At 47.9% G+C, this 71375-nt stretch overlaps 1 protein-coding gene and 1 long non-coding RNA gene across 2 annotated transcripts; one reads left to right on the top strand and one right to left on the bottom strand.

Annotated features, from left to right (window-relative positions):
- Positions 1 to 27062: 27062 nt before the first annotated feature.
- Tmem154 (transmembrane protein 154) lies at positions 27063 to 60988 on the top strand. Its single transcript, XM_013120561.3, has 7 exons — positions 27063 to 27858; positions 40613 to 40864; positions 40953 to 40991; positions 47249 to 47276; positions 48238 to 48323; positions 50564 to 50621; positions 58646 to 60988. Exons 1-7 carry the CDS (start codon positions 27795 to 27797, stop codon positions 58659 to 58661), a joined length of 543 nt encoding a protein of 180 aa, XP_012976015.1. The 5' UTR covers positions 27063 to 27794; the 3' UTR covers positions 58662 to 60988.
- On the bottom strand, positions 34235 to 42771 carry LOC121142457. The gene is made up of 3 exons (XR_005879498.1): positions 42590 to 42771; positions 37484 to 37593; positions 34235 to 35427 (listed from the first exon to the last, which is right to left on the bottom strand). It is a non-coding gene; the product is annotated as an uncharacterized LOC121142457 (long non-coding RNA).
- Positions 60989 to 71375: the final 10387 nt, after the last annotated feature.

Genomic DNA, 71375 nt, shown 5'->3' with positions numbered 1-71375 from the left:
GTCTTTCTGTCTCTCTCTACGTGTCTCTGTCTGTTTCTCTGTGTGTGTGTGAGTGTGTGTGTGAGTGTGTGTGCGTGTGTGAGTGTGTCTGGTCTGTGTGTCTGTCTGTCTGCCTCTTCCCTGCTTGCAGAAGTCGGACTTTTCTGAGGGGTCACGAGTCTCATTCTCACTGCAGAGCCTGGCACATCCCAAGCATTCAAAAGACTCTGTGGCCACAAGAGCCTCTTCACTCCGTGCCCTTCCCATTCAGGTCTCTCATCCTTCCCGGGACCTTCCTCACCAGGAGATAAAGTCTGTGGGCAGGGCTTGGGTTTCATCACAGTGACGAGTTTGGGTTGACTGCCTGCCGGAAGCCCTGGTGCTAGGAAACGGATCTTCAGCCCTTGTGGCTTGAGTGACCGGGCTACAGTTATCAAGGTGGCCTCCTGTACCTTCTACTCTCCTTACACGACCACACTGTTGGTTGGGGTTCTCAGAACCGTTCTGGTCTGAGAGTTGCCCAATTGACAAATCCAGTTTGTTTCTTCTGTGTACAAATAAACTTTTTGGTACGATAGGCCCAAGAGTCTTTCCATTTTTTAACGACTTACTTTACTACGTTAATTAATTAATTAGTTAGTTAATTAAGTTAGTGTGTGCATGCCCTTGAAGGCCGGGAGAGGCTGTCAGATCTTCTAGGACTGGAGTTGTTACAGTCTGATGTGGGTGCTGGGAACTGAACTTGGAGTCTTTGTGAAAACAGTCAGTACTCTTACCCACTGATCCATTGTCCCAGCCTGCAGCCTACGGTTTTCATTTTACCAGCAGGCCTGCCATCTCTGCTGCCACAGGGACGGGGTGACCTTCAGCAACATGAGAACACAGCAGAAGGAGGCCCTACCCCTGCATAGCCCCAGCTGGTAGGAAGGACAGTATGGAGTATGGGTGCCTCACATTTCTGCTTGCTTGTCTGTGTAACAGATACAGAGGTGCCTATGGATCCCTCGGTGTCTGCCTCTTGCCCTCAAGTGTCTGGCTGCAAGAGGCTCTTTTTTCCAATGCTACAGACCAAAGACCCTGTGGGGCAGTTTCATCCAAGTGGCTCAGTTTATAGTGCAGCCTAAATTCACAGTCACGAGCTGCCACTCTCCGGGGAAGTGTCAGAGTCTCAGCCCAGTGGCTGTTCTCCTTTGTCACCAACACAGACACCCAGTCCCTGCTTCCTTCCACACTCCCGCCCCCAGGCTCTCACACCTAGCTGAACATGGTGACATGCTGGCCTGCTACCTCACATACTCTAGCAGGTGTTTTCTGTGTGTGGCTAAGAGCCGCATCTAACCTCTTGTGACTATGAATGTGGCCCGACACAAAGTAATAAACAGACTCAAAACATGAGATTTTTTTTCTGTAATAGTTTCAGTAACTTGTTTCACGGTTGCTGAGCATGAACTTCGTAGATGACAAAGTTCTTTCGCAATATCAGACGGTTGGACACGCCTAAAGCTCCCCCATCCCAGCATTAGACACTTGAGTGGGTCTCTGCCACCTTTGTGCCTCCAGCCAGCCACCGATACAGTCCGAGGAGCATGGGGATCGAGGCTGGCCTTGTCTCAGCCCTCCCTCCTACCTGTTCTATTCCTCCAGACAGGCCCAAGCATGTGGCGGTCCCTCCCCATTTGCTCCAGTCACTCTTCCACTGGGACTGTCCTCCCTGACAAGCTCCCAGAAATCTGTCATTCAGGTGTCCTAAGGACCACCAGCTGCAGGCTGCCTGCTGTCTGTCCCCTAACACATCCAGATGGCTCCTCCAGTACACACACAGCAGCTCTCCTCTGGGCCTCCCTGGAGAGAAGGGGCTGTATCCATGGTGCCTTGCAAATGCAGGAGATAAACATTCATTTGCATGATTAAATGAATCACCTTATCAAAACCTTATACCCGGGCATCCTTGATTTCCGCAGGTCCCATTAACAGCTCATTTCCTGCCTGGAAAGGTCGATGATAGTCGTCCCTGTGAAGAAAGATTCCCTTACCATCAGCCAGAGCATTTAACGCTTAACTGCCTCAGCGGGCCTGACAAGGCCTTTGGACCGCTTTCCTTGGGATCAGATTTCAAACCCACAACATATCTCATGTTCACCATTCATTTCGTGAGCTCCTACAGGATCAAAATTAAGAGAATAATTTTAAAAATTCCTCCTAATTACCAGTGCCCCGGCTTCCCTTTCTACTGGCTAAACTCCAGGTCTATCTAAAGGATGCTCCTGCAGAATCTCAGCCGCAAGCTGTCTTTCCCAGGTACCAAGATGCAAGGTGGAAAAACAAGAGAAGCAGCGATTGTGTGAGCTGGAATTTTCTAGTCTCAGGAGTGTCTGAGGTGTTAGCAGCAGCTACAGGGCATCGCCGGGAGGGGAGCGTCTGTGTTAGCCCGCACTTGGTGGGGTTTTATAAGCAGTGATTAAGCACCTGTACAAAAGCAATCATGAATTAAGCAGCTGTGACTGGCCCCTCACCAGAGCATGCCCTGATGTTGAGAAATGTTGAATCTTCCTGGACCTGGCTGGATATGGGTGGGTTTGGATCCCTCTCCAAGCCTAGAGAATGGAAATCTCTCTTCCACGAGACCCTCTAGTGATTTGTATCTACATCAAAGATTAAGGTCACAGCCTCTTAAAATCCGATTCCAAGAGCCAGTGTCATTAAAGGAAATGCCAGTTGTCCTCTGCTCTGCAGAGATGCTTGTCTCAAAGCACGGACAGCCTCCTCTGGTCCCCTCTTCCTGGCGGCAGCTGTGATCTGAGAGGATGCTGGAGTCAAGGTTCAGAGGAGGTGGTGAAGAGGAGGGATGGAGAAGTAGAGGGACTCTCTGGAGATGAAGGCTCTTCTCACACTGACTCCTGCCATCCGTGGCAGTCCTGGGGCCATCATAGCCTGCACAGAAAGCAGCTCCGCTGTCTTCCCAGCTGCCATCCTGCTTGGCTGAAGAGAAGTCTGCTCCATCTTGGAACACTTTTAGAGGTCCAGCAGTGATGAGCTGATAAGCATTTCGTGGTGCAGCCCTGTGGAACACAGCACACAACAAGGAAACGGAGTGAAACGTTAACACATACAGCAACACAGCTCACCTAGGCATGATTTTTCCAAAAGCCAATAGTACAAAAGAAATCTTCTCTATAGCTCTTTTTCCATTTCCTTTCCTTTTCTTGTCTTTCTTTCTTTCTTTCTTTTTTAAAGCGGTCTCACTATGTAGCTTTGGCTGGTCTAGAACTCAATATGCAGATCAGGCTAGTCTCAAATTCACAGATTTCCACCTGCCTTTGCCTCCCAAGTGCTAGGAATAAAAGTGTGTGCCACCAGGCCTGGCTGAATGTACACATGATGGCATTTAATTCAGCCATAAGAAAATGAAATTATGTTATTTACAGGAAAGCCAGTAGAACTGGAGATCATTATCTTAAATGGAGTAAGCCAGTCTCAGGAGGACAAATACATTTTCTCTCTTATATATGAACATATCTATATTTATACATGTATGTACCAGGCACGTAAAAGGAGGAGGGGAACACATGGGGAGAGGGGTATAAAGGGAGAAGAGAGATGAAATGAGAGGGTGTGGGACAAAGAAGACAAAATATTCCATGTCTTCCCTCATGCAGAATCTAGACTTTCTTCCCTCCGTGTGTGTGTGTGTGTGTGTGTGTGAGAGAGAGAGAGAGAGAGAGAGAGAGAGAGAGAGAGAGAGAGAGAGAGAGAGAGAGAGGGAGAGAGAGAGATAGAGGGAGAGAGAGAGAGAAGCAGAAGAGGACCTGTGGGGGATTGGGACAGTGGGGTCAGCGAGAGTAGAGAGGAGGAGCAAGGACATTGGTGGGTGGGGACATGAGGGAGGTACAATGCTATTTATGTGTGGAAATGTCATTGCTTCTTACATTAACAAAAAACAATGAGAGAAACTGTGCACTAAGAAATTAGTGGGAGGGAGGAGAGTCAGCTGCTGGGCACGAGGGGCTTCAGTGCAGTGTGGAAAGGCCGCGGGCGGAATCTACAGGTGTACACACACAGGGAGAGGTGGCCGCGGGAATCTACAGGTGTACACACATAGGGAGAGGTGGCCGCGGGAATCTACAGGTGTACACACACAGGGAGAGGTGGTCCCGGGGGAGTGGAGATGTATGGCATTTTATGTGTAGAAGGTTCACATTGTGATGTTCTAGGAGACCACCCGGGAGGCTCTGCTTCCTTGGCCTCCCAGGAGGAAAAGCAGGGATCCTAGTGGTGGCCTTCTAAATGTGAAACACGAAAAGCGTGACACAGGAAGGAGGAAGCAGACCGTGAGTCGAAAATGGCACCTTGGTCAAACATCTCCCTCTTCTTGCATTCCCTTCCTCTGTGGAAGTCGTATTGTATGGGCCAGCACGGGGGGGGGGGTGTGCCGAGAGCTAACGTGTGCGGTGCTGGCTAGGGACCTCTACCAGGCTGATTATTCCTGGGGTCCCGCCCTGCCCTCATTTCTATGGCTTGGGTCAATGCTGAGCCTCCGAGGAAGGAGGAAGACAAAGGTAGAGACAGGAGACATGGCACGCCACCCGAGCCACCTGGGGACACCACCAGCATGCCGGGACCGGAGATGGGAGCGTGGGGAGCCGTAGTCTGGAGTCTGCGTTGTGACTCCCTCGGGAAGGCATGGCAGGTGAACCGCTTGGGATGCTCTGATTAGAGTGGTCTGGGGCTGCGATGAGCTTTGCCTGAGCCTGGGCTGGCTGAAGAGTAAGCTCAGGGTCTCCTGGGAAGGGTCTGCCTCTAGAATGGTGAGCTTGCACCCTCCCACCATGCTACCTCTAAGAATCAGCTGCCCCCCTTCTTAGGCGGATGTCTGTCCGGCCAGAAAAACTAAGATGTCAAAACACCAGAATATACAGAAAAATAAATAAATATTTACAGCAGAGCATGGAACACTTAGCCTTCTGCCAAAGACTTGAACCTAAATAAATGAATTTAAAATCCCAATAGAAAGGGTAAGGTAAAGAGTGGAGGCTTTGTACACACACACACACATACACTCTCTCTCTCTCTCTCTCTCACACACACACACACATACACACACACACACTAAAAATTTGCCTTAAACACCGGGTAATGGTAGTGCACAGCTTTAATCCCAGCACTAATGAGGCAGAGGCAAGTGGATCTCTGAGTTCGAGGATGGCCTGATCTACAAATTGAGTTCCAGGACAGCTAGGACTACGTAGAGAAACCCTGTCTCAAAAATAAACAACAACAACAAAAAATTGCCTCAAGGAGGAAGCAAGACCGGAGAGGTCAGTTCATCAATAGGCAGGCCCAACGTAGAATGCAGAAGAAATTTCTCTCCACCACACAGAGTGGAAGTGAACCATCTGGCGGCTTGCCCACAGGTGCCCAGACACGGAGTCCCTCCCTGGAGCCCCTGAGCCTGGGGGCAGACAGTGGGAATCAGTTTTCCCCTTTTTTATCCCACTCCATAGGATGGTCTGACTGACACATCGGGGCTCAGAAGAACCAGAATGGGCTCTCTCCCCAAGAGAGAAAACCAAGTGGTTTTATTTTTGTGGCTTTTCTGAGAGCGCGTTAGAAAACAGTGAGCCACTGTGGACTCCGAGAGGAGTAACATTTTTGTCCTCCCAGGTGAAGCACTTCCAGGGTGGGCCCTGCCTGAGCTGAGAAAGACTTTCACTTCCCTGGTCCTGTTCTAGAGACTTCTGGACTGTTGTCTGCAGGCTTGGAGATATACTGGTTTTACATATTTCTTTTTCTCTCTGCTTCCTTAGATGCTCCCTTCCCCCATCCTTCCCACACACCAAGAAAGGTGTTCCTTCCCATTCCCACCCCAAGAGCAGTAAAGGTCACAGGTGTTTCTATTGTTGAGAATACAGGGAAAAACCACTCCCTTGGACTGGGAGCATGCTTTGACAAAGAACACCGGGTGTGGCTGAGCCGGTTCCCTGGGACCGGGCAGTCTTGTGGTTGATCTTTCACCAGAGTGGCTTCTGATAGTCCTGGGCCTGAGCCTTGATCCCAGACAGACCCTGGCTTGGCACTGCAGAGTGTTCCTCCTGCAAGCCCCCAGCTTGGGGCTCCAGTGCACTGGGGTTTCCTACAGACGTGCCCGGGTAGTGCTTTGCTAGACAATTTACTACTCTGTTGTAGCCTCCAAACTCCAGCTATTAATTTTTGAGTGTGTTTAGGTGTTGCTGTAACCTAGAAGTTTTGCTCATTGATTTCTCGAAGCATTTATTATGCTATGTATGCTGCTGCTATGAATCATTTAGATTTACGAGTCAGTATATTCCATTGCCTGCTACCCTGCAGAGCCCAAGGATCCTGAAGAAATCATTATATACACTCAATTCTTAGATGTCCTTGAATGGGGCTCTCAGCAAGCATTTGAAATGTGAGCCCCAGGAGAGGTAGCCAGCTTTATTCCCCTTGACCTGGACATAGCAGGGAGGCTGCTTTGCCTTCCTGCTTCAAGGATCTCTTAGGGAAGAGCAGAGAACGGAACACTGAACTAGGAGGGTAGGCACCAGGAGCGTGTGTGATGAGAACGGCGTGAGCCAGTGGCCCTCGGTGCCAACAGCTGTGGTAACTTACTAGAAATGCGAATTCTCAGACCCCACCCAAGACCTGCTGAGTCAGGACTCTGGGGTGGATCCAGCGATCTGTGTTGCAACAAGACTCTGGTGCACGCTAAAGAGTGAGCGGCTCGCATGGCAAGGGTCTGAAACCAAGACTCACTCGGCCTGGAATATTCTCCCAGGGTTTTGGAGTTGCTCTTCTTCTCTGTGCCTCTATTTTCTTATTTAGAGAATGGGAAGACAGTGTCTTCCTGTGACCTCAAATGATTCTTTCATAGACCAAACACCTTTGCCAAACAGAAAGGCATTCAGATAAGAAATATGTAAATGTAAAATATCCTTAGTATTCCTTGCTCTAGTGAATAGTAAGAGGCCCAACAAAATTTAGGTACAATGGAAACCAGTGTTTAAAATAGTTTAACTGTGCTACTGCTGTTATGTTCAGGAAGTGGTCTCCTGTGCCAATGCATTCAAGGCTGCTTCCCACTTTCTCTTCTATGAGGGTCAGTGTGTTTGATCCGCTTGGACTTGAATTTTGTGCATGGCGATAGATATGGATCTATTTGCAATCTTCTACATGCAGACATCCAGTTATGTCAGCACCATTTGTCGAAGATTCTTTTTTCCATTGTACAATTTTGTCTTCTTTGTCAAAAAATCAGGTGTTAGTAGGTGTGTGGATTAGTACCAGGTCTTCAATTCGATTCTGTTGATCCATATGTCTGTTTTTATGTCAATGCCAAGCTGTGGGGAGATCAATGAAACAGATATCTTGATAGAGGGAACCATTATGGGGTTAGGGAGAAAACCGGTGCTAGAGAAAGTCTCAGGAATCTGCAAGGATGATCCCAGCTAAGACTCCTAGCAGTAGTGGAGAGGGTGTCTGAACAGGTCTCCTTCTTTAATCAGATTGGTGACTACCCTGGCTGTCATCATAGCACCTACATTGAGTAACTGATGGAAGCAGATGCAGTGATCCACAGCCAGGCACTGGGCTGAGCTCCTGGAGTTCAGTTGAAGAGAGGAGGAGGGATCATATGAACAAGAGAGATGGAGAGCATGGTGAGGAAACCACAGAGACAGCTAGTGGGAGCTCACAGACTATGGACTGACAACTGGGGAACCTGCATGGGACCGAACTAGACCCTCTGAATGTGGGTGACAGTTATACGACTTGATCGGCTGGGGAGGCCCCAGGCAGGGGTACAAGGACCTAAACCAGGGGCATGATCTGGCTTTTTGGAGCCCATTTCCTGTAGTGGGATGCCTTGCTCAGCCTTGATACAGGGGAGAGAGGCTTGGTCCTGCCTCAACTTGGTCTGCCAGACTTTGTGGACTCCTCAAGGAAGGCCTTACCCCCTCTGAGGAGTGGATGGGGGCGGGTAGGAAGGGGGAAGGTGGGCAACCAGGAGAAGGGGAGGGAGGAGGAACTGATGTTGGTATGTAAGATGAAAAATAATTTTTAAATAAAATATTAAAAAGTTTAACTATGATATAACAAAATATGTAACTACTGTGTTTGTTGTGTGTGTTTAAATTTGACTTCATAAACAATGTATAATTCTCGTGCGTGCGTGTGTGTGTGTGTGTGTGTGTGTGTGTGTGTTGATGGGAATTTAATTTAGAGCCTGGTGCATGTGAGAGTAGTGTTGTAACAGTAACATAAATTCAAGTTCCCAAAATATTTTTTAGGTAGATATTTTAAAGGTAGATATTCTACTTCTCTCCAGCAATTTTGTGTGTGTGTGTGCGTGTGTGTGCGTGTGAGTGTGTGTGAGTGTGTGCATGAGTGTGTGTGTGCGTGTGAGTGTGTGTGAGTGTGTGTGTGTGTGAGTGTGTGTGTGTATGTGTGAGTGAATGCATGCCACAGCTAACTTGTGAGGTCAGAAAACAACCAACAGGAGTCAATCCTCTCCTGCCACCACAGGGTTCTAGAGAGCTTCCTCAGGTCATCAGGTTCAGCGGCAAGTGCCTTTCCTTAATGAGCCAACCCTTTAATAATGCGATTCTAAAAGTCATGTGGGAAATAGGTAAAGCCTTCCTGGTAGAGAAGAGTGGTTCTGTTTTTACTGTGCATTAAAAGAAGCATCTCCAACCCGCCGATCTGCAAGCATCAGGGCATTTTCTCAGTTTATCCTAACTACCGTCAAGTGGGCTCAGTGTCTCATGGATACAGGGAGGACTGCATCTGGTGCGCACTCTCTGCAGGAGTGTTGCGACTGTCTCTCAGTCTTTCCAGGCGGAGCCATTCTGCTCCCTTTCACGTTCACTAAAGGCCCATTGTCCCTTTCTTTTTTTTTTTTTAAGATTTTATTTATTATGTATACAGCACTTCATGTATGCCTGCAGGCCAGAGGAGGGCACCAGATCATTACAGATGGTTGTGAGCCACCATGTGGTTGCTGGGAATTGAACTCAGGACCTCTGGAAGAGCAGTCAGTGCACTTAACCGCTGAGCCATCTCTCCAGCCCCCATTGTCCCTTCTTTAGTCATCTTTGTTTCTCTGAACTCTTTCCAGATCCTTCAGGCACAGTCTCTGTGGACACTTGGACCTCTCACTTATGGAACTCAGGGCTGTATACAGAACCCCAGTGTCCAACAGAGATCGGAGAGGATTCTGGGAGGATGGCCTCATAGCCTAGCACCCTTCCCTGCTGTACCTCCCCAGCAGAGCGCTGCCCCCTTACCAGGGTCAAAGGCTGTGTGTCTGTGTCTGTCCATCCAGGGGTTTCATCCAGACCAAAGGTTCAAAGTCACAGCTGTGCCTTGGGATCACCTAATGATGCCAGCTTCCCAACCCCAGGGATTCTGACTTGTTGGCAGGGTCTGTGGCTCTAACGTGTATCCATCGTGAGAACCACTGGTTTTAGCTTTAGGGAGCAGCTGAGAAGCTGGGAGGGACTGGGAGCATCTACTGACATCAGACCCAGTTTTCCCAACTTGGGAGGAGCCATCTGGAACCATAATGAGCTCCCTCTCATTATGCCTATTAATATCAAGTTTTATGATTTGTAATGTTTTTAAATATTCATTTTCTTTTCAGGTCCTCAAATTCCCAGTTACACTATAGTCACTGGGAGAATTTATTAAGGCATATCCCACCCCTGAGATTCTGGTTCAGCTGCCCTGCTGTGGGTTCTCAGATTTAGGTTTCTAATCACTCCAGGCTGCAGCTGCCGTTGCTACTCCAAGAACCATTCTTTCAGAATTATCAATCTTAGCTCTTTTGGTTCTCCTGATTCTGGACAGCAGAAGGGAATACCATTGAAGCAGTAAAAATGGGAGCAAGCCACAAACCCAACCAGACCAGGAGGAAACCTTCTCTATTGAACCTTCCCACGAGCCACTGGACTCTGGCCAAACAGCTAACACTGAACAAAGATGACCAGGGCACTTGTTCAAACAAAGGAGCAGTGAGCTTTGGTTTTCTAGGGGACCTAAACTTTGATATGTGTCCATTAGCCATGGGTGTGGTCTTTGAAGATGTTCTTTCTCTTGTACACAACCACCCTGGTAGTGTGTGTGTGTGTGTGTGTGTGTGTGTGTTCAGCAGGTTGTCAAGTTCACCCACTGACTGCTTTGTTACAGGTGCCATCATCTTGTGTAACAAACCTCGTGGTTTGTTCTGGAGCTTACAGTGAGCTCAGTCCTGAGAAAGCACAAGGGCAGGGTAGAGGAAACGCATACTTGCTCCAGTGGTCAATAGGCCAGGTCGTGGGAAAATGTCTTTATAATTATGTTACATGCAGAGATGAGGAGAGCCTTGCTGAGACAGGCTGGAACAGCAAAGGGAAGAGATAAACTATGAAGACAGAGGCACCAAGACTTTCATCCCATTTTAGCCAATAGTCGAGTACAGTAAAGCATCCATCAGTATTTTTGACAAGCAAGGTCTTCAAATTTCTGCAAAGATTAAGCTTGGCAACCACTATATCAAAGACGCTATTTGCTCATAGCTACTGGGAGACTCATAATGCATTGCTCACTTGTGTGACCTACAACATTAGTAAGTTTTTTTTGTTTGTTTGTTTGTTTTTGGTTTTGGGGTTTTTTTTCAAGACTGTGTTTCTCTGTGGCTTTGCAGACTATCCTGGAACTAACTCTTGGCCTCACATTCATAGTGATCCACCCACCTGCCTCTGCCTCCCAAGTGCTGGGATTGAAGGCATGCGCCACCACCGCCTGGCAAAATTAGTGAGTTTTAAGTGACTCGAGAGTGAGAAAATCCAGAAGGCCTGTGTAGGCTTGTTTTGGTAATAGTCCCCCTATGCTTATCATTTGTATGGCCATCTTGAATCCTACTAGTTCTAGTTTGCTTTAGTAGTGTTGGGCTCCTGGTCTGTCAATATCCTGACTCTGTGACCTAATATGATGTTTTATAACCTAGCTGTTGAAGGCATGCTTTTAAGAGGTATGAGGTTCATGGCCCAGAGTTTATCTGCTGCAAGGTCCCTGCCTATCTCACAGTCTGTCTTGTTTCTCTGCATTTAATGTTTCAGTGGGGGTCTTCATTTTCCTCTGTTAATTATATCATTCTACATCTAAAATGTTTCTTTAGTCTCTATGTTATCTAGATTTTTCTCATCATCTTTAATTCTGATTTTTTTTACTTCATATTGTTTTTCTAGGTTTCTACCTTTGCAAAGCAGTTTTCAAGACTGCAATATATTTGTTATTAACTGTTGTCACCCTGCTGTACAGTAGATTGTAGTCACCCTGTGTACAGTAGACTGTAGTCATTCTGTGTACAGTAGACTATAGTCACCCTGTGTACAGTAGACTGTAGTTACTCTGCTGTAGAGTAGATTGTAGTCCCCTTGCTATACAATAAAATTGTAGTCACCCTTTATATATTGTAGTCACCTTGCTATGCAATAGACTGTAGTAACCCTATGTAAAACAGACTGTAGTTACCCTGTTGTAGATTGCTGTCACCCTCTGTACAATAGATTATAGTCACCCTGTGTATAGTAGACTGTAGTCACCCAGCTATACAATAGACTGTAGTTTCCCTGTGCACAACAGACTGCAGTAACCTTGTTGTAAAGTAGATTTCTGTCACCCTGCTGTACAGCAGACTGTATTCACCCTATTGTACAGTAGACTGCTATCAACTTGATGTACAATTCAACAGACCTTTTGAATTTATTCTTCCATCCAGCTGAAATTTTGTATCCTTTTACCAACATCTTCCCAGAATATCCCCAGTAGAATTTCCCACATTTAACTATATAGCAGGCATCTATAGTTGGTTTTCTTTATTTTTATTTTATTTTATTTTTTACTCTTTGGGGGCCTGCCACACAGCTCCCAAATAAATACATGGAGATTTATTCTTACTTATGAATGCCCAACCTTAGCTTGGCTTGTTTCTAGTCAGCTTTGCTAACTTAAATTATCCCATCTGCCTTTTGTCTCTGGTCTTTTACCTTTCTCTATTCTATGCATCCTCCTTTCCTTCTTACTCTGTGGCTGGTGTGTGGCTGGGTCGCTGCCCCTGGTGTCCTCTTCGCCTTTTCTTGCTCCTCCCTCTTCTTCCCCTTCTACTTGTTCTTTCTGCATGCCAGCCCCGCCTGCCTATCCCTCTCCTGCCTAGCTATTGGCTGTTCCACTCTTAATTACACCAATCAGGTGTTTTAGGCAGGCAAAGTAACACAGCTTCACAGAGTTAAACAAATGCTACATGAAAAGAACGCAACACATCTTTGCATCATTAAACAAATATTCCTTGGTATAAATGAATGTAGCACATCTTAAACTAATATTCCACAGCATACGTCCTTAGCTGTCCACTCAAAAATCATTTTGCGCCCTGTCTTTTCAGTGATGTTTGTTTTGTTGAAGTAGTCTCATCCTTTAGGACTCCTCCTTTTTTTTTATTTGTCATGGGGGGGGTCTCACTATGTAGCCCAGGTTGGTCCCAAATTCCTGATCCCAAGGATCCTTCCACCTTAACCTTCTAAATAGTTAGTTGGGATGGTAAGCATGTTGCCACTTCCGGTGAGGAATGACTCCTACTTTTTTAATACAAATTTTTATTACTTTTGTTCATGTAAGGAGAGGAGCATGCCATATCACATTGGGGAATATTATTTTAAGGTGTGTTACTTTTGTTTCTGTTGAATGTGTTTAACTATGTGAAGCTGTGTTACTGTGCCTGCCTAAAACACCTGATTAGTATAATTAAGAGTCTAAAATAGGGCTGAACCGCCAATAGCAAGGCAGGAGAGAGAAATAGGTGGGGCTGGCAGACAGAGAGGATAAATATGAGGAGAAATCTGGGAGAAAGGGATCTGGGAATGAGAAAGGAAGGAGGAAGACTTTAGGGACCAGCCACCTAGCCACCCAGTCATCCAGCCACACAGCCATACAGCCACACAGCCACACAGCCACACAGCCAAACATGGAGTAAGAAGGAAAGAAAGGTATACAGGAATAGAGAAAGATAAAAGCCCCAAGGCCAAAGATAGATGGGATAATTTAAGTTAAGCAAAGTTGGCAAGAAACAAGCCAACCTAAAGCAGGGCACTCATGACTAAGAATGAGCCTCCGTGTGTGATTTATTTGGGAGATGGATGGTGCCCCCCCCAAAGCCAAAGGAGTCCAAAGAGCCAAAAGAGTAAAAATCATCTCACAGCAATAGCACTCACATGGAGTCAGATGGCAGCTTTCAGAAGTCAGATCTGTCCTTTCACTACGGGGAATCTGAGGATGAGTCATCTTATAGCAGAAAACTGTTGTAAGTGATAGTCCTGTAACTTGGGGCCTGGAACACACTGAACCAACATCCTACCTTTGACATATACAGTCTCAGTTCAGGAATACCCCTGAATTTCTTTCACCGCTGTGTTAGAGAAATGACTATCTGGCATCTACCAAAAGACCAGCCTCAGGACCAAGTCACCTTGAAGACAGCAGAGCAGGAAGTTGGAAGAAACTCATATTCTTGATTGGCCCAGCTCCTGGACCAGACAGCCTAGAAATTGTTTCATCTCCAGATTTTTTCATTATGGGATTTGTTGTTGTTATTTAAACCTATAAATTTACTTGAAGTCAATAATATATCTCTCTGTAACCTTAAAAATCCATTCTTGTCTGTAGATATTTGTGGGTATATCTCATAGAAAAGGAATTATGACCCTTTACCTGGAGTTGTCCTACATTCTTGAATGCTAGGAGTTTTTGTCCATTCATTTGTTTGTTTGTCTGCTTTTTTAAACAGGGTTTCTCTGTGTAACAGCCCTGGCTATCCTGGAACTGGATTTGTAGACCAGGCTGGATGCTAGGGTATTTGACAGAACAAATTAATTTCATTTTCATAAGCATTAGGTTTGTGCTAAAAACTAGGGACATGAAAATGAAATTGAGCATGCAGAATTTTTGATTGGCTAAAACAAAGCAAGGTATCTGATCACCATAAGGAAATGGAGTTTCTCTAAGGTCTTTTGTGGACCTTAAGCCCTCATGACCCAAGGGCCAACTCCCTACTTGTCTCAATCTTGCCTCACCCAGGATGTATCTTTCGTGAACTTCCCCTTTTGTCTCAGAAACTTGTGAAATCATGCTGTATGTGGTCCTGGGGTTTGATCAGGCGTGTGTGTGTGTGCGGGCGTGCTCACACACACACATATACATGTGTAAATGGATATATGAATTGTAAGAACTTAATGGGGGAACGATAGTTCCTCTCACTAGTTGCCAGTGTGGCACTATGAATACCTAGTTGCTTTCCTTCCTCCTGCCACCTAGGGTGATGGTGTCTGTTCCAGAGCTGGCAAATGTGACTCTGAGTGTCCCATGAGTACACTGCAGCCTATTTTGGTCCATTTGAAAGTGGAGTTGTAGTAATCAACCTATTTGGGTCAGCGTCAAGTGACAACCACTCATACGAATATTTGTGCTATGACTTCATTTACTGTGTGCTTAAATAGGCACCCAAAAGGACAGCCTGTGCAAGCTGCTATTTTCGTCTGCTCCCAGTTTCTCAGTAGGCTGCGCCATCCAAATGGTAGCAAAACACTCACTCTTCAGTGAAAACCGTGCAGAACCGCATGCTTTGCTGTTAAAACAACCTGTTTTATCACACGAGCAGGACAGTGTTTCTTGAAGGAGAATGTTGTGCATGAGAGGACATCCCCAACCCTTGCCACACGGTTAAGTCCCATTTGTCCCTCCATCTCCAGTGGCACACCCCAGCATTTCTTCTCAAGTCTATTTCCCACACATCATTGTACAAACTGCTTGAGATTGCCCCTTTCCAAGCAGCACAGGTACTTTTCAGATCTGTGCATACCCAGAAGTCCTCCTGTGGGCGTGTGATAAAAGGTGACCCCAGCCACTACCAGAAAAAAAGATTGGCCATTTTCCTGACTCTTCACTCATTCCCCATCAGTTTCTCCCAGCAATGGCACCCTGGGCTGTGACTTTCTGCTCTTGCTCCTGCGGAGCCTCCTTCCCTGTGCGTGGTCTGGAGTTGAGCACATCTTCACCCAACCATGCTGTTCAAACAGCAATGAGGACAGGATGGAGAAAGCAGCTGGGAAGTTCAGGGTAGAGGATCCTTTGACTGAGAGCTGAAAATGTCCCTGGCACTGTGCGGGCCAGAGTCCAGCAGTGCTGGGAGAGAGCTTTGGTTCTTTGAACTTCTGCCTGGAAACTATATGCAGAGGTGTGACTGCAATTCCCATCAGTCACCTGGCCAAGAGATCACACTACAGCAAGGCTGATTCCCTAAAGCCACGCTAAAGGGGCAGGAGGAATAATTATACCCTCGTTGAGATGATGTTCTTTTCCTCCCCAGAACTTCTGCCCTTAGTGTGGTTGCTTAAGTGGCAATGGCCTTGCAGCTCTGATAAGTCTGCCCACCTTTGTTTGTTTGTTTTTTACTTTCCCCTTTTCTACCTCCTTCTCTTGGATAATGGCTAAAGGCTAAGCATGCTTTTTCTGTCACTCTGGGCTTCCTCGCTCTTTCTATGAATCTAACTTGCTTTTACCATGTAGCTACTTGCTGCTGCCGTGACTTCACTCTGGCCACCATTGCTAACCTGCTGCCCCGTGCCTCCTTCCTGATTTCTCTTCTTCATTCCTTCCTCCTGGTGGCTGACAAAATCTATACAGCTTGTCTGCCCTGTTGCTTTCCCTTAAATGCTAATAAAATCGTCCCCATGCTCCTCAAGTCTATTATCAAGGAGAGAAAGAACCCAGGAGGGGACCCCAATTCCTCAGTAGAAGAAGCAGACGGTGCTGTGCTTGGGGTTCCTCTGGAGATCCAGTAGATGGTAGCGCTGAGGCCCGAGACCTGAGCCTCCAGTGTTGCACCCTTGGCTAGTCTGGGCCTTCCGCTGCCCCAGCCCTCTCAGAGGGTAAAGAGGCCTGCCCTGCCCACCACAAGGTCTGTGACAAGGAACAAATGGATGGATGTAAAGATGAGTCTCATCACTCCCACCAACCACCACAGGGTTTCTCCACCTCCACTACTGGCATTTTGAGCTGGATGACTCTTTGTTGTAGGGGGCTGGACCGGGTGTTATGGAATGCCTCCTACTAAATGCCAGTGGCATCACTAAGTTCTGGCAACGGCAAATGTGCCAAACGCCTCTGGAGGTAACTGCCTCGGCTGAGACCCACCAGCTTCGTGTTCCTGATCACACAGCCATTTGCCCCTATTGCTCCAGCCATGGTCTTTTCTGGCCATCCAAGGAATGAGGCTTATTTTCACCCCGTGTTGGCAGGCTTCCCTGTACCAGCCAACACTTTATAATGCGGTGTTTGCAGCCATCCACACAGAGGCGCAGTAGCTTCTCTGGATTCTCTCCACAGACTTTTCTGTAACAAAACTTCATTTCCTGATACTTAATTAAACAAAGAGTCCTCAGACTGGGGGAAACATTTGCCCTGTAAGCCTAAGACCCTGAGTTTAGATCTGCAGAACCACATCTTTAAAAAGCCAGGCAGCACAAGTGTCTGTAACCCCAGTGCCTCCCTCCCAGGAGGGGACAGAGACAGAGGAACCACAGAAAGTTAGTGGGCCAGCTAACCCGGCCTATGAAGCTGCAAACAGGGTGGAGGGCAGGGACAACACTCAGGGTTGTCCTCTGACCTCCATGCGGGAGCAGGAGCACACCCCCCTGCAAGCACACAGCACTAACACACACACACCCCTGCAAGTACACAGTGCTAACACACAGACACACACATGCGCACACACACCTGCAAGCACACAGCACTAATATACACACACACACCTGCAAGTACATAGTACTAACACACACACACCCCTGCAAGCACACACACACACCCCTGCAAGTACATAGTACTAACACACACACACCCCTGCAAGTACACAGCACTAATAAATACACACACAGACACTCACACACGCCCCTGCAAGTACACAGCACTAACACACACACATACACAGCACTACCACCACACTTACACACACACACACACACACACAGTCACACACAGAGACACAAAACAACACCTGCACATTTACAGCACTACCACCACCACACACACACAGACGCACACACCTGAACTTACACATCACTACAACACACACAGACACAGAAGCAACCACACACAGTGACTGCCACTACCCATGCCCCCACACTAGCTGGTGTTGTTATGGTTATATTTTTGTGTGGTACAGAAGGGTTCTGAGGACACTGTGTCTCCTATTTCTCTTCCTCCATCTTGTTCCGCTCACTCCCAGGGTTCCATTTCCCTGCACAGAGACACTGTCTGTCCTGATGGGTAGAATCTTGCCCATTTTCACTCCCAGGGTTCCATTTCCCTGCACAGAGACACTGTCTGTCCTGATGGGTAGAATCTTGCCCGTTTTCACTCCAGGGTTCCATTTCCCTGCGCAGAGACACTGTCTGTCTTGGTGGGTAGAATCTTGCCCGTTTTCTCCGCACAGGCAAGCATATTTTTCCTCATTGCTTTTCCATGCTAACATTTGTACGCAGCAGCGACAATGCTTCCCTTTTATTCCATCCTCAGGCAGCGCTGTATCCCCACAGGTGGTCAAAGAGGTGCTCAGTGCTTCCTGAGCATCTAAAACAGGCCCCGCCCCTAAAACAGGCTCCAGTGGGCAATAGTCTGCCCCATCGGTGCAGACCAAACTCCTGCAGCTATTTCCAGACAAAACCGGAAGCAGTGAGCCTCCGTCCTGTTGCACCAGGTTATGCTTCAGGATGGGGCGAGGAGGTGCTCTGCTAAGGACCCCGAAGGAAGAAGACAAACAGACTTATGCAGTAGAAATAAACAGCCCTATTATCCCCAGGAGAGAAACATAGCCCATTGTGCACCGGGGCTCATTCTGGTGAGTGCCTCCTCACAAGGGCTCAGGAAGTAAACTCCAGGCGGGAGGATGGCCAGAAGCTTCCGGTTCAGTTCATGTATAAAGACAGGTGTGCAACATGAAGAAAAGATCTCTCTCTCTCTCTCTCTCTCACACACACACACACACACACGCACGCACGCACACGCACACACGCACGCACGCACACGCAGAGGCGTGTGACTATGTGAATAAAGGACAGTTTCATTTTTATTATTTCTTTTTGCAGCACTGAGGATGTAAAGCCCATGCATGCTAGGCAAGAATTCTACCCCAGATCTACACCCCAGCCTCTTCTGTTTTATTCTTTCTGTATGTACTAATGAGCTCCAGGCTCTGCTGTGGGCCTTGGAGTAGACGGAAGTGATCGAATTAATCTAGAGAAGGATCCCGCTTCCTGAAACATGTGGCTGATGGCTTCAGTTTGTCTAGGTTCCACAGTATGAGGAGATCAAGGTCACCAGTGCAGCTTAAATGGTTCAATGCTACTTTTGTCTCCAGTCACCACCTCTGGGAACGCTGGTCCTCCCGCAGCTGTCCAGTGACTCGGCAGCCCAGGACCACCGTGGATTAACAAAGCACACCTGAACTCTTTGAAACATCTGGCTCTGGGTCGAGCAGGGGCTCCTGAAGGAGGAGGGTTGAAGGTGACATTGTTGAGTGTGAACAACCTTCTTTTCCAGGGCTGTTGCCGCACTAAGTCCAGGCAAGACGTAACCTAAATACCTCCATAGTTTGTCATCATCAGCGTGTATCTTCACGCTCACGCTCAGCTGAGCTGGGTTGCCCCAGATTTCTGGTGTCCGTGGAGTCAGTGTAACATTCTGGGGCTCATGTTGGCAGCTCCCAGAAGTACAAGGTCACAGGTACAGAGTTGGGAGACTTTTGTGACACCTGCCACACTGTCTCTTCCACCCATAGTTCAGTGCTGAGGGCAAGTCTTCAACAGCCTGGGCCAGCATGAAGAAACCAGGGCCTAGAAGAGCTAAGGCTCCATAAGGGTTTGCATAAACAACAGTCATTTGAAAAGGAAGCACCGATCTGTACCCTGAAAGCAGGCACCGTTTTTCAGAGAGAGGACATATCCTGAGATATGTAAGCCCGTGACTCCTTGTCACCCAGGACAGTTGCAGCTGACCTTTGGGTACTGAAGCATGTTGTCACCACCAGGGCCAGGCATCCTGTGCGGCTGTAGCGGAAATGATCACACCGCCGAACTTTCTGTTCTCAGCTTCAGATAAGCTCTGCACCTGTTGCTTCACAGGCTGGAAAGGGCTCACCTCACAGCTCCTTCTGCTGTGTTTCTTTATTTCCTTCCTCTTCCCTTGGTTTCACAACTGTGAGATTATCTGACCCACCGTGTGTGTTTATGGGTGTTTATGGCTTAAGGCTGCCTCGCTTCCTCCTTCCTCTCTCTTTTATTTTGGTGTGGGGAAAAGCTGTGTGCCTTTCATCTCTGGATCTTGGTGATGATGGGAAGGCTCAGGAACCTGGCTGGGGCTGTCAAGACAGCTCAGCTTGCTCAGTGAACGAGTTTGCTCCAAAGCCTGGGGATCTGGATCAGTCCTGGGAACCATATGGTGGAAGGAGAGGACTGACTCCAAGTTGTTCTCTGGACGCCACATGTGGGCTACAGTGTGTGCTCCTACACACACACACACACACACACACACACACACACACACACACACACACACACACACACACACGGGGGGTGTTAAGAGGTTTGGGTGGGGGAATCTGGCCAGCAGGGGTTTGCAGCAGCCTGTCTAAGCTGAGCCTTCCTTTGAAAATCTTTCTCTGATGGCCATATAGAACCTGTGCTGAGGCTCTGGGATCTTAGCCAGCCTGTCATTACTCTTGTTTTCAAGGGTTATTTACGTGTATGTGTATCTTTATGAGTGTATGTCATGTGTGCATGCAGGAGATTGTGAAGGTCAGAAGAGGATGTCAGATATCCTGGAGCTGGAGTTACAGGCTGCTGTGAGCCACCTAGCATTGGTACTGGGACCCAAGCTTGAGTTCTCTCGGTAAGAGCTCTTACCCACTGGTCCGTCTCTCGAGCCTTCAATCCTGCTGACTCTCAGTTCTGTGGACCAACAGTGTGTCACTACATCCATTCCTTCCCTAGCGGGAGTTTGCTGTGCCGCTGGAGAAATGATCACAACCACTGCAGGAGGGTAGTGTATAGTTGGGGGTCCCTGGACACTTTGTTTACACCCAAAGTAGCTAGTGACACTATATGGTCCAGGAGGCCACAGACAAGATACAAGGATAAACACAGAGTTCGGTTTGGGCTTTTGATCTTCTAAGGTCCAGAACTCCATTTTGGAAACCACCTCCCCTGCTGATTCTTTTGAATTTCCAAGGCAATCTTAGAGAAAATACTCCTAGGCGAGTGGAGTGTGTGAGTGGACCCTGGGATAAGCTAAGCTGGTTCTGAACCTTGGGAAATCATTGCACTAGCTGTGTTTGAAAACGACCCTATCCAGATCACCATTGCAGATGTGCTGGAGTTCAAAAGAGATGGCTGTCAGAAAAACAGAATAAGTCACCATTTTCCCACACAGGTGAATATTGTGTGCTGTGTTGCTGTGGTAGCAGGAATGAGTGCAGGGGTGTTACATCACCTGCTGTGCACAGGAGAAAGCCCCACAAGGGTTAAAAGAATGACTTCGGGGCTCAGCAGTTGAAAGCCCTTGCTGCTCCTCCAGATAATAGGAATTCAATTCCTAGCACCCATGTCCTGTCTGGGGGCTGACAAGCACTTTTAACTCCCACTCCAGGGAATCTGCTGCCCTCTTCTGGTCTCTGCAGGCACTACACACACACACACACACACACACACACACACACACACACACACACATACAGAGACAGAGACAGACTCTAGACTGACAGAGTTAAAAAGAATGATCTCAGCTTGGGATCTATCCATTCTTATCATTTTGTTACATATATATATTGCATTTCTTTAGTGTTATATTGTATTTCTGCAATGTTGGAGATAGAACTCAGGGCCTCTTGCATGCTAGGCAAAGTGTTCTACCACTGTGCCACACTCCCAGGTATATTTCGATAAAAACAATAGTCATTAATTACTTTTCTCTCCTCTCTCTGTGGCTACTGTAGCACTTCCCACACAACATTGGAGGTGTTCCTTGTAGCAGCTTCCTTAATTCTTTTATTATTTGCTGTATTCTCAAAACCTTGGCGTCTTTGTATTTTCAAGTTTTGTTGGTGCTGAGGATTTAGCTGGCTGGGGTACCATCAACTGTAAATGAGGAATGCACAATGGAAGAGAAAACCAGGGACCGGGCAGAACTCTTGCCAAGCATGCACAAGGTCCCAGGGTCCATCCCTCCCACCACACACAAAGCAAACATTGAAAGGAGAAAAAGAAGACGCTGGGATCGTTGATGTGCACGCATGTTCTAGAGCAGACTTCCGTATCAATGCTAGGCAAGGCTGACTTGCAAACATGTTTTAAGAGACATGCGAGTGGGGGAAAGGCAGTAAGATACAATCAAAGAGGAAACTGCAGTGGAAGGCAGCTTAATTCCCTGTAAGAGGCGTGGGAGGCCGCAGATGACTAACACTGTTGGGGGGGGGTCAGCTAGATACAGACAGGTCTTCCTGCTGTATTCTGATGGGTCTCACAGGAGGGAAGATGGGGGATGATAACCCAACTTGGGGGTTAGAAGGGGGGTTGTGGAGGAGGTTGTGAAGGGGAATTGTGGAGGGGGTTATGGAGGGGAGTTGGGGAGGGAGTTATGGAGGGCTTGTGGAGGGGGTTAGAAGGGGAATTGTGGAGGGGGTTGAGAAGAGGAATTGTGGAGGGGGTTGAGAAGGGGAATTGTGGAGGGGGTTGAGAAGGGGAATTGTGGAGGGGGTTGAGAAGGGGAATTGTGGAGGGGGTTGAGAAGGGGAATTGTGGAGGGGGTTGAGAAGGGGAATTGTGGAGGGGGTTAGAAGGGGAATTGTGGAGGGGGTTGAGAAGGGGAATTGTGGAGGGGGTTGAGAAGGGGAATTGTGGAGGGGGTTGAGAAGGGGAATTGTGGAGGGGGTTGAGAAGGGGAATTGTGGAGGGGGTTGAGAAGGGGAATTGTGGAGGGGGTTGAGAAGGGGAATTGTGGAGGGGGTTGAGAAGGGGAATTGTGGAGGGGGTTGTGGAGGGGGTTGAGAAGGGGAATTGTGGAGGGGGTTAGAAGGGGAATTGTGGAGGGGGTTGGGGAGGGAGTTATGGAGGGCTTGTGGAGGGGGTTAGAAGGGGAATTGTGGAGGGGGTTGTGGAGGGGAGTTGTAGAATGAGGTTGAGGAGGGGACCTAGGAGGGGACTTGGGGAGGGGAGGGTGAGGGGCTTAGGAAGGGGGTAGGGAGGCACTTATCTGAGTCTTGAAAGCTCATTCAGTAAGGAAACCTGGGCAGATGACAGCTACAGCCTCACTTTTAGTTCCAAGCTCCCTTCAGTGAAGGCAAAGGGGGAAAGAATGGGCACTATTTACTTCTCACTTGTTGAGAAAAAGACACACGTTTTTTTCCAGGAACTAAAAATGAAACTCTAGAGCAGGTTTCTCAGATTTATTTTTAGTGTATAAAAGTCCCCTCAACATCATCAAACATGGAGAGTTCTGGAGATTGTCACTCAGTAGTTCCAGGGTATAGCCCAGGACTGAACTTCAATAAGTTACCCAAAATAGCTCTAATGTAGGTGTCCTCCCTAGAAAAACCCACTTTAAAAAAATACTATCATGAAAGGAAGTTAGTTCTCTACTCATTTGTCCTGATGCATTGAGGACAGACTGAAGAAGACAGAGGGACACCAACTTTTGGGGCCTCCTCTCAGACGCTGCCCAAGGGCCCCCTGGACCCCAGCTCTGTACTTCATTCTTCATGCCAGCTGCCCCCTTAACCCCCAAAGGCAAGGGCTGGGGTCTGTGGGGGGAAGGCCCGGTGTCATCGGTGAGCTGCTGAAGATCTTCAGCTCTGTTTGGATAGACACAGTCTCTGGGCAAGGAACCATGCCACAGATGCTGATTTTAAAGCTTTTCTTCCTTCTCAGTGTCTGACAGATGTGAGCATACAGCGAGCAGGGTTAGCAGCAGCAGCGGCGAGCAGGGGCATCAGGGAGCAGGGGCAGCAGCAGCGAGCAGGGGGTGGGGTGGGGGGACAGCAGCGAGTAGGGGCAGCAGCAGCAGAGAGCAGGGGCAGCAGCAGAGAGCAGGGAGGGGGCAGCAGCAGCAGAGAGCAGGGGCAGCAGCAGCGAGCAGGGGGGGTGGGGTGGGGGGACAGCAGTGAGTAGGGGCAGCAGCAAGTGGTGCTCTCTGTGCTCCTCTGTGACCTTGGGTGCTGGAACTCCTAGGTCTTGGTGGCAGCAGTGTTAACCACTCTGAGTCCTGGGTCTGAGATCCTTCAGATTCTGGACATCTCTCTGGAGCCATTTCAGAGACTAGGGCCTGCAGATTCTCTTCTCTGGCCCCTGACAGCCCTTTATCCTTTTATAAACTATCTGCTCTCTCCTGTCAGCTCACCACTTCTAATGGTGTGAGAGCAACCATGCACCCTATGGCACAGCATCAGGGTGCTGGGTGCCCATTCGATGCCCGCAAGGTCTTCGCTGTCTACAAGGAGGTGTGCCCACATGCCCACATGATCGGCCCATGGTGCCTTCAGAACCAAGCCAAAGCTGACTCAACTCTTAGTGTTACAGCTTGCTTAGCTTTAAAACTGTGCTCCTTGCCACCGTTTCTGTCTTCTTTTACCAGCTCAGCCCGCACTCGAACTCTTGAAAGCAGGGAAGGCAAGAGCACTCCAGGCCCCAGTGTTGCAGCACTGGGGGGCAGTTCAGGAAGGCACTTGGCAGCAGACACCCCAGCTGAGTCTAAGCAGCCCGGGTCACAGACTACAAGAGCTGGGACGTGCTTACACCCACCACACGCGTCTGTTTGGCCCGTCACAGCTGTTGGTTTAGAACCAATCACGGTTGTGGAGGTTTGTGTTTTGGATCAATCATGGCCTTGTTGTGTGCCCCCCCACCCCGTGTGTGTGTGTGTGTGTGTGTGTGTGTGTGTGTGTGTGTGTGTGTGTGTGTGTGTGTGTCCGGGAAGTGCTCCTCCTCTGGCCAAGGTGGAAATGGTTCAGAAGGCTTAGCCCTCTGTGGAATATTCAAGATCACTGGAGCCAGTAAGCTAGCAAGGATAGTCCAGTTGGCTGTAAAACCTATAGCCTGCTTGTTTGCTCAGGACAACTTAGATGACAAGAAAAAATGAGAGTGTCAAATTGTCCCATCCTTGTCTCTGCTTCCTTGCAGAAAGTGAGTTTCAGAAGGAGTGCTTGTTGACAATAAGTAACAGCAGTTTTAACAGTTGTAAACAATACCCAACATATGCCCAGAGCCTAGCAAAAAGTTAGTCTCACAAGAAGTCAGTTATCTAAGTGACCAGCAAAGAGTGTGGGGCAAGAGCTGGCAGCTGGACTTGTCAGGAGGAAACTGGCCATGCAGGGTCAGGTACTGCCCCTCCAAATGCAGGGAGCAAGCTAGCCTCATGCCGCCCGGGGCTGCAGCTCTCTGCACACACTGGGGTTTAGTCTCCTCTTGCTGCTGCAGACGTTACTCTTGCTGCTCTCTCTGACGTGTCTTTGGTTCCTGGGGCCATCGTTGGTTCCCCCCCCTCCATTCATGCAGCCTTCAAGAGGATTTACAGCCTTGGCTGCTCTCAGCAACCTTGTCTGAGGGCCTGCCGCCCCTCAGTAAGTACCAAGGAGCTGCCAGCCCCTTCTCTGGAGACAGAAAAATGGTTTGGAAAGCTTGCAGCCGTGCGTGTGTGGGTGTTGAGAACACTGTAGAAGCATGTGATATACATGGGGTGATCATAGGAAGCTGAATATACAAATGGCAATCCCTGATCATATGTGGAAACAAGAGGAAACCTCCCTCTTGTTTCCAGCAGCCAATTCAGAAGACAGCAACATTGCAGGAAGGTTACTGTCTGACAGGGACAGATGTTTATTCTGCTGTCTGATTCTGGGGAAACCAAGGATAGACTGTTCACCAGCTGCTGAAAACAACAGCCCGGACTTACTGTAGCCTGAACTTCCAGGGAGTCTGCCTGCAGCCTCTCACTCGATATGCTGGGATGCTTTCCCAGCCCCGGCCTGTCTAAAGGTTCCTGCCAAGGATAGTAGCCTGCTCCCTTGCTAGAATGAGCTTGGAATTAATTGGCCACTGTTTGTTCTTGTTTGCTCTATTCCATGGTGTCCAGGAATGTGTGTGGAGGGAGAGCTTTGAGTGCATTTATGAGGGTGTATGGGGGGGGGAGTGTGTCCAAGCATGGGTATACCTGTGTGTGGTGTGTGTACCACAGGGTCTGTGCATGCGTGGGTGAGGTAACACTACACGAGAGCGTGTGTATGTGCATGGGTGTGTGAGGTAGTGTTGCGCGTGTATAACACTACATGAAGGTGTGTGTGTGTGTATGGTGTATGTGTGTGTGCTCACGCATGCCTGGGTATGTTGGTAAGAACACAGTTTGGGCAGAAGCAATCCATGGACAGAAAGCTGGCATTCACAGTGAGAGCTTCACGCTTCTCCACTGAGTCCTTGGGCTTCCTCAGCCTCTATGGTCCATGGAGTGAGGACACAGGCAGAAAGCAATGGTAGTGGCAGGGAGCCGCTTCTGTAGATTGAACCGATGGCTGGAAAAGCCATACTCTCCGGGAAAGGGAGTCAGCAGCCTTAGAGCCAAAGCTAGAGGTTGGCTCACCTCTGTGACCCCTCGAGCCTGTGAGGCCTCAGGGTGTGTCCTGGACGCCCCCCCATCCTTTTCTCCTTGCTGTTCCACAGCTCTCTACATGCACCTGTGGACCTGAGTCACAAAGACCTGTGCCTCAGGGTGAGGACCGAGGCCCTGCTTTCCCGTGTACCAGAATTTAATCTGAGGCCCTGGCAGTCACTTTCCAGAATTAATGGTTGATGAAATGAGAGCAAACAGAGGTAAATAGCCCTTTTCCTGCCACACAGTCCCTGGTGATTTTAGCTGCAGTGGGTGGGTCTCTGGGGTGTTACCACTTTCCGATCAATGACGGTAATTTTCTTTCGCTGAGAGCCGCTGCATCAAGCGGGCTAGGGCCTTAGTGAGCACAAAGGTCAAAAGAAAACGGTGCGCTGGGCAGGGGTCTCTGCAGTCCTGCCTTCTGCTGCCCATCATCCTAACAGAGTGACTCTCACTGCTCAGAACTGACACAGAGCCGGCTGTGACACTAAACTGCCCGCCCTTGCCTGCTGTAGCTCAGCTCAACACTGGCTGGAAGGAATCGGACAAATAGCTCACCCTTGTCAAATGTGTGCCTCGGCCCAAGAGCCCAAGCTGTGTTTAAGGGGAGGATGACGATGTCAAAGTGAAGCTCAGAGCCCCCAGGACCCAAGCTTCTCTTTTGCAGGTGTGTTTCCCAGCTGGAGAAGAGCTCAGTCCCGCAGGAGTGACAGCCACCCAGACTCCGCACCACAGTGTCTGGGAGCCAGGGGCCTGGTGACTCTCCGCGAGAGTGTGCTGAATAGCTCCCACTCTGCTGCTTTCTTATACGTCATCCGGTTCTGAATACATCTATTTTCTTTTGCATTGTCCCCAAAGGCAAGAGTGTAGTGTATCAAGAGTGGCTCTGTCACTTTAAGACATTCAAATGCACTCTGGAAGTCCACAAACACACTGAGTGTCATGTGAATCACCACTGTTTATGTAGACAAGAACTGAGGTCACCACTGGAAGGCAGTGGGTTAAAGAACAAGTTTATGGCTGTGTCAGGGGCGGAGGAACCTTGGTCACTTGGTAGGCTTATGCCTAGTGGCTCACCTGGGACTGGATGGGGAGGAGAGTGACATTCCTCTTTAGAGGAGTCAGAGGCTGGCCTCTTCTTCGCTTCCCTGTTTCTAGGCACCACAGCAAATGCAATTAGGTAACTAGTTAGTAACTGCATAGGTGCCAGTCCAACCAAGGGAAGGGCTCCAAAGCATTCTAGCCACCCCGGTATGCAAAAGACCCTCCCTCCTTCATTGTTTCCACTGGGGAGGATTTCTGGCCTTATCTTAATCCTATTCAATCCTGTTTTTCTGGTTAACAGGTCCGCTTTCCACCTGCACGTCCAGTCTCCCGGGGAAGGAAGGTGCAGCATTGTTGGTAGGTCCAAACAGGGCATCTGGGAAGCAGGCCCTGGAGGGCTGATGCCAAGGAATGAGTCTGGCTGGCTGGAGAGCAATGGACTAGCGGTTTTCTGCTGCCTTGACAGCCGGCGCTGTCCACCTCAAGAGTCACTAAGTGCGTGAAGTTGTTTAAATTTAAAAATTAAATTTGCTTAATGTAAAAGTTCACTTCATACGAGACTCAGTCCAGTGCACAGCAGACAATGTGGCTAATGACTATTACCAGACAGAGCTGATTTGAGACAATGCCATCAGCACTGAGTTCAGGGCTGTGCTATCCAAGGCTCTGGACAGCTCCACAGATCCGCTAGAACAGTGTGCAAACTTGTCAAGCCAGAACGCGCGTTTGTGGTCCAGGCCCTTCCTGATGCTGAATGACACCTGACCGAGGGACTCTGGTTTCTCAGGGACAGAAAGGTGGAGGCCCAGGCTCCCAAAGGCTAGGGAGGTGCTAACTGAATCAGTGCTGGGCGAGCAGCTCCTCTGTTGCAACTCTTGCCAGTCTGACAGGCTCCTGCAGAGTTACATCACTTCCTAAAAATCAGGCAAACACCTCTCCTTCAAGTGAGCACCGACCCAAAGGAGCAGGAAACAGGAAATGTGCGCGTCGGAGGGAGGCTGGGGCTCTGCAGCATCCTGAGCCAGGACGAGCCAGCTGAGATGACTGTGCTGCGCATTGCCCTGGTCTTGGCCCTGGGACTCACATTCGGTCACTCTGATCAGGGTAAGTGACCTCCAGCTGGGAACAAGGATAGGAAGCCTGTAGGTGCCCGAGGCTACGGGACTCCTTCGGGGAGGGTCCCACCCAGAAAACCTAATCCTTCCGTGAAACTTAAAGGCGAAGAAAAGTAAAACTGTCTTTGGAAGGGCAGGGCTGGAGGATGGGTCTTACTTTCACCGCAGCCTCTCGCTTGTTCTAAACCCCCGGCTATCTTTGCCTTTTATGATCCCTGTAATTAATCAGCTTTACTGGGCACATTAAGAAAACCATAAACTTTTTGGCAGTTCATGGAAAAGAATGTTCCAGTCTCCTAAAAGACAGAAGTAATCATTTCACTTTAATAGCTGAGAACTCTGCCAATTCCAAAAACTTCTTGGGGAGAGAAAAAGGAAAACAAAACTACTAGGGAATGGAACTGTACTCTTGGAAAGGATTGGGATGAAGATGTAAATGGGAAATGAGTTACCAGGCATCCATTCATCCATCTCTAACATCCAGATAATTCTTTGATCTGGTTTTCTTTGATCTTGGTACTATGGGGGATGTTTTCTTTGCGCCCATTGTTACTAATGAACATTTGCTTTAAAGGCTAATGTGATTACAGGTGATCAAGGTACTGGGAGAGACAGTACCACAAATCAATCTGCGAGGCTGAGCAGCCTTTGACTGGCTGTCTTGGCAGTTGCCACAACAAGCAAATGCTCACTCTCTCCTTTGCCTCTGGAGGTTCTGCTGACTTGCCCTTTGTAGATGCGCTTGGTGTCTGGGGATGGGTAGATAATGCCTACTTCTAGGGGAGGGCTGTATCTAAAGCAGAAGGAAAATGTGCCATTGTTATTTAGATAGGGTGGTGACATCAGACACTGATGACACAGAGACCGCAGCTTCCACACCTCTCACAGCCTCTCAGGCTGTCTTGCAGGGCACCCTTTCCGTGGTGTGTGCAAGTGTCTGAAGCAGCATGTGAGGGGAGTGTGTGCTACTTTCAAAGTGAGATGGGAAGTGTGTCCTTGTGTTTGTGCACTGGGCTTTGGAGCAGGGAGGAAGTGGCAGGAGCCATGAGCACATGCGGGAAAAATCCTCTTTCATTTACCGTTGACTTTCCTAAGCTCTGTCAGAGCTTCGCACACTAGGAACTTAGTAACTGTTAACAAATATTAAAGCCATCCCTGGAATGGCTATGAGGCTGATCTTCACAGAGCCCAGGAAGCGGAGGTACAGAGGAAGGTCAGAAGCTAGAGGTGCAAGCGAGGTTGCGGTGCTGCGTGCAGAGAGCGTCTCTCTGTAAGCCGCGCTGCTTGGGGCCCTGCCTGTATCCCCAGTGTCTTAAAAGATGTAAAAACACCACTTGCAGAAAGCTGCATGCTAAGGCTGTGTACTTGGACATTAGTCAAGGAAAGGCTAGTCCACACTGAAGCTTAGGCTTTAAAGCAATCCGTGCACATCCTTTTGAACCAGTTGTGCTTAAGAATATGAGTTAGATTGCAGTTTTTGATGTCTTTACTTATTAAAAAATAAGGTGTAGAGGGATGTGTAGTAGAAAACTCCTGAAAGTGCCACTCTCTCTATCACAAGCATCTTCTGAGATCTACCCCAAACGAAGCCTTTATGACAACAAGCAAGCAAGAGTATACAGTACTTCCAGTTGCAGGAGCCCAGCCTCGGTCCCTGTGTGTCAGCCTGTCTTTAGTGGACAGCCTGGTTCAGAATTGAGAACCATGTCAAGTGAAACTATACCCTGGGAAACAAGCGGGAGACAAGTAGGAAAACATCTTTCCTTGGATTTTGACCAAATCAATGAGTGTAGCTGAGGCGAACTCTGGACAGCACGTCTCAGCCAGCGTGGGGTCTTCAGCAAGCTGGCGTGGAGGTCTGTGTATAGGAAGACCAAGCGTTGTGGTCCCTGCATATTAGTAACAGAACTGTATTTGTTTGCCTTGGCCAGGACCTGTCCACAGGAAAAGGAACGGTGAGAGTAGGTTTTTAATGTGGGCTGCTGTAAGGGAAGTAGAGCTGAGGTAGATGCTGAGTGAGCAGAGAAGCTGGGGACTAGCAGGGTTGAGAGCAGAGTGCTAAAGCCACCAGATGAGAGGCTTTGGGGTGTGGGAACGGGGAGAGAAAGAATGGCCCCTGCACAGCTGAGAGCTGACTCCAGAGAGGCAATGGTCTTGGGGATCTAAAGCTACAACAAAACAAAAGAGAGGAAAGAGAGGAGACAAAGAGTAAAGAAGAAAGGACAAATACTGACATTGGTGGTGCATGCCTGCCATCCCAGCATGGGGGCGGGGGGGCTCAGAAGGACTGGGGTCAGTGCTTAATTGGGCCTTATAGAGATCCAGTACCAACAAGAACAACAGCAAACCAAACCAAACAGCAGGGGATGGGCTTAAAAGTGTCTACAGTTCCAAATTCCAGGAAGCTGTGAGAGGAGGGCTTTCGGGATGGGCTCAGTTCTGTGAAGACACAGTGTGCCCTGTGCCTGGCCAGCCAGCTTCAGTTAGCAACACCCTCTCTCAAACACTGCCCACGGTGTGGAGAAACAGGAACTGTGCAGGGCAGTCTGCAGCTCAGCCCGCCCACCGAGCTTTTGGTTTTAGTGATCATGATTTACATTTCTAGAAAGTCTAACATATAAAGGTTTGTTTTTTTAAATTTTTTTACTTAGGCTTGGTTATTTACTTCCTGTTCATGTTATGTCTGCCATTATCTACTGGGCGGTTTTCTTCTAACACCTGTATAGACTGACTCTTGCTGCTTGCTGGACTGTTGGCTTCCCAGGCACGAGGGAAGTCCTGAGGGCACTGGGGGCAGAGCCTGGCATGCAGGGAATGGCTCACCTATCATTTGACGCCAGATTCTCTCCATCAACCCCTAGCCCTGGAAAGTACAGCGTCCTCCTCTATACTACACACTAGGAATGAGGCCAGGGCTGGCTTGGGCTTAGAGGAAGTTATGACTGGACCTTGGGTTTCACCTCAGCCATGGGGCAGGCAGACAGTAAGACTCAGTCTCTGACCGTTGCGTGGGGAGGACGTCAACACCTCTGGAAAGATGTAAGCCATCAAAGCAGAACCAACAGTGAGGCCAGTCAGTAACCAGGAGGAACCATGGGGACAGGGAGATGGCCAGTGAGAAAGGTAGAGACAACTGAGCCAGACTGAAGATCTGAGGAGGCCTGGCTTCCACATGGTCGAGGTTGTCCTGGCTGACACTGAGTGTGGAATATTGTTATCCACCACACATATCCTTCAGGTCATGGCCTGGTGTTGTAGCTTTAACTTTTGACACAGTTATTGGATAGGCATTCCTTAAAAACATTGCATGGTCTCTTATATCCCCAGAACCAGATAGGCTCTGGGTTTTCATTTCTTCTATAATCTTGTTTGTTTAGGATTTTAAAAGCTGTTTTGTGAAATAGGATCTGCCTCTGTAGCTCAGGTTAGCTCAAACTCACAGTCCTCTGACCTCAGCTTTCTGGACATGAGGCCCTTAGATTTCTTTATACATTTACAGGCAACTTCTCTTGTTTCATCTGGTATTTCTAGCTGTTGCTCACTGGGAACACTTTCTTAAATGGATCAGTTGCTGGAGAGGAGAGTTTTACTGTGCAGGCATCCTGGAGGGTGGCTTGGAAATGTTCTCACTCTGTCATCTCAAGGGCTTATTCCAGATCACACAGGAATGAATGGGCAGCCAGTGTTGACTGTGCCATTTGTAAATCTATGGGAGAGAAGGAAAATCTAATGTTCATCCACAGAAGAAGGGGAGATAGATAGAACTTTGCAGTTTTAGAATGAGAGCCACGGAGCGAGCCTGACGAACCTGAGCTTCTAGTATCATGGATCCGTCTCAAAAGAACGCTAGCGAGAAACAAGAGATTAATATGTACGAGGTCAACATCTCCACCTTTTGGGGAACTGAAGCAGGGGGATTGCTGGAACCATGAAATCTGAGACTAGCCTGGGCAGCACAGACCCTTAACTCAATATTATTATTCAAATAATCGCCGTGTTTATCTTAAGTTTCTAAAGTGTCCCAAACTATGTTATGCATGGCTTAGATGGAGCCATGGATGTATTTGAAAACATGGATACACACTAACTTTTAAGTGCTTACTTTTGTGAGTAAGGGATAGAAATTATATCAAGTATGGCCATGCCTCTTACTGAGCTTTCTGCCAGTGTAAAAAAAATCCGAGGAAGGGCTAGGGATTTAGTTAGGTACACATGAGGCCCTAGGTTCAAACCTCAGTACCAACCAACTGACCAACAGACAAAAAGGCACAAAAGCCAAAACAAACAAATGAACAAAACCAAGGTAAAATATTTGAAGAAATGAGCTTCTAAGGAAGAACGATTTATTTTAGGTCATTGTTTGAGTCCACGGTCAGTTGGCCCATGTTGCCTTCGGGCCTGTGGTGAGGTGGTACATGATAGTCAGGAGCCTGTGGTTTAGAAAACTGCTCACTGTGAGGCAGCTGGGGAGCAGAGATGGGGAAGGGTATCTCCTTCAAGGCCATGCCTCCAGACCTGACACACCAGGTAATAGTGTCACAACCTGGCAACCAAGCCTTCAAGACAGGGATTTGGGGAGACATTCTAGAGCCATACTGTAACAATGGCTGTAGTACTGTCTCCTTGAGGTGAGAAGGACAACAAATGGCTGGGAGACAGTTCAGAAGTTCAGAGCTCTTTTTGGGTTTGATTTCTTTTTTGAGACAGGCTTTCTCTGTGTAGCCCCGGCTGTCCTGGATAATAACTTGGTGCTGCTTTGTGGGCAGTGAACAGAGATGGGCAGGACACTTTGGGCACAGTCTGAGGTCCCTGAGCAAAGCTTCCCCAATGGTGCCATCCTTCTCCTTGGCACTAGCTTCTCTATGTATCACACACAGTCAATCCTCCATAACCAGGCTGGTTCCCAGTATGTCTGGTATGGCTATTTGTTCCAGTTTTGTTCCTAGCCACCTTATAATCAGGTTGCACAAATCCTGAACAATTATTTTTTAAGTGATCAATAGAAAACAAAGCAACCACTTAACAGTGTATAAACCTATTCACTTTGCTCCTAAGGCTCCTTTCTGCATATGATCCCCAACTCACTTAAAAAGATCAGTCCATCACTATGAGTCATGGTGAATGAAAGCTCTGTCCACTCATTCATGATTTAGCTCAGTAGGTCTCAACCCAGCAAACATAATTGCAAGAGTTATCTAGGAGTGTTTTAAGAAATACTGTTGGGACCAGGGCTATTACTTGGCATCGGAGTATGCGTGTCACAGGAGCAAGGCCCTAGGGTTGATTCTGAGACACATACCCTGTTACCCAGGTTACGTCTCTAGATAGCATCAAATAACTGGTGAAGCTGAGAACAGTTGCTGTTGGGGACGACTGATTATCATTTACCACAAAATTGCCTAGGCAACAACCTCCAGATCAGTGAACTGTCTTGGGATCTAACTCAAGCCCACTACGTGGGGGCACTGGGAGCACTAAGTGGGGACGCTGGGAGAAGTTCCCAGCAGTCTATGCTTCATGAACTTTCCTATACAGTTCCAATGACCACAGGCTTCAACCACCATGCATGGCATCAGTAGACCTCTTTGGGAGATGCAGGTTCTAAAGCTAGGCACACCTCTCATACTTGTTCAGAAAGGGGAGTGCTCGGTGCTTGTCTTGTTCCTCTTCTAACATACCCTGGCCAGCATCTCCCAGGGGCTCAGCTTTCAACCTTAAGCCATTGGGATCTGCTGATAGGTTGGGTATTAGGTTTCCAGCCTTGAGTCTTGATTCTTGTAAAGTTTGCTGAATGAACATTAGAATAACAGTGAGTTGAGGTAGCCCTTAGAAGTTGGTCTCAACCTTGGCTACATCCTGGAGAGCATCAAAGCCTTTGCCCCAGCCTCTGATGTAGATACTATGGGCTGGGGTGAGAGCTGAGTATCAGGTTTTTAAGTGCCCCAGCGGGGCGAATGTGCAGCTGCCAGAGGTGCCCTTGACTTTAAACTTTGGTGTTCAAGACAGGATATCACGTAGCAAGAGATGACCTTGAACTTGTGGTCCTCCTGCCTCTAACCCCAAAGAGCTGGGATTGTGGGTATGCTTAGTTTCTCCAGAGCTGACGTTTCACCCAGGGCTTCATGCCTGCTAAGCAAGTACTCTGCCAACTGAGCTATAGCCCTACTCCCTGCTTGGTTTTCTTTTCCTTTTTTGCTTCTATTTCTAACACAAATTGAACTCTTTGCTCTACACAGATGTCAGGGATGACATGTAAGTGGGAGTCTTGGGTCTAGTTTCTTGAGCATCCTCAAATTAACACAAGTGGTCACTTACTCCAGAGCAGGAGAGAGAGCATGGGGTGCCAGGTGGGCACTGTTGCATATCATTGTCTGAGTTCAAAGAACCTAAGTCATCTGGGCACACACTCTGCACTATCAACAAAGGCAAGAAAGGGCATCTGGCTGACGGCATCCCCTGCTATCCTGAGTTAGGAAACATTCTCTTATCGTTGCTTTATTTCACAGGACATCCTCAGTGTGGAGTTCTCTTGGTTGGTACGAGATACACCCCCATTTCGAAACCAGCAAGGGTCAGGTGTAAGTCAGTGGTGGAGCATATGTTCCCGCGCACAGGACCCCCAGCACCCAGAACCAAACAATCTTCATTCCCCAACTAGACAGCACAGCAGCAACCACAAAACCTAGGTCTTGATTACACATTTGTTCCACTTTCAAAAAACGAGAAGTTAGCTGGCTTGCTTCACCAAGAAGCGAAGTCATTTCCACTTAGTGGCCATCAGAGTGGTGACAACGGCGTACACGTGGCTCAGCTGCTGGAACGCCCAGATATCATCTCCTTCCTTCCCCCACTCAAGATTTCCCCCAGGGCCCTCACCAGTGTCTGAGTCCCAGATGTGTTGGCATGAATACTGTCAACAGGCATTCATAAGGGGGCCGGCACCACTACCTGGCGGCTTGGGGCTTAACAGTCAGATGATGAAATGTAGCTTTGCTTCATCCTCAAGTGACTGACAGCTTCTGTCACCTTCCAATGAGCACAGAGGGAAGGAGAAATGATGAAACAAAGGAGCCCTGGGCAGTCTGCGGTGGGGTCACTTGAGATAACCGTGACCAGGCCACCCGGGTCACTCAGGAAGCTCCTGTTAGACCTGCAGACAGGTGATGGGCATGGGTGACCCCCACAGGGCCCGCTGCACTTCACACAGTACCTTCCGGATTTCTTCTGCCTCGTGTCTTGCTGACACCTCTCTTCCCCACACCCGCCCTGTGCTCGCCTCGCCGTCAGCTTCGCCTGGTTTATCCCCACCCCATCACTCACGTCCTGAACAATATCCAAATTTAGACTAGAAACCAGGAAGTTACAGCAGGGAGATGGAAATCCTGGGGACAGGGGACAAGGAGAGAAGATGAGCAGGGTCAAAGGTAATGTCAGATACACACCCCGGTGTATATGTACTCCAGGGCCCAGAAAACACTTACCCATTTGACATGCCTTCAGGGACGCTATGAGGAGAGCCGGTGAGAAGGCCTTCGGGGGTGCTTTCAGGGACCAGGCTCTAAAATGGAAACAGGTCCCTTGGTTATGAGCATGGGGAAGTCTTGCGTGCACAGGGTGTCCAAGGCCCACAGGAGAAAAGCTATAAGCTCTGGGGAGCCTAGGTGGTGCCCACAGCTAGACTCACTTCCTGAGGATCTCGCATCCTCCACCACTGAGATAGACCATGTTGCTTACTGTCTAATACACCCACTGACATTCACAAAGCACAGGCAAGTGTTCCTTAGAAAAGACTAGAGTTCGTGGGTGCATAGAGGCCACGTAGTGGTTTAGGGCTTCCCTGTGTCCACTGGGCAAAAGCTGCCTTAACTCAGTGGCTGTGGGAGAAAAAATAGAAAACTGTAATCCTTTGGGGTAAAGCCCCGCAGCTGCTGGCTCCACCCACATCATTTTGTCTCCTCCGACTTTAACTCTGAGTTCCACCTTGATATTCGTGCATCTGGTTTCCTCTAATTCTTACTCCTAGTGCCTGGGCGGCCTGCGCCTGGCTACGGCTGCTCTGGTCTTTTTCAGCTCCCTTTTCCACGGCATTGACTCCTCTTACCACAAACTCTGGGTTCCGATGCCCGTGCTTTCAGCGTTTTTCCTTCTGACCTCCCTACCCACGTTCTGAGCCAGGCTTGTCTTAGGGAGTTGAGACCAACCATCAAGGGTCGGGCAATGCAGCCCCCTTATCCTACGGTCTCCCATGCCCTCCTCTCTTGGAGGTACACTGAACTCACCCACGTGACAGCTGAAGAGTCAACGGGGATGCTATTGCAGTGAGGCCAGAAACACAAAAGGAACATCAATAAGAGCTGGTGATGGCACAGCCAAATAACATGGAGGAAAACCTGGCTGTCTATAGACACTCACGGAGTCATCTTCAAGAGAAACTTCTTAGAGCCGAGGAAAGTGCCAGGAGCTAGAGGGATGGTTCAGGGCCTTAGCGCACATGCTACTGTTACAGAGGGCCTGGGTTCAGTTCCTAGCACCCACTTTCCTATTTATTTATTTATTTATTTATTTATTTATTTTGAGCCAGGGTTTCTCTGTGTAGCCACAGCTGTTCTGGAACTTGCTCTGTAGACCAGGCTGGCCTTGAACTCAGAGTTCCATCTGTCACTGCCTCCCAAGTGCTGGGATCGAAGGCATGCACCACATTTCTAAAAAGAAAAGCAAACAAACCCCTTGTGCATCTTTAGAATGTAGCCCAAGTGACAGGACTGCTCCCCAGGGAAAGACATCCTCGCTTATTCATTGGTAAAGTATGGAAAGTAAAGTTTGAAAGGTCAAATAAGATGACATGGGGTGGGTGGGTTATGTGTCTGTGGGAGTGGGGTTTATCCTAGAAGCTAGCATACAGTCGGGGTGGGTCCGGTGCTCTTTGAGAGAGAGCACACTCATGCTCTGGGGCATGGTTTAGTGGTGCAGTACTTGCTTAGCACGCAAGTGTCCCTGGGTTCCACAAAATTAATTTAGAAAGCAGAGAAAGAGCAGAGACAGAAAGAACTCTCAGCCCTCATTTACTTAAATAGACACTGGAGAGCCTGATGGAAAACATGTCTGAGCCTGTGGGGTGTGCTGTAGGGAGAGCCTGCAGCCCCTTTAAACTCCACAGTGCCACCAATGGCCACCTGCCTGGTCTTGAAAATCAGAGTACATAGCCCGGGGCCACCTGGGACATTTTCCCCCTTTTCTTCCTGCCAGTGCTCTGTTGCCAGGAGCCTCTAGTTACTCTTACTGGCCTGTATCCTTCCCTATTTTCTCTTCTCTGGGGCCACGGGTCAAGTGCGGAGGAAGACACTGAGTGTTCTTCCGGGACCTTGGTCCGTGTGAAGAGAAGCTGTAATGACGTTGTTCTTTTGGGCAGAGCTGCCTGGTGCATCCTGGGCGGGCGAGGAGAACCCGGCAACGCTGAGCTTCCTCAGAACTATTTCCTCACCTGCCCCTGTGCCAGAAAGCACCGCCTGTTCTAGGCTGAGGGACGAGAACCAGGGTCCACTCTTCTGCTCCCTGCCTGGTGGCTAAGCCCCGTGATTGTCAGCATCACTCCCCCACAAGGGAAAATGCGTTACCAGGTTAAAATCTCAGGTTCCACCGTGAGTCCCCAGAGATACAGATTTTCTCTTCTTCATGTCAACTCTGTGACCTTGATCAAGTTGTGTGAACTCTTCCCAGTATCTATCTGCAAGCAGAGAGGGGATAAAATAGAACGATACAGGTAAAAGGCCTGTTTGTTTGTTTGGTTTTTTGTTGTTGTTGCTGTTGGTTTTTTTTCAAGACAGGGTTTCTCTGTGTAGCCCTGGCTGCCTTGGAACTCGCTTTGTAGAGCAGGCTGGCCTCAAATTCAGAGATCCCTCTGCCTCTGCCTCCTGAGCACTGGGATTAAAGGCGTGCGCCACCACTGTCAGGCAAGGCTTGGCTCTTGGTAAATCCTCAAGAAGCAGGAGTGTTGTGTCACACACCTGCAATCCCAATGCTCTGGAAACTGAGGCAGGGGGATCCTGAGTTGGAGGTAAGTGCGGGCTATGTAGCAAGACCTTCTATAAACAAACAAGCAAACAAATAAATAAATAAGGAAAATTAGCCTGAAACAAGCAACGGTACCCACAGCTGCAGCAGGGGAGGCAAACCAAAGGAAAGCATGTCTGGAGTAGTAGCATGTCTGCACAGCAGTAGAGCACACGCTTTGCATGTGCTGAGTGTGGTACCCAGCAAAGAGGGGTGAGGGAGAGATATGAACATCTCTGGTTTCCTTCTTTTCACCCAAGGGCATTAACCTCGTCTTGGGGGCCCCATCTCCTGATACCATCACACTGGAGATTAGGGGTCACCATAGGCGGGTCACAAGTAGTCCATAGCTGCAAGTAAACAGTTACTTTCGTCGCTGGCATGTGAATCAGAGGAATTCACTGTCACGCAATTACAAAGAAAGATAAACCACTGAATGGCTCTGTACTGTCCAGCTTGGTCATCCTTGGTCATGGCCCAGCCAGAGTACAGCCTAAAGCCACTGACCTCTCCCTGGGCATCACGCCTTTCTCCTTATAAAGTACTACTTGTGTGTCTTCTGAATATAAAACTTTCCTCTGTTGGACCAGGGTGAGTATGAGACAGCCTCGAACCATGACAGGAATTCTTAATTTAAGATGTGTTACAGTAGGTTTAAGCTGTGGAACACTTGTTTAATGATGCAAAGATGTGCTGCAGTTCCTTTACATTGCATTTGTTTTATCTCTGTGAAGCTGGGCTACTTTGTCTGCCTAAAACACCTGATCTGTCTGAGAAAGAGCTGAACAGCCAGGCAAGAGAGGGATAGGCGGGACTGCCAGTCAGAGAGGAAAGATAGGAGAAAAGGAGACGATAAAGAGGGAGGAGCCAGAAAAGGAGGAGAGGAGGATGCCAGGGGCCAGCCACCCAGCCAGTCACAGAGTAAGAAGGAAAGAAAGATACACAGAAATGTGGAAAGGAAAAGCCCAAAGGCAAACGGTAGATGGGATAACTTAAGTCAAGGAAAGCTGTTTGGAAACAAGCCAAGCTAAGGCCGGGCATTCATAAATAAGCATAAGTCTCTGTGTGTTTATTTGGGGGCTGGGTGGTGGGCCCCCAAGGAGTAAAAAACAAAAACTACATTCCTCCACCCACATCATGACCACCGGGGTCAGGTGAGGTCCTTCCGCATTCTGTGATGGACTTTTAAACGGCACTCAAGGTCAGGCAGGGTAGTCTTTCTTATACTCTGAAATAGGGAAGGCTCCACTGAAGTAATATTCTTTCCTGTTGCCATGACAAAAGAAACTTAAGAAAAGAACAGTTTACTTTGGGTCACAGGCCAAGGATTCAGTCCATGCTGGCAGGGAAGGCATTGTGACAGGAGAGGGAAGCAGCTGGTGATTTTGGGTCCACAGTTGCAACAGAGAGGAATTGAATAGTGATGATCAGCTCACATTCCCTTTGTTTGTTTGTTTGGTTTTTCGAGACAGGGTTTCCCTGTGTAGATTTGGAGGCTGTCCTGGAACTAGCTCTTGCAGACCAGGCTGGCCTCGAATTCACAGAGATCCGCCTGCCTCTGCCTCCCAAGTGCTGGGATTAAAGGCATGTGCCACCACTGCCCGGCTCACATTCGCTTTTTTACTAATCTGGAACCCAGCGCACAGATAGGTGCCATCCACAGTGAGGGTGGGTCTCCTCACCTCACTTAACATCACCTAGAAACTCACAGACACGTCCATGGTTTGCCTCCCGCTTGGTTCCAAATCCTGTCAGGTGGGCAATTGATGTTAACCATGACACCCCCACCAGGGCATTTTCCTAAACAGCTATAAACAGTGGGTTTTCTTATTCTCCAAAAGACTTTTATTTAAAATCCATGGGGATTTTGTCATACAATCTTAAGGGCAGATTGAGTACTGTGCATAATGGAAGACACAACACCAAAACCTATGTCATCCCAAAATCAAAGTGGCCCTTATTAAAAATTAAAAAATTAAGGCAGAATGTATTCCCATCTCTTTCTATCTACTGTTTGTCTCTCTGTCCATCCATCCATCTACCCATCAACTTTTGTCATCTATATATCCATCCACCCATCCATCCACCCATCCACCCATCCATCCATCCATCCATCCATCCACCCACCCATCCACCCATCCATCCATCCATCCATCCATCCATCCATCCACCCACCCACCCATCCATCATCCATCCATCCATCCATCCATCCATCCATCATTTTGTGGTGCTAGAAATTGAATCCAATATTTATGTTTGGAAGACACGTACTCTATTTACACCAAGTTGTACCGCCAGGATCATTTATTTACATCTAAATGTGTGGATATTTTTATGGCACGCATTTCTCACCCTGTAAGTGTACATTTAAATTTACTTAGAAACTGTATGACAATATCCTGATACCCTATGACTTGGCAAATAGCTCATGAGATGACAAAGCCATTAATGCCCTCTATGTGCCTGGTTGAGGCTAGACAGCCTGTGTTTGTGGGAGAGTTGGCTCCATATTCAATACACTCCTAGCTTGAGCTTCATTTAAGTCAAATCAATACCAAGTCACACCGAATGGAAACACCAAGTACAATGGATCAAGTTCACCACCGAATGCATCTAGGATATATTAAAAACTTATGGAAACTATGATGTGTCAGTCTCATCTCCAGGGTAATCTCGATTTTGTTCATGTTCAGGCAACGATGAGGAGTTAGGACACTCAGGGTACAGCGCTACGGAGGAGGAAACGGCAGATGAAGAGACAACAAGTGCTTTGGCTGTGGTGACCACAGAAGCATTAACCACAGACACAAATTCTACATACACTACGGAGTCCCCAAGCCCAATGGAGTTTGTGGTGATGGTCGTGGTTCCACTGGCTGTGCTTGTCATCCTTTTGTCCGGGGTTCTCCTTGCAATTTACCTGAAAAGCAAGAGGCTCAAGCAAGGTAGGTAACTCATGTGTTCCTGTCTTCAGACAAGTACGTTACCCCTTAGCGAGCTGCCAGAAACAAAATGTGTGTTTCTTTTATGCAGAGCCTTCTAGCCAAGGATCTCAAAGTGTCTTGCAGACATGTGAGTATCTGCTTGGTGTGGGGGGTAAAGTAGTAACTGATGAGTGATAAATCTCACTGAAGTTTTCAAGAAGTTAATAATGCTGTATTCTGTATTGCTTTTTTTTTTATGTTTTCCATCTACATTGAAATTACAATCTACTGCTGTTCTTGGAGCATGTTTACGACCAGGGTGTTGGAGAACCTTGGCCACTAGAACAATTTGACATTTCACTTTATGGGAGGAAAGGGCCAGGCAGGTGAGGTGTGAGTCAGATTGGGGTTAAGGATAAAGGGTTGAAGAGTTCATCACTCTCCCATGAAAAGGGGTCTTCGGCCCACATTTCTGTAGTGGGCATGACTTTCCCCAGCCCATACCCCAGTTTGACCTTGAAAAGGGCAGAAAGAAACATTCGTCTTGTTACCACTGAGGCTCCACGTCTATATGGAAATTGTCAACTGACTGAAGATGACTACTGAAACCAAGATAGGAAACGCCCCATCACAGGTGTGACGCCCTGTCACAGGTGCGCTCTTCAAGTGTAGCGAAGAGTGCTAGGAACACTAGAATTCAGGGGCGCTCGCTCTGGGTCCTAAGCTAGTAAGCTGTGACTGGCTTCAGTGTTTGTTTTAAATTACACTTGTGTGCTGTTTGTTCTAAATTATACTTGTGTGCGCATGCGTGCACATGTGCATGCGTGCATGTGTGCATGCGTGTGTGTGTGTGTGTGTGTGTGTGTGTGTGTGTGCAAGCATGCACGCACTTTGGTGCACGTGTGGAAGTCAGAGGACAGCTTGCAGGAATTGGTTCTCTCCTTCCACCAAGTGGCTCTTAGGGATCAAACTCGGGTTGCCAGGCTTGGCAGCTGGCATCTTCATCTGCTGAGCCAGCTCACTGACCCAGGCTTCAGTTTTTAAACCGAACCCTTTAAAAGTCATTTCAAACTTCACTTAAGGGATAGGGGCTTCTCAAGTAAGACGCATGGTCAGGCTCACATAGAAAACGCATTCTGCGTCCTCCAGACTTTCTGACAGGGCACCTTGATTTCCTTGCTCTCCGTCCTACACCAGGACAGCCATGAAGCTCCTGGCAGGTGCTGTACTGACTATACAGCCAAGAGGGGAGGCAAATGAGCTGGGGAGGGAGTACTGCCCTCTTCTCTCACAGAAGGAACTGGTAAGACAGACAGAGGAGGAAGGGGAAACCCAACGCTCATCGCTTGAGGTTTCAGAGTAGCCTAGCAACAGTGGTCTCCTGGGAGCTCCTCTATAGTCAAAGCAAGACCCAGTGTTGCTGCCCGATGCACCCCCCCCCCCACTTCCTTGTTGCCCAGGCTGGGCTCCGGGCTACAGGCATGTAACACTGCACCTGGCTCTCTCTTTTCCTCCTTTTTTTTAACCTCAGAGGAAGTGGGAGTTCCCTGTGAACCCTCAATCCCCAGGGGAGTGCAGGGTGGGGCGTGGGAACTCCAGTCTCACTGAAGCTCTTAGGCTTCGGAGCTCTCTTCCAGCTCTGGTGTTCAAGTCTTTCAGTTCACAGGTATTTGCATGTGAGGAGCAGCCCGGCCCACTGTGGGCCCCAGCCTCCTCCAAGCATCCCACACCGATCCAGAGCCTGACCTGACTTCCGGGGTGTCAGAGGCCTGGTGAATACACCACTCCTTTTGTCTGGACGGTCTTCATGTCTGCTTGGCAAACTGCCGCCTCTCCTGTCGATGCCCGGTTCTTAGGTTTTATGAAGTTTGAGCAATCCCTCCTTGGGCAGGACTCATCTCCGCCTCCTTCGTGCTGTCTCAGCGTCCCAACTTGGAGTCTGTTTTCTGTTCTGTTTTGATTTGGTCTGTCACCAAGAACTTGCATTCACCTCTTGTTTGACAGACACCATGGCATCGACATGAGAGACAGTGGACACCCTCTGCTTGGCTCCCTAGCTCTGTGGATTCTCTGAATTGGCTTCCTCGCCTGTAAAGTTGGTTAATTCAACACCCACCTTCCAGAGTTGTGAGAATTAGGTGAAGTTATGTCATTTAAGAATGCCTAGATTACTAAATGCTAACTATCTACTTACTAAAGGCATTTTTATACGTATGTGTATAGGTCTGTGTGAGTTTATGTGTATCAGGTTTATACAGGTGCCTCAGAAGCCAAAAGAGGCCATCAAATCCCCTGGAATTGGAGTTACAGACTGTTGTGAGCCATCTCGTGGGTGCCGAATACCTATCTTCTGCAAGAGCAATAAATGCTCTTAACTGCTGAGCCATCCTTCCAGCCCTGTTGTATGTTTGCTGCTTGATACATACTGACAAATGAATGAATGAATGAATGAATGAATAAAGGTCAAGAGCCTCTTTAAGAAAACTTTATACTCTTAAGAGGTAAAAAGAAAATTGCAAACATGCATGATGAGGCAAGCCTGTCATCCCAGCATTCAGGAACTGAGGCAGGAGGATGTTGAGTTCCAAGGTAGTCTGGACCTTACAAAAACAAGACTCTGTCCCAACAACAAAGTACAGATTTGCCCATTATCCCTACGTACACATCGACATGTTGTCTTTAGTTTAAATATGCTTCACTTTAAGAAAACATAACACAGAAAACTGCAAATTCTGAAACAATAGATTTCAGAAAAGTTTTTACACATGCATATGAATGTGTGTGTACATGTTCATGTATGTGCTCCACATGCATGCAGGAGGACGTGTGGGGGGGTCGGAGGACAAGCTGGAGGGTCTGCCTCAGAAGCACCGCCCAGCTCCTTTAAGACAATGTCCTGCACTGGCTAACAGGGTTAGTCTGGCTGGCCAGCAGACCCCTGGGATCCTTTTGACTCCACCTCCCAGGGCTGGGATTGCAAACTTGGACCCCAATGCTCAGAACTTTGCCCCACGTCCTGGGGATTGAACTCAAGTTCTCATGTTTGTGAGGCAAGTTCCTTCCTGACTTGAGTCTCTCCTCTGCCCCAGAGAAGTTTTTGATAGAGACCTTTATCTGATATTTTTTTACACTAACCACTACTTTTATATAAATACAAATTCCCTTTTCTCAAGCTGAAGGCTGAAAGATTAAATGCTTCTTATGTAGCCTATTCATTTACATTTAGCATAATTTAAGTTCAAAGATTATTTAAATAAATGATAGTCCATGTAAATACTTGAGTATTCAGGAAAAAATAAAACTGTCTCTCGAGTGTGCACTCATGTGCGTGTGCGAGGACACACACACACTAAATGATATTCCATGTAAATACTTGTGTTTTCAGGAAAAAATAAAACTGTCTCTCGAGTGTGCACTCGCGTACATGTCTGCATGTGCGTGCGCGTGCGCACGCTCGCGCGCGCGCACACACACACACACACACACACACACACACACACACACACGGTGGCCAGATGACAGTTGGGTAGGGCTGTTGCTGTCACAGTGTCGGTCGTCCAGTCTTTGTAGTTCAGGTGACAGACTTCTTCTGTTTCCTCAGCCTGGTGTGTCCGGTGACTTCTCAGGCCCGGTTTTCCTGATGTAGCTTAACAGACCCGATTGTAGCTACGGTCTCAACTTACTTTGATAAACGTATACAGTGGCACGCTTTCTACTCTTAGTAAGTTATTTATGACTATGTGCCTTGTGGGTAGTTCTGGACAGGTGGTGTCATTCCCAGGGCAACCCAGGTCCACAGTCATCCTCTATGTCAAACAGAAGGCAAATTCTACTTGTAAAGGCAGTCTGGGAAAAAAAATCCTCACTGTTTTAGACAATCTAGCGTAAGCTAGGGTGGGCACACCTTCCTCACACTGTCATGATGTGCTGGGTGTCTCTCAAAGAACCACTGCAAAGCATGGGCAGGAAGTCTTCGGCTCTGCTCAGTGAGGAAACCAGGTGGCCAGAGACCTCTGTAGCCCCTCCCCTCAGCCACTGTGCCAACAATCCCACCGTCCGAGGCACAGAAAGAAGAGGAGCTGGAGAGGGTCTCTTCAAGATGTGTGGTTGTAAAGGAGAAAGGCGTGGGGCCTGGGGTGGGCGGGGGGCGGGTTGGGGTTAAGACTGTGACGTGTCAGGATGGAAAGGGACAAATGGAACCCAGTGGGGGTGGGCGCCCCGAGTCGGTGACAGTTAATAAAGAGATGTAGGCCATGTGGAGTGGAGCAGGCCGGATCTGATTGCTGAGGACAAGTAATTGGTCTCCTCCCTGGCTTAATGCTCTGCTCTCGTACTCTCTCCCAGATGTGTTTCTGTTGCCATGGTGGCTGGGGCAGAGGTAATGGCCCTGGAGCGGGGAAGATGAGGCCACAGAAGGCTTTTTGCTCTTTTAATACTGATTACAGAGCCTCTCATTTGGTGTATCTGGAGCACTTTGGTAATGGACTTTTAAACTTTTCCATCATCTGCATGTGGGTCACCTCCTGCTCACCTCCAAGCCTGTGGGGAGCCCAGATGAGGGAAAGAAATCTGTGCTTGCAGTGGGCTGTGGAGTCCCTTGTGCTCTGAGAAATTAGTGGGGAAGTTAGTAAGCAGGGAAAGGGGGCTTGGCCAGAAGTGGAGGGTGGGCAGGGGGTTCTCTACAGGGGTCAGCCCCCAAGCACTGCAGAAACCAGGGGTGGTGGTGCGTGTTTATAAAGCCTGTGCAAGAGGATCAGAAGTTCAAGGCCACCCTCAACTATATAGCAAAGTTTGAGGCCAGCTTGGACTACGTGAAACCACCTCTCAAACAACGACAACAAAAGTGTAGGCACAAAGTCTAAGATGAAACTATCCTACCCTCACCTAAGTTTCGGAGAGTCAAGCATCACAGGAGGCTTCAGATTGTGTTCAGTGTGTGTGGCGGGGAGGGGCGGGGGGAGGGGGAGGGGAGACAGTGCCTTCAAGGCAAGCAGTGCAGTGATGGCATGGAACCTGCATCTTACCAGCTCTCCCAGATTGGCCACGCCACTAGAGCTTGCCAACCAGCCGGACATAGCAGCTTGTGCCGCCCTGAGCTCAGTTCCTGGTGCCTGCTGGCTGTATTTCCTCACTGATGTCTGTACTTCAGCAGGCTAGACACCAGGTGGCCTCTGATTGTCAGGGGTCAGGAGTAGCTGACTATCTCGGGATCTCCACAAAGGTTGGCTTTCCAAAGCATCTGTCTCCTTCGCCGCGCTATCACTGATTCCCCTCTCAGGGGGTGTTGGTCTCCCTGGCAAACTAAACAGAGTTTGCTTGGGCCAAGCAGCAGGCTGTGATTCTTGCCACCTGTTCATCTGGAGTCAAATGGCACCTGACTCTCACCCCAATCAGCAGCCATCAAAGGCAAGCCGGTTGGAAGTCCCACTGTTGTAATAATGGCAGGTCCAAAAGATCGGATGCGAATTTAACTCCATTGCTAGACAACTGAGATTCATCTGTCTAGTGAATATTTCCTAGGCATTTGCTAGGGACCGTGCTAATGGGATGGGGGCTGGGGCATGCCACAGTGAACAAGGCAGATGCTGTCCTGGCCCTTTGGGAGTTCCGCTCTAGTGGGAGAGACAGATGAAACAGACTCAAGCAGATGGTCTAACAGGTGAGCAACTGGCCAGGACTGAAGGAAGCAAGGGAGATGCAGAGCCAGGGACCAATGGGACAGATGGACCTTCCCGAAATAGAGGCGGGGATGACTGACCGAGAAGTGGGGGATCCAGCCATTCCAATAGCAGGGCAAAGGGGACTCTCAGAGGCACCCCTTGATGGAGTCACCCATACGACATAGTGTTCAGAATGGCGTGTCATAAGGAAATGATGCTGGAACATTATTTTATTGAAGGAATCAAGAATCAACCCCTTGGTTTTGTTAACACTTCCTTCTTTCCTGACCATGCTTTTCTTCTTCATGTGGATAAAAATAATAATAAGGAGGGTGAGCACTCTCAGGGAGCACCCATCTCTACAGAAAGCAGAGTCTGTGGGTCTATGGGGATTCAGACCTGGTTTCTCCGTAGCTGTCTGCACTGTGTGACTTGGAGGCTAATGCCTGCTACTTTAGAAATGGAATTCACGACCTTGAGGTGCCTCAGCGGATAAAGGTCTTGCATTTGATCTCTGGAACTCACGTGGTAGAAGGAGAGAACCAATTTCCACAAGCTGTCCCCTTATCTTCACTTCAGTGCTATGGGTCCCCATGCGCAGAGCAAATACAGGAAAAACAAGGTTTTTAAAACATGATTCATTTGCCTCTATTTCCTTCCCATTGTGAAGCAGACTTAGGGTTGTTGCCACAAAACCCTGCAGGTGTTCAGAGCTGACATGACTCCTGTACTTGGTCTCTTTCAGATGAACCTGTCGGTGAAAACCTGAAAGTGTGAGTCAGTCCTCCCTGTCCTCCCTGCCAGTCCCCAGACCTCCTGCTGTCCTCCCTGCCAGTCCCCAGGCCCCCTGCTGCTTAGACCAGAATAGTCGGGGGAAGAGATGACAGAGCCATTCGCCTTTCCCCAGCTTCTGTTATGACAATCTGGGTGGTGACAATCTCTTGTGGATAATACCCCTGGACTCTGACAGCCTCTGTTGTCACAAGGACAATGTGTCTTAGTCTCCAAACCTTGCCCAGTGGTCTCTGCTGTTGTCACCTGCCAGAAAAGAATTTTCATCAGGCTGTTACCGGTGCCAGATGCACAGTAGTTAGATAGTCTGGCCTGGGGCTGGGGGGGAATCCAAAGACACGGAGTGATGCCTCTCCTGCCCCTCCCATCAGCTTCCCTCGAGTAGACACTACCTACTTCATCTCCCAGTGCAACGCCCACAGCGTGTTCAGAGCTGGGGTCTTCCCTCCCACCGCCATCCACCCTGATCCTGCCCATGCCTGGGAGATAGGGCCAGGGCATTTCTGAGAGCTGCAGCTCCATCCCTCCTAGTTAGAAAAGCCTGGGCATTGAGAGAGACCAGATAAAGCAGCCTGATGACTGGCCTCTTGATCTGGGTCATTGATCAAGATTCCAAGAAAAGAGAAGTGATGTTAGGCAGGGCCAGGAAGCTAAATGAGGTGGCCACTGAGCACCCTGGCAACCGTGTCTTTGGTCTCCAGGGAGCAGCTTCTCTTCTAGTCAACTCCCAGCCACTGTGCCACCCAGTTTGGCCTTTGTGACGGATGAGGGTTTCTTGCAGATTTTGTCTTTCTTCCTGTTAGAGCTTGATCTCCTTTGATCAGGGCAAATCCGGGGCTGGACTGGGACGTCAGACACTGAATCAGGTTGTTCCTAACTAGACAGTGTTCAGCCTACAGGGCTGGTTCTTTTTTAAAACCCGTGTTTCTGCTCTCTGTCTAGCCCTATTTTTGAAGAGGACACACCCTCTGTTATGGAAATAGAGATGGAAGAGCTTGATAAATGGATGAGCAGCATGAATAGAAACGGTAGGTGGGAACCCAGTGTCTGCTTGCCTCTCTGGCAATGGAAGGCCAGAAGGCTGCCTCAGCCCCACCAATAACTCAGTAAATCTGAAGTCATACTCCATCCGGCACAGGGTCTGAATGGCCTTAAACGCCCGGTCTAATCATCATCATTGTATCTGTTACCTCTTGTTTTTTATTTGTGTACAAGTTAAAATGGGACTTTTCAAAAGGAGATGGTGCTGTTACTTGTTTCTTTCTGAGTGTGTGTGTGTGTGTGTGTGTACATGCGGTGTGTGTGTGTGTTCAAGCTTGTGTGTGTGCATGTGTGGGGATGTATTCATGTGTGTGTGTGTGTGCGTGTGTGTGTGCATGTCTGTGTGTGTGTATTCACGCTTGTGTGTGTGTGTGTTGGCTTGGTTTGGTTTGGTTTTGTGTGTGTGCATGGTTCTGGGAATGAAACCCACTCTATCACATGCTAGGCATGTGCTTTACCACTAAGCTGCATCCCCAGCCTTCATCATTCTCTTTAGGGAAGGAAATCTGATACCAAATTATCTAGGGGAGGAAATCTGACATGACTTTATATTTCTTTGAATTTAGAGAATTTCAATCTGTGTGTGGTTATACGTGAGTCACTCCAGTACAAAAAGGTTAGAACCGTGTGCCTATTTAATCATGTAAAAACCAGAGCATAATTTTAGTAGCTGAATAGTAACTATTGGTGACCAGTGGGTATTGTATTTGACAATAAGACCGTAGAACATCTCTATGTCGGTAGATAGTTCTATCAGGCAGGACTACTGTAGACAGTAATAGGATATTCCCACACAGCAATTTTCAAGTCTTTAAAATGGTAACAGGTGTGTGTTCTTTAAAAACCAGTAAATTTTTCTTAATGTTCATATGAAATTGATAAAAATCCACTATGTTATCATGCTATTTGCATCCGTATGTATTACATTTGTGGTGTATGCAGGTGTTGTGGTGTGTGTGTGTGTGTGTGTCTGTGTGTGAGTGTGTATGTATGTGTGTGTGAGTGTGTGTATGTATATGTGTATGTGTGTGTATGTATATGTGTGTATGTATGTGTGTGTGAGTGTGTATGTATGTGTATGTGTGTCTGTGTGCATGTGTGTGAGTGTGTGTGAGTGTGTGTGTGTGTACGTGTGTGTAGATGAAAACATCTGGTGCTGCCCTCTAGAACCATTCATATTCCATTGAGAATTATTCACTGAACCTAAAACTTGTTGATTTATAGTTAAACAGGCGGGGCAGCAAGATGTCTCTGCCCATGTGTTCCCCCTGCATATACGCATGCACCTAAACACACATGCACACACATGCACACGCATGCACACACACACAGAGTCTGAGAGTGAACTTATGGGCATGGACAACCACGCTGAGATTTTTACATGGGTGCTGGGGAACTGAAGTCAAGTACTTAAACACTTGTGCACTAAGTAAACATTTTGCTCACTGGATGATCTCTCCAGTTCAATCAGTTGCATTTTAGAGCAGATATATTTAGTTAGCTACTAGCTTATTTATGTGTGTGTATGGTCACATTTGTGTGCAAGTAGGAGCATTTTGCACACGCATGATAGTCAGAGAGGGTGTTGTGTATTTATTGAGAGACCCTGTCTCAAAAAAATAAGGTGAAGAGTCATAGATGAGGACCCCCAGTGCCAAACTCTGGCTTTCACATGGACATACATGGATATGCATATGACATACCACGTGTGTGTGCGCGTGTGTGTATGTGCATGTGTGTGTGTGTGTGTGAGAGAGAGAGAGAGAGAGAGAGAGGAGAGAGAGAGAGACGAGAAAGACGCTCTCTGGGAGACGGTGGTTACTCCCCACTCACTCCCCACCTTCCTGATGCTTCCGCTGTAAGGTTGCCCTGCAGACACTGCAGGACCTGAGACACAGCCATTTTATTCCCCTGTCTAGCTTCCAAGAGGCATACTCTGGCTTTCAGAACACAGTGGGTTTCAGGGGACTAACTAAGCCAGCGATGATGAATTGTGCCCTTTTCATCAGGGACACGGGACATTGCAGCCTTGTGTCTGTGTGATTCGGGCACTTACCGTTTCAAGAGCCTCTGCTTCATTAATCTTTGGAGCTCTAGAAGTCCCTAGTGGGGCTGTTTCCTCGCTGGTAGTCGCACAGAGGGTACAGTCCATGCCCGGCTGTGTCAGGTTTTTGGGTAGAAAAGCAATTCTGGTGACTAACAGTGAATTGTCTTTCTTCTGTCTTAGCCGACTATGAGTGTTTACCTACTTTGAAGGAAGAGAAGGAGCCAAACCTCAGCCCGAGGTACGTCAGGGGTCATGGAGGGTAGAAGAGGGTCACAGTCACAGCACAGCACTCTGCCTGCCTTTCCTGTGCCTGGCAATTTAATGTGTCAGCCTACACGGAGGGATGCGTTGGTCAAGAAGCATGTTTTGGAAAATACAAAATCTCCCAGTAGCTCTTTATCCTTAGATATAAATTAGTGTCGATATGCCCTTGATATTTCAAGGAGACATTGTTGAGTTGGTTTCCGTTTTAGTCCTAAAAATTGCTGATTATTGCTAATTGAATAGTGAGGTTATTTGACTCGGATAGATAGATGTTTGGTAAGGAAACAGGTGGAGAGGACAGTCCCAAAGGAGGTGGCTTTCAGTAATCTTGATTAGGAGGAACATTTTAAAGAGCAAGCCAACAAACAAAGAACCCTAACCCACCTGGTCTGGACTCATCAGAGAGAAATTAAATGGAAATTAAAAGTATATTCCATTCTGCCACTAGGTGGCTCTGCTTGATAGAAAATTTTAGTGCCTTGGGGCCAGGTGTAATTTATTAGCCCTGGATGGTATCATTTAAATGATATTATCTTTGTGAGGAGGGAAATGAGTGAGTTTGGGGAATTGGTGATTAGAAAAGTGTTTGCTCAGTTGTGGAAAAAACTAGAAGGAATTAAGAGGGTACTTGCTCTTCAGAGCATGACTATGGTTTGGGGCGGGGGGAGTTGTCACCAAGTTTTCTGTTGAGGTAACACAAAGATGACCAGACAGCAGAGACATTGGACTGTGATGGTAATGAAACACTTGTGTTAGAACACACAGAATGGAGCTTGAGAGCGTGGTGAGTACCCATGAACACACGAGTTATCCATTCACTTGTCTTAGATGCTTCCAGAATGCAGTCACTGAGGACAGCACTGCAAGTAAAGATGTAATTAGATTTTCCGCTGGGGTCCTTGTCTCTGCATCTATACCTCTAGAATCTTGGTACGTCACCTAAATGTTCATCACCCTTCCTCTCCCTCCGTCATGGACTACCACAGTCCTACCAAGGCCGGCCTCAGCTCTGACCCCAAGGCGACTCTTAGAGATTGAGTCCATGTTACCTCCAGGGGTATTTGTATGTTCCAATTCATCTCTACTTTAGAAAATACTCTATCTCACTTAAATGATATTCCAGATGGTAACAAGAAGGCAAAAGAAAAACAATGTCATGGTTATATGACAAGGAACATGACAGAGAAATCTTTTCCACATATCTTAATCTTCCCCTCATAACAAGATGGCACATAGGTCAGTACAGATCACCCTCAAACTCTGTTAACATTATTGCTGCCCCCTCTGTGTTGAGGAATGTCGGTAGTTTTATACACCTGAATCTCACTCTGCAATCACTGGCATTGCTGAAGAAACCCACCCTTGCAGAAATGTATGGTAATGAAATTTATTAAAAATCTCATTTTTTAAATATAGAGAGGTTGGTTTCAATTTTTTTTTAAAAAAAGAGCCCATATCTGTTTGGAGAGTTGTTCTATGTGAGCTGATCATTTTGCAAGTGAGTCTCTGAACTCCTCTGTGGGCCTGGAACCATCTGGCTTTGATTCACAGGACATCTGCCAGGGCTTCACCCCATTCCCTGTCTGGGAAGCCAGCACCCGAGTTCTAGACTGGCCAGTCTCAGCTCTTGACCACACCCTTTCTAGTGACTGCCACAGACGTATGACATTGAAAACCCAATGAACTTACGGGACTGTCATGTGGCCTTTACTTTCATTCATACACAGCCCAGCTCATCGGCAACACCTCCCCACAGGTGACACATTTGTTACAGTCAGTTGATATGTCATCACCAAGTAGCTGCTGGCATTACCCCTGAGACATCCGCCCTCATCAGTGACCTTAATGCTTCAGAAGCAGGGAGCAGCAAACATGGAGTGAATTTCATGGACGCCTCACTGTCCGTCCTCCTGGTAAACGGAGATTTCTGGAATCCATGTGCAGTGCCAGTCCTCTTTGGATGTCAGATGTCCCTGAGGTTCTGAGAAAGGGTGACTCTGTCAGAGTCCATCCCAGTCCCTGATTTTCACTTCCCTGTTGTCATTGCACTTTTCTGTATGGCGTGTGTGTGTGTGTGTGTGTGTGTATGTGTGTGCACCAGACTATATCTCCACAGCAGGCATGATCTGTGTGTGTGTGTGTGTGTGTGTGTGTGTGCACCAGACTATATATCCACAGCAGGCATGATCTGTGTGTGTGTGTGTGTGTGTGTGTACACCAGACTGTATCTCCACAGCAGGCATGATCTGTGTGTGTGTGTGTGTGTGTGTGTGTGTGTGTACACCAGACTGTATCTCCACAGCAGGCATGATCTGTGTGTGTGTGTGTGTATGTACACCAGACTATATCTCCACAGCAGGCATGATCTGTGTGTGTGTGTGTGTGTACTAGACTATATCTCCACAGCAGGCATGATCTGTGTGTGTGTGTGTACACCAGACTGTATCTCCACAGCAGGCATGATCTGTGTGTGTGTGTGTGTGTGTGTGTGTACACCAGACTGTATCTCCACAGCAGGCATGATCTGTGTGTGTGTGTGTGTATGTACACCAGACTATATCTCCACAGCAGGCATGATCTGTGTGTGTGTGTGTGTGTGTGTGTGTGTGTGTGTACTAGACTATATCTCCACAGCAGGCATGATCTGTGTGTGTGTGTGTGTGTGTGTGTGTGTGTACTAGACTATATCTCCACAGCAGGCATGATCTGTGTGTGTGTGTGTGTGTGTACACCAGACTATATATCCACAGCAGGCATGATCTGTGTGTGTGTGTGTGTGTGTACACCAGACTGTATCTCCACAGCAGGCATGATCTGTGTGTGTGTGTGTGTACACCAGACTATATATCCACAGTAGGCATGATCTGTGTGTGTGTGTGTGTGTGTGTGTGTGTGTGTGTGTGTGTGCGCGTGTATACACCAGACTGTATCTCCACAGCAGGCACCATCCCTGTTCTTGGGCTGATTCTGAGCCTCATCTCTGTAACTCCACCCAGACCCAGCTCTGTCGGGAAGCGACTTTGTATTGATGAGAAGGGAGCTTGATCTAACTGTTACGTGACTCCGTGCCAAACTGAACTCTATACTCTCTGAAGCTGAGTCAGAGCACCGTGACCTTCCACGGGCTCAGCGATGGCATATTGCTATCTTCAGAGATGGCTGCATTAGCTGTGGCCATAACTCAGCTGGATAGATGGGTCTGGAGGACAAACAGAGTCACAGCTATGAGGTGAGGTATTTGAGCTGGAGCTGCTCCCATTCTGCTGGCGGCCTGCCAATCAAGTGCCTACTTGGAGATTGTTATAAAGTTTGTCCTTCCGTCCCTGTGTGTGCTGTGGAAAGGTGTTCCATGTTCTTCACGTGCTTATGTGACACTCCCAGACAAATTGCTCACTACTGCCACTGTCAGAAATGAGCTGCTAAAGCTGCACGTGTGCACATCGTGGCAAGCAGGGAAGGCTCAATGCGGAGCCACTATTGTGTTCGTTGCAGCCGGTGGCAGTTCGCCAAGGTATTTTTAACAGGGAACTCCAGGGTTTGCTAGAGTTAAAAATGCATGGCTTATTTGATCATTTCCCAGAGATGATGAATAACCAGAGGCAGCCTCGAGCGCCTTGAACTAAATAAAAGAATGAGCCTGTGACGGGGGATGCCCTGGATCACTGTACTGGGGCTGTGGGAGCTGTGGGGGGAGGGCGCTGACTCACTCACTGGCCTGGTGGACATCAAACCACACAAAACACCAGGAGGGCAGCTGCTCCCTGGGAATGGCCTGCTGTCTCATCAAAGCAGAAGCAGCTTGTGTCTATGCTGGCACCTTGTCGTCCCACGATGAGGGGCCAGAGATCATGAGCACTTTGCTTTGGAGGAATTAAGTAATGGCACTGCTAAACAAAAATGCCTCTCCTTAGAAATGTAAAGCGTGCTTCTGCAGATGTTTCCTTAAAGCCTTTGAGTCTTAGTGGCAACATTCCAGACAACTAGCAAACAGTCGCCGGTGCTGTCTGTGGAATAAGCACTGCCGACAGGCGTGTGTCTAAGCACCAGGCCTGTAACAGGGGCTTCTACCTGTGTTTCTCTCTTGTGCTTTATCTCTGAGCTACACCTCAACCCCTTGTTTATTCTTTGCAACAACCCTGTAAGCTATCTAGTTATTAGGTGTGCTTTGGAGATGAGATCAGACAAGGAAATTGAAGCTAAGAAAGGGTAACTTGCCCATGGTCACACAGTAAGGAAGTAACTGGGCCCTGCTTCAAACTCCAGCCCGGCAGAGTGTTCTTCCTATGCTAAGAATCCACGTTAGTGTACCCCAACATTATAACTGTCATAAAAGCCACCAAAAATAGGAGTTACCCAGCGCTAACACCCACAACACAATGCATGGAATCATCATTTTAAAGGCTCGAATATTTATTTACCAGAATGGGAGAGGTACAGTGGGTAAACGTGCTGGCTTTTTGGGTCCCAGCACACACTGTAAGGAAGCTGAGTGTGAGCCCACCCTTGACTTTAACCCCGCCCCTGTGGGGACAGAGACAGGAGATCTGTGATAGGTTGCTAGCTGACAGCCTGGCTCCACACTCATGGAGATGGCGTCTTAAGAGAGTAAGGCAGGCAATAACAGAACAGGACACCCAACACCCTGTTCCAGCTTCCACACTTTCCCTTGTACCCTTCCCTTTCTCCTGTCTTTGTCTCCTATTTCCAGCCCCTTTGTCCCTCTGGAGCAAACAAACTGTAATCCGCACTCAGGAAACTCACTGGAAGCTTACAGGAGGATGGCTGTCAATTCTAGGATAATCTGGCCTACGGAATAAGACCCTGTTTGAAAAAAAAGCAAAACAAAATAAAAGCCTGGCATAGTGGTACATGTCTGCAGTCCTAACCTTGGGGAGGCAGAGGCAGGGAGATCACACAAGTCTACAGAGTGTGTCGGAGCAGCCTGGCCTACTGTTGTGTGTGACTATTCCTAGGATGTGTGACCAGCATCCACCTGCTCCAGATAGGGAACTGATGACAGATCACAGTAAGGATACCACAAAAGCCCAAACTGGTGAACCAGGGAGTTTTATTAGAGTTATTTATGGGAGCAGAGATGACTCAAGGACAAGCTGCGTCTCCAAAGCCCACCCCAGCATGGGTGACAGCTCACAAAGCTGGGAACCTGGAGCACGGTGCGCATGGTCTGAGGTCTTTCAGTGTGTTTTCTGCTTTTACATGCTGGAGGAGGGAGGGGCCTAGTGAGTCTGCTCAGTTTGGGGGACTTCCTGAAGCCTTTGTTAAGTTTCAGTCTTGATAAGCTTCCCTGCAGGACGGAATGTTTCGCCTCCCTTTAGAACAGCCTGCGGTCTCCCCTCCCCTTTAACATCGTGGGCCTTAACTGGCTTTCCCCCAAGACGGACAGCTGTAATCTCAGAAGAAACTGCTACACAACAGCCGCAGAGTGAGGCCCCCACCTCAAACAAAGCAAAACAAAACACCAGAACCGAAATTAAAAACTGGAGATGTTTTGCAGTGTAGATACTGAGTCAAATTATTCTTACTACCGGAACTAAAAAAAAAGATAATTAAATCTGAGCAAAGTTTATCAATAAAGTAACTTAGCTAAAGACAACATTGAAATTACCAATCAATGTTTGGAAAAAGTATATTCTTTTTAGTAATAAAAAAGTAAACGAAAGCATAGATAAAGAAAATATAATAGCTTTCTCACCTAGAAGGACCATTTAATAATGGGCCTGAAAGCATCCAAAATTCCTCTTGTAGAGACTTATGCAAAGGGAATGATTGAAAGTGTTTGTAAAAGTTAAAAATTAGAAGTCGCCTAAAGAGTTAATTATCATAAATATTGTTTAGACATAGGTTTTATTGTTGTTTTGTCTTCTTCTAGTTGTCCTTCCTTCCTTCCTTCCTTCCTTCCTTCCTTCCTTCCTTCCTTCCTTCAGTACTGGGGATTGAATTCAAGGATTCAGCATATACTAGCCAAACACCCTACTGTTGTATCACATTCCTAAGCCTCATTTTAAAAACACCCAATGGGTTAATAGGTCACTATGTAGCTACTAAAAAGGGAGGGGGAAGCGAGGGAGTTCTAACCTGTGGGTTGCAGTGCTGGGATTGAACCCAGCATTGAACCTTATATGTGCTAGGAAGAGCTCTACCCCCTGAGCCATATCCCACTCTGTGTGACCAGGAGTGGAAAAAATAGAGTACAGAACAATGTGCATATTAAGGTCCTATTTTTGAACAAAGGAGAAAATACATTTAAAACAGAAAAATACTTGCAAGAGTAAGTGCCAAATAATTAGCTATAGTGAAGGTACTGGTGTTTTTATTCTATGCTTGGGGCAGGGACAGGCTTGCTATAGATGGAACCCAGGACCTCGCACATGGTAGCCAAACATTCTCCCACTGAGCTACATCCCCAGCCCTGTATTTTCCAACTTAAAAAAATGAACATGGACTGGTTTTACAATGATTTTGAAAACTATTTCTGTTAGAACCATCGGACAGAGCTCAGTGTTGCAGACGAAAGAGGGGTTTGCTAGCTAAGCCATAACAGGAAACCATTGTATGTGTATGTGTATGGACTTCTATTCCACAGAGATGGTCTTCTGGACTTAGCAATACTGTCTTGTTACTACCTTGTTTCCGAGAAATGGAGCCTTCACTCACTCACCTGGAGTTTCTCAGAGTGACATAATTAGAGGATTGTTGTACCTAACTCTTAGAGAATATTCCCTCTCTAGTGTGTAGTGGGTGTTGATGACCAAACCCAGGGTCTGGACAGTACATGTGGTAAGCAAGCTTTCCGTCACTGAATTACACCCCAGAGGGGAAAATTCCAGTCATTGTCCACATGTGAGAAGTTTTGTCATAGAGGCCTTTCCTTTGCTTATTCCCTGCAGCAGCGCATCAGTCACAATTCTGCCTTCCTCTCCCTCTTCTATGCTTCCCTGGCTCCCACGGCTCACACACACACACACACACACACACACACACACACACACACACACACACACACGGTGAGGGGGTCCTCTCCCCAGTCAATGACACATTGATATCTATTGGCTGATCTATCAACTACTGTGTTTGTTTCTCTGAGACAGTTTTCACTGTTTCCTGGGCTGTAGCTGCTGCTACTACAGGTGTACGCCCTAGCTAATGCCCGGTGCACTACTGAGCATCTGTGGGATGAGTCGGAAGACCGCAGTGGACTGCACACACCCAAGGGCCAAGGAGAGAGCACAGCTGCTCACTGTGGTCATTCATGCCCTCCCCTGGAGACACAGCTGCGTGACAATAGAGATGTGCTAGAATGTGAGTAGAGGGGACACCAAAACCAGAGGAGAAGCAGGAAGCAGGAAGCGGGGCTCTACCTGCTCTCGAGGACAGGCAAGTGCAGCCCCTGCCACACAGGGAGAAGGCTGTGAAGTCAGACACTGCGCAAAGATAACCAAACTAGAAACAAACGAATACACATACACAAAAAGCGTGAGTTAGCCAACAGCATGGTGTGTTCAAATATCAGGTCTCTATCTTGGAATTCTACATGGTACAGATAACATGCCCTAACCCCTCTGTGGGCTTGAACAAGATGCACTGTTGAAAACAAGCCAGGACCACAAACTCTTGAGGGAAAACAGCACATGTGTGTTTTGTTTGTTTGTCTGTTTGTTTGTTTTTGAAAAGACATTTGGCATCTACTCATAGGGAATGGGATTAGATTTAATTAAAGGAGAGAACCCCAGCTCCATCTGGTTGTCTGCCCGCCACGGGGGAGGGATTTGCGAGAGCTAGGGATTGTCTCTTGGTGTACATGGATTTTCTCTTCAAGAATGGGATATAAATTCAAGCTGGCCCTTATTTGGGAAATCATAAGCTAGAGAATACTGACTTTCTGATTGTGTAGACTCTTGAGTCACCTCTGCAATAGAGGGATCACCTTTCCCTTGCTTCTTGGAAATGTGCTATCGTTCTGTTCTGTTTCTTTTCCAGTGACAATGAATCCTAACTCTGAGCAGTGTTGACATTCTTCAAGAGTGCACACCCTGAGGGCACCCGCTGGGCCTGCCAAGGGAAGATGAAGAGGAGACAAGTTTAATTAATTTCAAATCGGTGTAGACACAAGAACCTTTTACCGCCACCCTCACTTCAGACGGTGACAACCTGTGGACTTGGAAGAAGGAAGGACGGGAATCCGAGGAAGGGCCTGGCTGCCCTCCATCCAACTCAGGGTGCAGAAGGAGCGCTGTGAGGTGTTCCCTTCTGATCAGTGGGTGTCCCCTCCTTATGGCGTTCTCCTCACTCATTCTGATTACCCTGAAGTCGCCAACACTGGTGTGTGCTTCACCCCTGAGGGTTCAAATCAGGAAGCTGATCTTCTGCCAGGTCACCTCAGTACCTAACAGCTTTGGACAATGTCCTCTAATTATTCATGGCCTCTGACAGGTCAGCTCTATTCATCTGGAACTTCCCTCACGTTCTGTATGTCGCCGAAAAGACAGCAAACAAAGCAAGTGTTTCACATCCGCACCATCCCAGGGAGTTGTGAAGCCTGTTCTTACTGCTAAGAAAGCTCACAGTCCTCATAGGAGATCCTTGAGTGGCTCACAGACTGGTACCCAGCCACATTCAGCCACGTCTCAGCCTCTTTTGAAAACTTGTAGAGGAAATAGCAATCTTTAAAGAGAGAGGCAACGTTTTCCTTCTACGCTAAGGTTACATCTGCCGGCAACATCCCGAAGCTGCCATTCTGGTCTCGACTCATACCACGGGTCTAGCCTGTGCTGTGTGGGCCCAAGGCATGGAGTGCATGCAGGCCGAGATCATCTGTCACCCTTCTGTGTCGTGAGATCTTCAAGGCTGAACAAGATATATCTGGACCCGGGGAAACTAGCTCACGGTGCTCTGCGGTCTCTCCTGCACGCTACAGCCCTTCCTGTAGGGCTGGAAAGAGTCCCCAGTCCTCAATATGACACTCCGGGAGGTGGCTCCCAGGCCGTCAGGGCAGACATTCTACATGAGATTGCTTGCCGTCCATGTGCTAAAAACAATGGGACAAAATACTGAAGGGCACACTAACTTCTCCTCAATCAAGTCAGCCCTGTTTAATCCTTAGCTTTCTAATTCTGACCTTTGGGAGGCCATCTAGCAAATTGAGTCCTCAGCTCTCCTGGGATGCTTAGTATTTCATTCCAGGAAGGAAACAAAGGCTGAAAATTTCATTCTGCTAACCATGTAGAAACCGAGGGGAGATAAAATTAACCGAACTGTTCTGCTGTTGAATTCGGGGTGTGTTTGAAACGCTGCACTCATGCTGCACAGAGCACCTCTGCCTCCTTGGGGCCCCTTTACCCAGCTCTTGCCTTCTGAGCTGTGCAGATATTTCATAGGCAGAGCTGCAGGCTAGTGTGGGCTCTCTGTACGGTGCTTGCACTGGCCTGGGACTGTGCAGTGCTGTGATAAAGATGGTGTTCAACAGTGTATCCTCAACAGACTTGTCTGTCATAGTCTCACAATTCTCGCTGACACCTGAGTCCCTGCCCCCGTGGACACTCACCGTTGATTTATAATCTGCCCTGATTCTCAGACATTCACCCTGCAGATGCTGCCTTCTGTGAAAAGTCTAGTTATTTCTTTCCTGCGTTGTCTAAGATCCTCTGTGACTACCCAGACCTTTGACCTTGATCTGACCCTGCTTGTCCATTATCAGACTTGAGAGGTTCTCAGAAGTGTCTGCAGTCTTGAACTGTTACTCTGAATAAAACAGTGTTTCCTGAGATGATAAGGAAGTTCTCATTCAACATGCTAAATAGCCTCAAGCTCCCAAAGAAACTAATTTACCAGCATGACTTTGAGCTTATGTCTGACTTCTCTAGCTGCACAGTGCACAGGAACTTTCTACAGAGCTTGTTTATTCTGGCAGGACTCGGACATTAGCATGGATCAAGGAGTCATGTTAACCCTAGGATCCTGAATCTTTTTATTAGTATACGATCAAAGCACAGCATATGCATATGACAATTCCAAGAATTAAAAAAATTAAAATTTTAATTTATGTATATGAGTGTTCCATTTGCATGTGAGCATTCATGACAGAAGAGGGCATCAGACCCCATTATAGATGGCTGTGAGTCACCATGCGGTACTGGGAATTGAATTCAGGACCACTGGAAGGGTAACCAGGGCTCTTAGGCACTGAGCCATCTCTCTAACCCTCCAAGAATTTGTAAAAACAAAATATTTGTGGTTTACATTATTATTAGAAAAAAAACCTCATCAATTTGTTCTGGCTGGATAGCCAATCAGATTTTAAAATAAAGACGGGCAGAGAATTTATCTCAGTTGGCGAGTCATTTGCCTAACATGTACAAAGCCCTGGGTTCAATTCTTGGCATTGCATAAACTCGGTGTGGTTGTGGGGTGATGGTTCCTACAAGTTCAAGGTCATTCTCCACCACATAGTGAGTTGTGGTCAACCTGGAATATGTAATACCCTTACTCAAAAAACAAAAAACATTTTAAAGACACTTTGGTGTCTTTTTTAAGCAAAGTAGTTTGACAACATTGCCTGGCAGAACTCCTTTGGAAACTTGTTTCAGTAAATATGTAAAAGCCTCCTTTTGTGACTCCTTAAAAAAATAAGTGCTATTGAATTATCCTTTGACAATTTCCCGTAAGTGTGAAGTTCCTTCTGATTACTGCCCCATCCGCTCTAACGTCATCCCCAACCCATCACTCTCCCTATGTGTCTCCTCCCCACATCCACGCCGTTTTGTTTTGAGACACACCAAGTTTAACCAGGATTGTCTGTGGGGCCAAGAGTTTAAAACTAGTGGATCCTACGTGTGTATACAACTGAAGACAATGGCTGTCCCTTCCCAAGGATCCGTTGGTAGCCATCAGTTCTCTAATCTGCGATTGCCTGTTGATAGTCTGTCTTGTGTAGGCAGTCACAGCTGCCACGAGTCAAAAAAGACAGGATTTCACAGCCCTCTCAGTGCCTTCTGGCTCTTACAGCTTTTCTGACTCCCTCTTCCACAAAGATTCTTGAGCTCTAAAGCTAAAGAGGGTGCCATTTAACCTGGAGTATCTGTAGAAACAAATGTTGTCCTAGCTGAGTCAGAGAGGTCTCTTTGTAGTGAATGGCAGTGAATGCAGAGACCCACAGGCTGCTCAAGGTGCTGAGAATAAGTGTCAGTTGAGTACTCCACCCTAAACAGGCCATTTGCAACTCTTAATATCATGACTCCGCTCTCTAGGAGGGGCATTAGTACCCATATGCATGGGCATAGTCTGAATCAACCTTGGCCTCCACGGGTGGCACATACTTCCTTTGACTTACTGGAAACCTAAGAAAACAAAACAAAACACACAAAAAAACAAACTTCAGTGTGATCTTGTAATTGGGTTATATAAAACAACAATTTACACCATCTCTGGAAAAAGGCCTTATGTTGAGCAAACAAAACGTGGGTGCTAGTTTCATCTTCTGTCAGAGTCAGTACAAATTCTAAGCCTTGTGGAGTGATAAGACATGGGTTTCCCACTGGGAAGACAATGCTGAAGTCATCACTGTGGGGAAAACATTGACATTTTATACTGAATTCAATTAACACATGGGACTTTTTCACATTCTAAAGACACTCAGGGTGCATTCTGGGGTTTTCTTTTAATGGCTATGACAAGCAGCTAGGAGCAACTTCCTTCGTAGATACATTTCTACAACCATATGGCCCAAAGAACGCAGGTAGCCTGTTGAGGACTGGCATCAGTCTAACCAGCAAGCAGCCGCATAGCCCAAACAGCCAGTTGCCTGAGACTTTCATTTTTTCAAATCTCCCTTTGACACTGTTTTGGCACTGTGTTGCCTGGTACCAAAATCTGATTTCCCTCCTCCTGAGCCTTATTGCTTCTAGGTGCCTGGTGTTTCATTTTGGGTTGTTGTTGGTCCCGTCACCCTTTGTCAATAATATGCCATTCTCGTGAGGTAGTAATCAATACGACTGTACAGAACCATGACCTCTGTACATGCTCTAAACTCTGAGGTATGTTGAGAAATTAAATATCTAAACCAAAGCATTTGATACTGTATGAGATTAGAAGTATGACTTAGAGCTGTTTAACACAAACAGAGGCGGGATTTGTTTGTTTGTTTATGACTGGGGCTTGAGTCGGTGAGAAGACCCAGGCAGACTCACACTTCTCAGCCTGTCTCACACTGTTTCCCTTGTCCTTAGGTGCTTTGTGAGTAGACATGTGAACATTACAAGAGTGTCACAAGAGCACATTCTTCTTGGGTTTGCATGTGAAGAATGGACGGCTTGCAGTTACCACGAGACAAGCATCTATTTCAGGGGAAAGTAATCACTGTGTCATTCTCAGAAATTATAAAATAGTGTCAGGAGCATGAAGACTGCATGATTAAAAGCCTGGCTTTTGAAATCATGGGGATTGTAGGCATTCAGTGAGAAAAAAAAAAGGCAGCACATCAGTGATAATCTAACACACCATTGCATACCCCCCCACGTGTATCTGGAACTTATGCTTAAGTAAAACACGCCGTGTGCAGTCAAACTGTTCCCTTAGGAGGTCAGTTACAGACAGCCATAGGTTAGAGATGTGCATCACCTACCTCTGTGGTAGGTTTCCGGTTGCAGCCCTTACACAGGAATTGTCCAGTGCTGCTGAGAGGACTGCGAGGAGCTCAAAGGCGCTTGACACCAGTTCTGACATCTGGGTTCAGTTCCTGGGGCCCACGGGTGGGCCAGCTCAGAACTGACTCCACAGGTTGTTCTCTGGCCTTCACACGTGTACTATGGCACGCACACACGCACACACATGGACACACACACATGCATACACACGCACGCACACACACGGACACACACACATGCATGCACGCATACACACACACACGCACGCACGCACGCATACATACATGCACATGTAAATAAAACGTAGATAAGAAATGCTGTTGTTTAAAGGACTGTCCTGGTGGAGATATGGTTCAGTGGCAAGGCATTTGCCTAGCATGAACAAGGCCAGAGGATCCATCCCAGCACTGCAAGAAAATGGTAACAAGGACAGAAAAAGTGTCCCATCGCTGCTAATCAGAACTGATTTGCAAAATCATCAGTTTTAAGGCTAATTGGAATTAGGTCTTCTCTTGTCTCACATGTCAGAATAATACATAGTAACACTCTTTATGATTGGCAGTTTTATCAGTGTCGGGGACACGTGTGTATGTGTAGGGATTATTCTCTTCTCAGGTTCACTTTTAAAACTTTATTATTTTTAGTTTACTTTTATTTTCTGTATATGAGTGTTTTGCCTTCACGTTTGTCTGTGCACCATGTATGAGGAGGTATCCACAGACACCAGAAATGGGCGTCACGTCCTCTAGAACCAGAATCGCAGACAGTTGTAAGCTTCAATATGGGTGCTGGGAATCAAACCTGGGTCCTCTTGAAGAGCACTCAGCACTCTTAGCCTCTGAGCCATCCCTCCAGCCCCCATTTAAACATGGAAATAAATATGAGCACATGGATTTGTATGCCGAGTTCATCATTCAGCAGTGATAGGTTGAAAGGAATTTCTAAATTAATTTAAAAATTAAGACTTTGTCATGACATGGCTTCCACGCCCACGATGGATACCAACATACAGGCTAACACTGTGTCTACAAAATGTGTTGCTTGCAAAAAGTAAAGGCTCATTGTGCACCTTGCCAAGGAAATTTTGGGTAATTCTGTGGCTGTAAAAGGAACGGTTACTCTCAGGATTGCACTGCTTCGATCCACACACCTCTTTACATAAATGAAACAATCCCAATTCCAAACATTCTTTCAGAACTAAATCTGCTTTGTCCAAAGTCACCTAGGCCCCAGAGTTTTCTATATCTCTGTAAGCTAAGATTATTCTTGTCTTTTCTTTCCTTTCTGAACATTTGTGTGTGAGTGAATGAACCCTGTTTATTGGAATATAATTTAAAATATTTGTAATAAAAATGAGAAGAGTCCTAGAGATTGAACCTGTGTCTTTCTCAGTGATTAAGTCTTCTTCATGGCTTTCATGAAGAATCTCACCTTCCCAGTGCAGGACACCCATCTCCTGACCTCATCTCCCACACCTCGTAACTGAGCAGGCTGATGGGCAGATTGCAAGCACGCAGATGGGATGTGGACCTGCTGAGTGGGATGAGCACCCGGAAGCCAGTCAGAGCATTGACACAGTGAGCAGGAAGAGTCCTCCCAGAGGTCAATCAGTTTTGGCGTCCGTTCATCCCGATGGACCCTCGGACGCGCTGCAGTGCCTGACTTCCCGATCTCCATCCGACTCCAGTCCGCAATGTAACAGATCAGCCTGCAGACGGCTGGATCCAAACAGCAGCCAGTGCCACAGTGGAGAGAAAGGACCAGGACAGAGTCATGCTCCTGACAAAACTTTATTTGTTACAAAGTAAGCTCAGTCTGAAATACTGAGACACGTTTGTTCCCCAGGGCTGGAACAATACCATGTAGTGGAGAACACTTGTCCACCTTGCAGAAGACCTGGGTTCTGTTTCCAGCTCCTACACTGGTTGGCCCACAACTGCCTGTAACCCCAGTCTTTGGGGAACCGGACACCCACTTCTCCATTTGTATGTGCGGTGCACACACATACATTCAGATGCGCACACATAAATAAAATCTTAAAATAAGCACACTGTCTCTTACACATGGAAGGTGAGTCTGATTAGTGAGAACCTAGATCCTTCTAAGAATCTCACCTTCCCCAGCGCAGGACACCCGTCCCCTGGGTTGCCATGTGCTGAAAGGACGGCCTGCAGCTCCAGTCCAAGGGTGAGCCTCCCAAGGGTGAGCTGGTCTCCCAAGCCAGTCAGCAGCTGCTGCTAGAGAGTCTTCCTCCCGGTCCGGTGAGGCAACTCCACCCACGCCTGTCTGGCTAAGCAGACTGCAAGGCGGTTAGGCACAGAGGACTCTGCGTTGGATGGATTGTGTCTGACAGTAAAGGGTTCTGTTTCTCAGAACAGGTGTGTGGTGAGGTAAGAATCCAGGCTGGGAGGTGCTAAGCCCCAGTGTGAATCGTCTGTTCCTCCTGTGCTAAGCCCCAGTGTGAATCGTCTGTTCCTCCTGTGCTAAGCCCCAGTGTGAATCGTCTGTTCCGTCTGTGCTAAGCACCCGTGTGAACCGTCTGTTCCGCCTGTGCTAAGCACCCGTGTGAACCGTCTGTTCCGCCTGTGCTAAGCACCCGTGTGAATCGTCTGTTCCTCCTGTGCTGAGCACCCGTGTGAATCGTCTGTTCCTCCTGTGCTGAGCACCCGTGTGAATCGTCTGTTCCTCCTGTGCTAAGCCCCAGTGTGAATCGTCTGTTCCGTCTGTGCTAAGCACCCGTGTGAACCGTCTGTTCCGCCTGTGCTAAGCACCCGTGTGAACCGTCTGTTCCGCCTGTGCTAAGCACCCGTGAACCGTCTGTTCCGCCTGTGCTAGCACCCGTGAATCGTCTGTTCCTCCTGTGCTGAGCACCCGTGTGAATCGTCTGTTCCTCCTGTGCTGAGCACCCGTGTGAATCGTCTGTTCCTCCTGTGCTAAGCCCCAGTGTGAATCGTCTGTTCCTCCTGTGCTAAGCCCCAGTGTGAATCGTCTGTTCCGCCTGTGCTAAGCCCCAGTGTGAACCGTCTGTTCCGTCTGTGCTAAGCACCCGTGTGAATCGTCTGTTCCGTCTGTGCTAAGCACCCGTGTGAACCGTCTGTTCCGCCTGTGCTAAGCACCCGTGTGAATCGTCTGTTCCGTCTGTGCTAAGCACCCGTGTGAACCGTCTGTTCCGCCTGTGCTAAGCACCCGTGTGAACCGTCTGTTCCGCCTGTGCTAAGCACCCGTGTGAATCGTCTGTTCCGCCTGTGCTAAGCCCCAGTGTGAATCGTCTGTTCCTCCTGTGCTAAGCACCCGTGTGAACCGTCTGTTCCGTCTGTGCTAAGCACCAGTGTGAACGGTCTGTTCCTCCTGTGCTAAGCCCCAGTGTGAATCGTCTGTTCTGTCTGTGCTAAGCCCCAGTGTGAATCGTCTGTTCCGTCTGTGCTAAGCACCCGTGTGAACCGTCTGTTCCGCCTGTGCTAAGCACCCGTGTGAACCGTCTGTTCCTCCTGTGCTGAGCACCCGTGTGAATCGTCTGTTCCTCCTGTGCTAAGCACCCGTGTGAATCGTCTGTTCCGCCTGTGCTAAGCACCCGTGTGAATCGTCTGTTCCTCCTGTGCTAAGCCCCAGTGTGAATCGTCTGTTCTGTCTGTGCTGAGCACCAGTGTGAACCGTCTGTTCCGCCTGTGCTAAGCACCCGTGTGAACCGTCTGTTCCGCCTGTGCTAAGCACCCGTGTGAATCGTCTGTTCCGTCTGTGCTGAGCACCCGTGTGAACCATCTGTTCCGCCTGTGCTAAGCACCCGTGTGAACCGTCTGTTCCGCCTGTGCTAAGCACCCGTGTGAACCGTCTGTTCCGCCTGTGCTAAGCACCCGTGTGAATCGTCTGTTCCTCCTGTGCTAAGCCCCAGTGTGAATCGTCTGTTCCTCCTGTGCTAAGCACCCGTGTGAACCGTCTGTTCCGTCTGTGCTAAGCACCCGTGTGAACCGTCTGTTCCGCCTGTGCTAAGCACCCGTGTGAACCGTCTGTTCCGCCTGTGCTAAGCACCCGTGTGAATCGTCTGTTCCTCCTGTGCTGAGCACCCGTGTAAATCGTCTGTTCCTCCTGTGCTGAGCACCCGTGTGAATCGTCTGTTCCTCCTGTGCTAAGCCCCAGTGTGAATCGTCTGTTCCGCCTGTGCTAAGCACCCGTGTGAATCGTCTGTTCCGCCTGTGCTAAGCACCGTGTGAACGTCTGTTCGCCTGTGCTAAGCACCGTGTTAATCGTCTGTTCCGCCTGTGCTAAGCACTGCCAGTGTGAATCGTCTGTTCCTCCTGTGCTGAGCACCAGGAATCGTGCGTGTAACACTGTGGAATCGTCTGTTCCGCCTGTGCTAAGCACCACGTGTGAATCGTCTGTTCCGCCTGTGCTAAGCACCCGTGTGAATCGTCTGTTCCGTCTGTGCTGAGCACCCGTGTGAACCATCTGTTCCGCCTGTGCTAAGCACCCGTGTGAACCGTCTGTTCCGCCTGTGCTAAGCACCCGTGTGAACCATCTGTTCCGCCTGTGCTAAGCACCCGTGTGAATCGTCTGTTCCGCCTGTGCTAAGCCCCAGTGTGAATGGTCTGTTCCTCCTGTGCTAAGCACCAGTGTGAATTGTCTGTTCCGCCTGTGCTGAGCACCAGTGTGAACCGTCTGTTCCGTCTGTGCTAAGCACCAGTGTGAATGGTCTGTTCCTCCTGTGCTAAGCCCCAGTGTGAATCGTCTGTTCTGTCTGTGCTAAGCACCAGTGTGAATCGTCTGTTCCGTCATAGCACCGTGTTTGTAAAGAACTTGTAAGCTCGGCTCCGAAGCACCTGCTTCTCACTTGAGTTTTAAACACTATATTATACTAATGGTGGTCAGCCTAACGTCACTGACACCTTCAGAACACAGCTTGAAATAGGTACCAGAGGTTGCAGGATGGCAGAGAGAGAAGCCTAGAAGTGTTAAATATTGTTGCCCAGGCCAAGTGCTGTCAGCACACTCTTTTAATACCAGCACTCAGGAGGCAAAGGCAAACAGATCTCTGAGTTCGAGGCCAGCCTGGTCAATACTGTCAGGGCTATACAAAGAAATCTTATCTTAAAACACTAATAATAATAATAATTAAAGATAAGTAAATGAACCACGTTGTACAAACAGCCTCGACTTAGAACAGCAATGATAAGCGCAAAACCTAATTCCTGGGGCAGGGAGGAATGGGTTAGAGCATTTTCTGCTGAAGCATGAGGGCTTGAGTTCAGGTCCTAGCACCTATGCCTGTGTACCTGTAACCCAGGACTGTGAGGGGTACAGACAGGAAGGCTCCTGGGGCTTGCTGGACACTGGCCTAGCTTCAGATTCAGAGAGACCATTTCAAGAGAATAAAGTAGTGAGTGAGTGTGTGGGTGCAAGAGAGAGTGAGACAGAGAGAAAACAAACCCCCATTTCTTGGACCTAGACACTATTAGGAATATGGAAATAATCAGGGAGAAAACAAATGCCCTCTTCTGAGAATGGAAAGAAGAAAAAGAGGGGAGGGAGGGAGGGAGGGAAGAAGGGAAGAAGGAAGGAAGGAAGGAAGGAAGACATTGGGCGCAGTGGAGAGTCATGCCATGACACTCTCAGGAGCAGGTGTTCAGTTCGAGAATTTGCAACAATTTAAGTATCATAAAATAACACCCTTTCAGAGCCACAGTCTGGCTCTTAGAGCCCCCAAGCCTGGCTTGTGCGTAGTTCTTAGGGAAAGCGAGACAAGCTACGCTTCCTCTTGGCTTCAGGTGGCCTGCCTCTGGATACATTTAGCATTCATACCTGCCAAGACAGAAAGCTCAGCTGGCTTTGGGTTTCGGTCACCTGATGCTATCTAACTAGCCACCTCAAAACCTGGTACTGCAGAGTAACAGTGAGTTCTTTTGTTCACAAACGTGGTGTTCAGCGAGGACAGCTCCTTCTCTTCCACGTGGAATTAGCTGAGCACCTTGCTTGGGGCCACAGGCTGCTCTCTGAGATGCCTTACTCACGTGGCTGATGTTGGTAGAAACCAGCCAGGGCCTTGGTCCTGCCACGTGGGAATTTCCATACCCTGAAGTGTGTCTTCATATTGTGGCTGCTGGGTTCCCAGAGCAAGTGTCCCAAGAGAACCATGTGGAAATGCTTGACATTTTAACATCAGTCTCAGAAGACTTATGGCATGGCCTCTGCCATACTGTATTGAGGTAGCTACAGAGCCCTACACAGATTCAAAGGGGAGAAGGCATAAGCTGGGACCAGTTAACGAGAGGAGAGCTAAGGTCAGGTTGAGTAAACATGTATGTGGGGGAGGGTGGGGGGATGTCATTGCAAGCATCTGGGAAAATATCATCTGCCAAAATTGGTATGTCTTCATTAGGTAAACTCACGCCAAGTGGTCAGGGTTACTGACCTGCCAGGAGTCCAGCATCTATGTGGTTGTCTTTGGCTTGGACCCAGTTTCCTCATCCAATAACAGTCTGCTCCAAGTGGCAGAACTAGTTTCACCTATTGCATGAGGCATGAACCACGGCACAGAAGGGTGTGTAGGCGAGTGAAACACAGAACTTCACGCCACTCTCAGCACAGAAGGGACAAATGCTGAGGGTTAGACCGAGCACCTCAAGGGCAGGATCAAGTCTTTGTGGCCTCGGTGTCTTTAAAAGTGCATGGCAGAGAGGGTTCCCAATAATCAACAGGAGCCCAGTGACTTACACCCAGAGTGTGTATTAGTTACTGAGGACCCAGGATCCCTCCATCTTCACTGGTGGCAGTCAAGAGTCAGGTATTGCTCATTTTCTATCTCCATTTCCTCCCATTACCTGATTTTCATTTTCCTCATCTTCCATTTGGATCCTGAAACCATTCTTTATCTCACTGTTTATCTGCTGGTTGGTTCTCCAGGGATCAAACTCAGGTCACCAGGCCTGACATCAAGAATCTTTTCCCAATGAGCCATCTGCCGGCCCCTTTTCTTTTTATCTTTCTTATTTTTATATTTGAAACAGTCTTGTCATAAAGACCAGGCTGGCCTGGTTGATTTACTATATAGGTCATGCTGGCCTTAAGCTTGCAGAGACCTTTTCGCCTCTGCCTCCTACGTGCTGGGATTACAAGCGGGTACCACCTCACCTGGCTCCATTCCTTAGCTTTATTTGTTTGTTGAGACAGGGTCTCTTAAAGCCTCACTGGCCTAGAACTCATCTTGCAACTAAACTTGACTTTGAATTCCTGATCCTTTTGCCTCCATCTCTTGAGTGCTGCAATTATAGATATGTATCAACCACTGTGCCTGGGCTATCTTTATCTTATTTTATTTATCATCTATCTATCTATCTATCTATCTATCTATCTATCTATCTATCTATCTGGTTTTTCAAGACAGGGTTTCTCTGTGTAACAGTACTAGCTTTCCTGGAACTAGCTCAGTAGACCAGGCTGGCCTCAAACTCACAGAGATCCACCTGCCTCTGCTTCCCAAGTGCTGGGATTAAAGGCGTGAGCCACCACTGCCAGGCCCTATCTTTATTTTACATTTCCTATTGTATATATACTTACTTTTTAGTGACTGCAAATGCAGTATAAAAAGACGCAGAGAATGATTGGAACTGATTAGTAATCAGTAATTAATTAGTAATTAGTAAGCAAAAGGTAGTAAAAACAAGGTGCCCCCCCCCCAGAACATTGTTAAATTCCACATTTTGCTTCAGCTTTGGACTTCCTTTTTTAGAGAAAAGTGTTTTATTCATAAAAAGGAGATGATCCATTTTAGGTAATAGTATCAGCACAAGACAAGAATTGTTTACTGTCTGGGCAAGAAGAGATATTTTTGAAAGGTACTAACTAGCTGAATTCCCATAATCTCAGCTCTTGGGAAGGGAAAATGATACAGGAGGATGCTAAGTTTGAGGTAAACCTGGGCTACATGGCCTGTTTCAGGCTAGCCTGGGCTACGTATCAAGCAAGACCTTGTCTCAAAATCACAAGAAAAGGTCCTGAAATCATTCTCAAGGTGTTCTTTAGTCATCATCAAAGACGGTGAGACCAACTAAGATAGTCAGTGGGGCAAGACAGTAAGC

Source organism: Mesocricetus auratus, unplaced genomic scaffold (assembly GCF_017639785.1).
Source record: "Mesocricetus auratus isolate SY011 unplaced genomic scaffold, BCM_Maur_2.0 Super-Scaffold_100009, whole genome shotgun sequence".
Classification (NCBI taxonomy): Eukaryota; Metazoa; Chordata; class Mammalia; order Rodentia; family Cricetidae; genus Mesocricetus; species Mesocricetus auratus.
The sequence above is the reverse complement of the archived record's forward strand: the minus strand, read 5'-3'. Positions and strand labels throughout refer to the sequence as shown.

Coding starts and splice junctions, on each gene's coding strand:
- Tmem154 (XM_013120561.3), top strand. CDS start 27,795: ATGACTGTGCTGCGCATTGCCCTGGTCTTGGCCCTGGGACTCACATTC. Junction 27,859..40,612: donor ATTCGGTCACTCTGATCAGG/GTAAGTGACCTC, acceptor GTTCATGTTCAG/GCAACGATGAGGAGTTAGGA. Junction 48,324..50,563: donor GAGCAGCATGAATAGAAACG/GTAGGTGGGAAC, acceptor CTTCTGTCTTAG/CCGACTATGAGTGTTTACCT.